At 46.4% G+C, this 72,089-nt stretch overlaps 2 protein-coding genes across 2 annotated transcripts; one reads left to right on the forward strand and one right to left on the reverse strand.

Annotated features, from left to right (window-relative positions):
* Nucleotides 1–2,695: 2,695 nt before the first annotated feature.
* Nucleotides 2,696–40,628, reverse strand: LOC310874381 (twinkle mtDNA helicase-like). Its single transcript, XM_083787156.1, has 11 exons — nt 40,527–40,628; nt 29,511–29,831; nt 27,418–27,730; nt 25,910–26,104; nt 24,381–24,758; nt 21,082–21,309; nt 17,187–17,301; nt 16,555–16,795; nt 13,317–13,424; nt 10,911–11,052; nt 2,696–4,189 (listed from the first exon to the last, which is right to left on the reverse strand). The coding sequence occupies exons 2-11, from the start codon at nt 29,786–29,788 to the stop codon at nt 3,140–3,142; spliced, it is 3,048 nt and encodes a 1,015-aa protein (XP_083643282.1). The 5' UTR covers nt 29,789–29,831; nt 40,527–40,628; the 3' UTR covers nt 2,696–3,139.
* A 1,453-nt stretch (nt 40,629–42,081) lies between these two features.
* Nucleotides 42,082–44,949, forward strand: mrpl43 (mitochondrial ribosomal protein L43; the record flags this gene model as incomplete). Its single annotated transcript, XM_083786822.1, has 3 exons — nt 42,082–42,212; nt 43,041–43,147; nt 43,774–44,949. The coding sequence occupies 3 exons, from the start codon at nt 42,082–42,084 to the stop codon at nt 43,980–43,982; spliced, it is 447 nt and encodes a 148-aa protein (XP_083642948.1). The 3' UTR covers nt 43,983–44,949.
* Between the last annotated feature and the right edge of the window lie 27,140 nt (nt 44,950–72,089).

The raw sequence follows: 72,089 nt of genomic DNA on the forward strand, positions 1-72,089 counted from the left end.
CGTCACATATAGGCTACAGGTGTGACGGTACAAATCGGGAGATTATACGGTTTTGTTTGTTGGAACGTTTAACGGGAGTTTCATGTAATAATATACACATCCGTATTCCATGCTTTTTTTTTGCGCAGTGTCCCGCGTGGCTCAAGTTATATAGGTAGAGGTGGCCACGCCGTCATCGTCTCTATGGGAAGGATTTCAGTGTCAGACTGTACGTACAATACAGAGAGAGATTTCTGGGGGTTTTCTAGGCGCGTATATTCCATACATATCTACGTGTAGTTCTGAGGGACTGGGGGGGTAGCAAAAAACACACGGTGTTTAAACCCATTTTTTGACCTGAGATCAGATTCTAACAATGTCTGTTTGAAAATGACACCTTTTCTGAAAAATCCACGTTTCTATAATGTCAGTGGTTCTTCGATTTTTTTCAAAAAAAATAGCAGACCTACAAGCTCGTAGCGCGCCACTCGGTGGCGCGCTATGAGCTTGTAGATCTGCTATTTTTTTCCAATAGATAAAGCATAGCATGATGCTAACACCAAAAGGGGTTCATCAATGCATACAGTCAGTCAGTCCAACAACGAATAACAAACTGAGTGAACACTGTCCTCTTCACCACAGCGCCATCTAGTGGCAGAAACGTTGTGTGGGGAGGAGGCATACATTGCCATAATGACTACATTTGGCGAGAAAGATAACGTAAAAAATATATTTTTGGCTACTCTAAATTTGAAAAAATAAAATAAAAATGACATAACAAAAGAAATAACAAGGCCTCTTCTCAGGTTGTGTGGGCCATAACTGGACCATATATACTGCACCGGGTCTATTTAACCCATTCTGACCTGAGATCAGATTCATACGAGGTTTCCACTGGACACACACTGGTCTGATTAACCCATTCTGACCTGAGATCAGATTCTAAAAATGTCAGTCGTTTTTTTTCAAAAATAGCAGACCTACAAGCTCGTATCGCGCCACTCGGTGGCGCGATATGAGCTTGTAGATCTGCTATTTTTCAATAGCTAAAGCATAACATGATGCTGACACCAAAATGGGTGCCCGGTCAGAATGGGTTAATTCAACATCAAAGGCTCTTTGCCTCGTTTGTATAGGCATGTAACGATATATCGCGATATATCGATATTATATCCCGACGATATGTATCGATTTATTAAAAATATAAATAGGGGGGGGGGGGGGGGGGGCTAGTGTGTGATAAATAAATGTCAGCTGTAATATCATATTCCATCATATTCACATGGTTTTTGGAGAGGAATGAGACAGTAGAGGCCTGCAGAGGGGAGCTGTATTATATGTGTCTGTGACTGTGCCCAGGTGATGGTCGTTATTGATGCTCACTAATACATCAAGGAAGGCAATTATCTTTGCAATGTATAGTTAAATAAAAATTGTGAAAAAAAGCTTTTTTTTGGGGGGGGGTGGGGGGGGAGATAAATCATTAAACAAAAATTGTCTGGAAAATCATTGTGTTGAAAATATGGTGAAAAGTCGTATGGTGAACCTCATATGGTGATACGTATGGTATCGTGAGTTGAGTGGATATCGTTACATGCCTACTCGAGAACACACTACAGACGGACGGAGAGAGAGAGAGACAGAGGGACGGACGGACGGAGCTCTAATCAGCACATCAAAAGGCACAAGAACAAATTAACTATGTAACAGATGTTAAAAATGACCTCTGGCCTTTAGCCCATTCTGACCTGAGATCAGATTCATACGAGGTTTCCACTGGAACACACACTGGTCTGATGAACCCATTCTGACCGGAGATCAGATTCTAAAAAATGTCAGTCGTTCTTCGATTTTTCAAAAACAGCAGACCTACAAGCTCGTAGCGCGCCACTCGGTGGCGCGCTATGAGCTTGTAGATCTGCTATTTTTCAATAGCTATAAAGCATAACATGATGCTAACACCAAAATGGGTTCCCGTTCAGAATGGGTTAAAAAACCTCTACTGTATGTCAGTGGTTCTCAGGAGTTAGTTTTTTGTTTTGTTTTGTGTGACTCTACGGTCGCCTCTCTCCCTTCTCTGCTGTCGTCTACGACTTCTCAACTGTTTTATTCGACTAAATGTGGACGATTTAGTCGACTAAAATGTATTTTTGGCAGGCCTAGATGGCGTCGAAAAAATGGCAGGTTTTTAGACAAGTCATTTTACGCTTGGTTTGCGTGCTGAAAATGGGCGATCTACAAGCTCACAACGCGTCGCACTGCGGCGCGTTGTGAGCTTGTAGATCGGGCTATTTCCAGCATGCAACCAAACATAAAATGACTTGTCATTTTTAGTCTAGTTTTTATTCGTCGATGAAACTGTCAATACATTTAGTCTTAGTTTTAGTCGTCATAGCTTAGTTTTTATTTATCGTCGAAGCTTAAGTTTATATTTATTATTTAGGCTACTTTGTTTTTCCTCTGTGAAAAAGTTTCCCCATAGTTTTAAGGCCTATTCATAGTCTGGATTTTAGGTGGTGAGGTGACCACCGTTCCGGTGGTGAGCCGACCACCGCTCCAGTGGTGAGGTGACCACCGCTCCGGTGGTGAGCTGACCACCGCTCCGGTGGTGAGGTGACCACCGCTCCGGTGGTGAGGTGACCACCGCTCCGGTGGTGAGCTGACCACCGCTCCGGTGGTGAGCTCACCACCGGAGCTGAAATAACGTTGAGCGGTGGTGAGTAAAAACAGAGAGAAGGGCTGGAGCGGTGGCGGTGGTTTGCTCTTCACCGCGGCTCAGTGACGTCATGTTGTAGTTCAGTGGTCACCTCTGTGACGTCATGTTGTAGTTCAGTGGTCACCTCAGTGACGTCATGTTGTAGTTCGGTGGTCACCTCAGTGACGTCATGTTGTAGTTCGGTGGTCACCTCAGTGACGTCATGTTGTAGTTCGGTGGTCACCTCAGTGACGTCATGTTGTAGTTCGGTGGTCACCTCACCACCGTAAGACTATGTATGAGCCTTTAGTGGACTGAATGGACACTACGTCTCAGCTGTCGTGTCTCCAGTCTCTGCTGCCGCTCCGTCCTTCTCAGCCGCCGTGGCGACCTTCTTCTTTGCCGCCGTCTCTAACTCGACCTTCGCCTTCGTCGTCCGCGACTTCGTCTCCACGGTCTCTATACTCACTTCTTCTTCGCCGTCGCACTTCCTTTCTTCGCCGTCGCACTTCCTTTCTTCGCCGTCGCACTTCCTTTCTTCGCCGTCGTTGTCGCAGCTCGTTTCTCCACGCTCGCGTCTCCTCCCTCGACCGCCTTCGTCGTCTCCGCGGCCTCTCCTTTCTTCGCGCTTTTCTTCTTAGTCGCAGCCGTTGTGGGTTTTACAGCTGTCGTGGGTTTCTTCTTAGTCGCAGCTACTGTCGTGGGTTCGACAGCCGCCGTGGGTTCGACAGCCGTCGTGGGTTCGACAGCCGTCGCGGGTTCGACAGCCGTCGTTGGTTCGACAGCCGTCGCGGGTTCGACAGCCGTCGTGGGTTCGACAGCTGTCGTGGGTTCGACAGCTGTCGTGGGTTCGACAGCTGCCGTGGGTTCCTTGGGTTCCTTGCTGTCGTGCGTTCCAGCTGTCGTGGGTTCCTTGCTGTCGTGCGTTCCAGCTGTCGTGGGTTCCTTGGGTTCCTTGCTGTCGTGCGTTCCAGCTGTCGTGGGTTCCTTGCTGTCGTGCGTTCCAGCTGCCGTGGGTTCCTTGGGTTCCTTGCTGTCGTGCGTTCCAGCTGTCGTGGGTTCCTTGCTGTCGTGCGTTCCAGCTGTCGTGGGTTCCTTGGGTTCCTTGCTGTCGTGCGTTCCAGCTGTCGTGGGTTCCTTGCTGTCGTGCGTTCCAGCTGTCGTGGGTTCCTTGGGTTCCTTGCTGTCGTACGTTCCAGCTGTCGTGGGTTCCTTGCTGTCGTGCGTTCCAGCTGTCGTGGGTTCCATATCCTTCGTCGTCTCCGCGGCCTCTCCTTTCTTCGCACTTTTCTTCTTGGGTTCCTTGGCGGCGCCGCCGCCGCCCTCCGCCGCGGCCTTCTTGAGCTTCTTGGTCTTGGGCGCGGCGTAGGTGAGCGAGGCCTTCTGGAACTCCAGCGGGAAGATGCCCACGTCGCCGTCGTAGCGGTTCTTGGTGACCTGCAGCGACCTCCGTCCGGGAGACGACACCAGCTTCTTCTCCTGCAGGATCAGGACGTTGTCCGCCTCCTGGCTGGCCTGCAGGGAGGAGGAGGGGTCAGGGGGGGGGCAAAGGTCAAATCCTAGTACCAGGTACCGGTCGGGTACAGAAAAAAGGGGCCGTCCCGTAAACTTAAGGGCCGAATTCACGTGCTGTCATGTGGTTAACACTAATTAAGCCTTGGACGTGTAGCTTTAGGGCTTTTTTATTTATATCATTCTGCACCGTACTTCGTTTCGCTGCCGTTCACTTCCTTGTTTATGGATCCAAAAGAATGGTTCCCTAATCTATGGAGCTCTCCATGGTTTTGACCAGAAGGACAATGTTCTGTCTTCATTTCTGACTTCAACAAGCCACACTGTAAGTCCCTATGCCACACTGTGAGGCCCTATGCCACACTGTAAGGCCCTATGCCACACTGTAAGGCCTTATGCCACACTGTAAGGCCCTATGCCACACTGTAAGGCCTTATGCCACACTGTAAGGCCTTATGCCACACTGTAAGGCCTTATGCCACACTGTAAGGCCTTATGCCACACTGTAAGGCCTTATGCCACACTGTAAGGCCTTATGCCACACTGTAAGGCCCTATGCCACACTGTGAGGCCTTATGCCACACTGTGAGGCCTTATGCCACACTGTGAGGCCTTATGCCACACTGTAAGGCCTTATGCCACACTGTGGGGCCTTATGCCACACTGTGAGGCCTTATGCCACACTGTGAGGCCTTATGCCACACTGTGAGGCCCTATGCCACACTGTAAGGCCTTATGCCACACTGTAAGGCCTTATGCCACACTGTGAGGCCCTATGCCACACTGTAAGGCCTTATGCCACACTGTGAGGCCTTATGCCACACTGTAAGGCCTTATGCCACACTGTGAGGCCCTATGCCACACTGTAAGGCCCTATGCCACACTGTAAGGCCTTATGCCACACTGTAAGGCCTTATGCCACACTGTAAGGCCTTATGCCACACTGTGAGGCCTTATGCCACACTGTAAGGCCTTATGCCACACTGTAAGGCCTTATGCCACACTGTGAGGCCTTATGCCACACTGTAAGTCCCTATGCCACACTGTAAGGCCTTATGCCACACTGTAAGGCCCTATGCCACACTGTAAGGCCCTATGCCACACTGTAAGGCCTTATGCCACACTGTAAGGCCCTATGCCACACTGTAAGGCCCTATGCCACACTGTGAGGCCTTATGCCACACTGTGAGGCCCTATGCCACACTGTAAGGCCTTATGCCACACTGTAAGGCCTTATGCCACACTGTAAGGCCTTATGCCACACTGTAAGGCCTTATGCCACACTGTGAGGCCTTATGCCACACTGTAAGGCCTTATGCCACACTGTAAGGCCCTATGCCACACTGTGAGGCCCTATGCCACACTGTGAGGCCTTATGCCACACTGTGAGGCCTTATGCCACACTGTAAGGCCTTATGCCACACTGTAAGGCCCTATGCCACACTGTAAGGCCTTATGCCACACTGTAAGGCCCTATGCCACACTGTAAGGCCTTATGCCACACTGTAAGGCCTTATGCCACACTGTGAGGCCTTATGCCACACTGTAAGGCCTTATGCCACACTGTAAGGCCTTATGCCACACTGTAAGGCCTTATGCCACACTGTAAGGCCTTATGCCACACTGTGAGGCCTTATGCCACACTGTAAGGCCTTATGCCACACTGTAAGGCCCTATGCCACACTGTAAGGCCTTATGCCACACTGTAAGGCCCTATGCCACACTGTAAGGCCTTATGCCACACTGTAAGGCCTTATGCCACACTGTAAGGCCTTATGCCACACTGTAAGGCCTTATGCCACACTGTAAGGCCTTATGCCACACTGTAAGGCCCTATGCCACACTGTAAGGCCTTATGCCACACTGTAAGGCCCTATGCCACACTGTGAGGCCTTATGCCACACTGTAAGGCCTTATGCCACACTGTAAGGCCTTATGCCACACTGTAAGGCCTTATGCCACACTGTAAGGCCTTATGCCACACTGTAAGTCCCTATGCCACACTGTAAGGCCTTATGCCACACTGTAAGGCCTTATGCCACACTGTAAGGCCTTATGCCACACTGTAAGGCCTTATGCCACACTGTAAGGCCTTATGCCACACTGTAAGGCCTTATGCCACACTGTGAGGCCTTATGCCACACTGTAAGTCCCTATGCCACACTGTGAGGCCCTATGCCACACTGTGAGGCCTTATGCCACACTGTAAGGCCCTATGCCACACTGTAAGGCCTTATGCCACACTGTAAGGCCCTATGCCACACTGTAAGGCCCTATGCCACACTGTAAGGCCTTATGCCACACTGTGAGGCCTTATGCCACACTGTGAGGCCTTATGCCACACTGTGAGGCCCTATGCCACACTGTGAGGCCCTATGCCACACTGTAAGGCCCTATGCCACACTGTGAGGCCCTATGCCACACTGTGAGGCCTTATGCCACACTGTGAGGCCCTATGCCACACTGTGAGGCCCTATGCCACACTGTGAGGCCTTATGCCTCACTGTAAGGCCCTATGCCACACTGTAAGGCCTTATGCCACACTGTGAGGCCTTATGCCACACTGTAAGGCCCTATGCCACACTGTAAGGCCTTATGCCACACTGTAAGGCCTTATGCCACACTGTAAGGCCCTATGCCACACTGTGAGGCCTTATGCCACACTGTGAGGCCCTATGCCACACTGTAAGGCCTTATGCCACACTGTAAGGCCCTATGCCACACTGTAAGGCCCTATGCCACACTGTAAGGCCTTATGCCACACTGTGAGGCCTTATGCCACACTGTGAGGCCTTATGCCACACTGTAAGGCCCTATGCCACACTGTGAGGCCTTATGCCACACTGTGAGGCCCTATGCCACACTGTGAGGCCCTATGCCACACTGTAAGGCCTTATGCCACACTGTGAGGCCCTATGCCACACTGTGAGGCCCTATGCCACACTGTAAGGCCCTATGCCACACTGTGAGGCCCTATGCCACACTGTGAGGCCTTATGCCACACTGTGAGGCCCTATGCCACACTGTGAGGCCCTATGCCACACTGTGAGGCCTTATGCCACACTGTGAGGCCTTATGCCACACTGTGAGGCCCTATGCCACACTGTGAGGCCTTATGCCACACTGTGAGGCCCTATGCCACACTGTGAGGCCCTATGCCACACTGTAAGGCCCTATGCCACACTGTGAGGCCCTATGCCACACTGTAAGGCCCTATGCCACACTGTAAGGCCTTATGCCACACTGTAAGGCCCTATGCCACACTGTGAGGCCCTATGCCACACTGTGAGGCCCTATGCCACACTGTAAGGCCTTATGCCACACTGTGAGGCCTTATGCCACACTGTAAGGCCTTATGCCACACTGTAAGGCCTTATGCCACACTGTAAGGCCTTATGCCACACTGTAAGGCCTTATGCCACACTGTAAGGCCTTATGCCACACTGTAAGGCCTTATGCCACACTGTAAGGCCTTATGCCACACTGTAAGGCCTTATGCCACACTGTGAGGCCTTATGCCACACTGTAAGGCCCTATGCCACACTGTAAGGCCTTATGCCACACTGTAAGGCCTTATGCCACACTGTAAGGCCTTATGCCACACTGTAAGGCCTTATGCCACACTGTAAGGCCTTATGCCACACTGTAAGGCCTTATGCCACACTGTAAGGCCTTATGCCACACTGTAAGGCCTTATGCCACACTGTAAGGCCTTATGCCACACTGTGAGGCCTTATGCCACACTGTAAGGCCTTATGCCACACTGTAAGGCCTTATGCCACACTGTAAGGCCCTATGCCACACTGTAAGGCCCTATGCCACACTGTAAGGCCTTATGCCACACTGTGAGGCCTTATGCCACACTGTGAGGCCTTATGCCACACTGTAAGGCCTTATGCCACACTGTGAGGCCTTATGCCACACTGTAAGTCCCTATGCCACACTGTAAGGCCTTATGCCACACTGTGAGGCCTTATGCCACACTGTAAGGCCTTATGCCACACTGTGAGGCCTTATGCCACACTGTAAGGCCCTATGCCACACTGTAAGGCCTTATGCCACACTGTAAGGCCCTATGCCACACTGTAAGGCCCTATGCCACACTGTAAGGCCTTATGCCACACTGTAAGGCCCTATGCCACACTGTGAGGCCTTATGCCACACTGTGAGGCCTTATGCCACACTGTGAGGCCTTATGCCACACTGTGAGGCCTTATGCCACACTGTGAGGCCCTATGCCACACTGTAAGGCCTTATGCCACACTGTGAGGCCTTATGCCACACTGTAAGGCCTTATGCCACACTGTAAGGCCCTATGCCACACTGTGAGGCCCTATGCCACACTGTGAGGCCTTATGCCACACTGTAAGGCCTTATGCCACACTGTAAGGCCTTATGCCACACTGTAAGGCCCTATGCCACACTGTGAGGCCCTATGCCACACTGTGAGGCCCTATGCCACACTGTGAGGCCCTATGCCACACTGTGAGGCCCTATGCCACACTGTGAGGCCTTATGCCACACTGTGAGGCCCTATGCCACACTGTGAGGCCCTATGCCACACTGTGAGGCCTTATGCCACACTGTGAGGCCCTATGCCACACTGTGAGGCCTTATGCCACACTGTGAGGCCCTATGCCACACTGTGAGGCCTTATGCCACACTGTGAGGCCCTATGCCACACTGTGAGGCCTTATGCCACACTGTAAGGCCTTATGCCACACTGTGAGGCCCTATGCCACACTGTAAGGCCTTATGCCACACTGTAAGGCCCTATGCCACACTGTAAGGCCTTATGCCACACTGTGAGGCCTTATGCCACACTGTAAGGCCTTATGCCACACTGTAAGGCCTTATGCCACACTGTGAGGCCCTATGCCACACTGTGAGGCCCTATGCCACACTAAGGATGTAGAAACAATGATAGGACATTTGTGGCCAGATTTGACTGAGAGACTGCCATCGCGCAAATTACAGCTTTTCACCAGAGAATCTTTTTCTTTCTTTTTCAAATTAGTTAATAATATCACAGGCAGACTCTTCACATACTAGAGCATGTCTGAAATAAATGTCAGAGCTGAAATCGACATGTAAATATGAAATAAATGCTTAAACATGTAGCTATAGGTGTAATGTTAGCGACCACAGAAGACATGTAAATATGAAATAAATGCTTAAACATGTAGCTATAGGTGTAATGTTAGAGAGTAGAGACCACAGAAGACATGTAAATTTGAAATAAATGCTTAAACATGTAGCTAGGTGTAATGTTAGAGACCACAGAAGACATGTAAATATGAAATAAATGCTTAAACATGTAGCTATAGGTGTAATGTTAGAGACCACAGAAGACATGTAAATATCAAATAAATGCTTAAACATGTAGCTATAGGTGTAATGTTAGAGACCACAGAAGACATGTAAATATGAAATAAATGCTTAAACATGTAGCTATAGGTGTAATGTTAGAGACCACAGAAGACATGTAAATATCAAATAAATGCTTAAACATGTAGCTATAGGTGTAATGTTAGAGACCACAGAAGACATGTAAATATCAAATAAATGCTTAAACATGTAGCTATAGGTGTAATGTTAGAGACCACAGAAGACATGTAAATATGAAATAAATGCATAAACATGTAGCTATAGGTGTAATGTTAGAGACCACAGAAGACATGTAAATATGAAATAAATGCATAAACATGTAGCTATAGGTGTAATGTTAGAGACCACAGAAGACATGTAAATATGAAATAAATGCTTAAACATGTAGCTATAGGTGTAATGTTAGAGACCACAGAAGACATGTAAATATGAAATAAATGCTTAAACATGTAGCTATAGGTGTAATGTTAGAGACCACAGAAGACATGTAAATATGAAATAAATGCTTAAACATGTAGCTATAGGTGTAATGTTAGAGACCACAGAAGACATGTAAATATTAAATAAATGCTTAAACATGTAGCTAGGTGTAATGTTAGAGACCACAGAAGACATGTAAATATTAAATAAATGCTTAAACATGTAGCTATAGGTGTAATGTTAGAGACCACAGAAGTGAATCTTTCAAGCCTGTTTTCTCAACTCGCTGTTTCTCTGCCAGACATTACTCTATAAGCCATATCTCCACAACTGGTGGGTCAAACTGAACAACCAATAATATGTCAATTAGAAGCTAGGATTCCCTGCTTTCACATGACATGAAAAAAACTCAAATTAAAAAAAAAATGGCAGTCCCTCACAGTGTTGTTTTCGTCGACTAAAACTAAGACGAAAAATGTTCGTCGACTACCTTTTTTCACTGACTAAAACTAAATAAAAACGAATCTATGATGACTAAAACTAAGACTAAAAAACTATACTAAAATGTTGGGAAGGAACTAGTGGACAAGAGATCCAGTTTTATGCTGGGTTGCATGCTGAAAATAGCAGATCTACAATATTGTAGATCTGCTATTTTCAGCATGCAACCAAAGTGTAAGATATGTCATTACAACGACATCAAGGCCTGTCAAAACACATTTTAGTCGACTAAATCAACTGTAGATTTAGTCGACTAAAATCGTATGACATTTAGTCGACTAAAACTAGACTAAACACTAGAACATTCCAGGTGACTAAAATGTGACTAAAACTAAGTGAAAACTATTCAAGAGACTATATGACTAAAACTAAAATAGAAATTTGCTGCCAAAAACAACACTGATCCCTCAGTCACCTTAGCGGATCCAAAGATGGAGGCGGTCTGCAGGTCCTTGTCGTCCTCCTCCTTCCTGGGGTGGATGATCAGGGTGACGTGGCAGCTGCTGTCCGTGGCGAACTTCCTGAACGCTCCCACCACGTGGTCCTGGTGAGAGTACCTGGAATCAACGTGAAATCCTTAGTTTAAGCCATTTTGGGGCGGGGACCCCTTCTGGTGTTAGCATTACGTTATGCTTTAGCTATTGGAAAAATAGCTTGTAGGTAGAGCCATATGGAATCCGTGTTAACGGAATCGCGGACGGAATCGCGGAAATGACCAATAAAAACGGAATTGGAATAAAACGCGGAATATTGCGGAATTGGGCTGAAATTCAGTTTTCGGGAGAAAATGGAACATGATTCAGTGGTCAGGTTTGTTCAGAAATCAAGTGAAGACGGCCGATTATTATATTTTGTCATAAATGCGCAAAAAACCACTCTCCACATTGAAAATCCGGTAGAGTACGGTTGTAAGGAGATGTTTAGCTTAGCTGCGTGTCTCTGTAACACGGAGGAGGAGCAGACAGAGCACAGCGCTCTCTCTGCCTGCTCCTCCCTCCCTCCCAGTTTCACACACACGGAGTAAAGAGAGAGAGGAGTAGAGGACCAGGGCTAGGACTAATACTAACCTTGTAACCATAAGCATTGCTGTTTTCATCTTGCATTAACACAAATAAAATCCACACTGAGAGGGACAGAAGGTGTAACAGTGTTAGACCTACAAGGCTACATTAGCCAACGCTAGCTCCTATGCTAACGCTGCAAACTTACAGCACCTGTAAACGGTTCTTTGATTGTGTGTGTGTGTGTGTGTGTGTGTGTGTGTGTGTGTGTGTGTGTGTGTGTGTGTGTGTGTGTGTGTGTGTGTGTGTGTGTGTGCGTGCGCGCGCGTGGGTGCGTGCATGCATGCGAGCCAACTGAATGTTTTCTAAAAGGACAACTTTTTTCCCCCATCCTGACCAGCCTATTATTATTATTGCATTTTGGAGCCAATGAAGAATGAACCAATCAGTAGCATTGTCAGTATTTGTCTTAATTTCTAATTCATATTTATTTAGTTGACAATAATTTAACTGTAGGCCAGTGTTTTGAGACATACAAGGCTATTGTCTTGTATTGCTATAAAATTATGTGGCAAATTTCAGTGGTGGAGTAAAAACAACAAGGTCACATGGCTTTGGGGAGTTTGGGCAGCAGATCTACAAGCTCTCAACATGTCATGCTGCAATGTGCTGTGGGCTTGTAGATCACCAATTTGGATAAATAAACTGATTATTTTTCCCTGATTAAAAAAATAATGTTTTAAGCCTGTGCCTGCACCTCATACAGCACTATGTTCCATATTCTGCTACAGTACATGTTTGCACTTTAATTAAATTAAAGCTGCATTTGATAGGGGGGGATTGTTACTGTAAAAAAAAATGCATAAAAAGCCAAATACGGAATTCAGAAATATTAAAACGGAAAAAACGGAATTTGGGAAAAAATAAAACGGAATTGGGAAAATAATAAAACGGATTTCATATGGCTCTACTTGTAGGTCTGCTATTTTTGAAAAATCTAATTACCACTGACATAGAAACATGGCTTTTTCAGGAAAACTGTCAGTATGTAGAAGACATTTTATAGAATCTGATCTCCTGACGCGTCATGAACTGTCAGAGGTCACTCGCTTTAAAACAAAAATGTTTTTTGTTGCTTTCGCCTTTTATTTTTTTGTATGGAGGGACAGACAGACAGTCAGCTGACAGGAAATGGGGAGAGAGACCACCAGACTGGACTATACACGCCAAGGTGCCTGGACCGCTGAGCCACGGCCCAGAGGTCACTCTGGACCGCTGAGCCACGGCCCAGAGGTCAGAGGTCACTCTGGACCGCTGAGCCACGGCCCAGAGGTCACTCTGGACCGCTGAGCCACGGCCCAGAGGTCAGAGGTCACTCTGGACCGCTGAGCCACGGCCCAGAGGTCACTCTGGACCGCTGAGCCACGGCCCAGAGGTCAGAGGTCACTCTGGACCGCTGAGCCACGGCCCAGAGGTCACTCTGGACCGCTGAGCCACGGCCCAGAGGTCAGAGGTCACTCTGGACCGCTGAGCCACGGCCCAGAGGTCACTCTGGACCGCTGAGCCACGGCCCAGAGGTCAGAGGTCACTCTGGACCGCTGAGCCACGGCCCAGAGGTCAGGGGTCACTCTGGACCGCTGAGCCACGGCCCAGAGGTCAGAGGTCACTCTGGACCGCTGAGCCACGGCCCAGAGGTCACTCTGGACCGCTGAGCCACGGCTCAGAGGTCAGGGGTCACTCTGGACCGCTGAGCCACGGCCCAGAGGTCAGGGGTCACTCTGGACCGCTGAGCCACGGCCCAGAGGTCAGGGGTCACTCACTTGTCCATGGAGGTGTGCTCCTGGCCCATCATGAACTGCAGGTTGTCGATGACGACGTGGTTGATGTCGTACATGTAGACGGCATGCTGCATGGTGTCCAGCACTGTCCTGCACACACACACACACACACACACACACACACACACACACACACACACACACACACATTTTAAATGTTTATTTATGTCCACATAATGAGAAGTACAGGAATACCTTGTTACTGTACAAAGGACATAAACACTGCCAGTGCAGTTTGACAGTGGGAGAGCAGCCAGTTACAACGTGCATGGACGGCAAAGCATCGTTACATACAGTACAGCTGACATGTCAGACACAGGACAGCATCGTTACATACAGTACAGCTGACATGTCAGACACAGGACAGCATCGTTACATACAGTACAGCTGACATGTCAGACACAGGACAGCATCGTTACATACAGTACAGCTGACATGTCAGACACAGGACAGCATCGTTACATACAGTACAGCTGACATGTCAGACACAGGACAGCATCGTTACATACAGTACAGCTGACATGTCAGACACAGGACAGCATCGTTACATACAGTACAGCTGACATGTCAGACACAGGACAGCATCGTTACATACAGTACAGCTGACATGTCAGACACAGGACAGCATCGTTACATACAGTACAGCTGACATGTCAGACACAGGACAGCATCGTTACATACAGTACAGCTGACATGTCAGACACAGGACAGCATCGTTACATACAGTACAGCTGACATGTCAGACACAGGACAGCATCGTTACATACAGTACAGCTGACATGTCAGACACAGGACAGCATCGTTACATACAGTACAGCTGACATGTCAGACACAGGACAGCATCGTTACATACAGTACAGCTGACATGTCAGACACAGGACATCATCGTTACATACAGTACAGCTGACATGTCAGACACAGGACAGCATCGTTACATACAGTACAGCTGACATGTCGGACACAGGACAGCAGACATAAATCATGGATAAAGGAAACAACGCCTCCTCCAAATTGAGCGGCTTCCTATGATGGCTGAAACTGAGCAGTACCTCGCTAACTGCTTGGCTCTCCTTTTGGAAAGGCCGGCCATTTGTAAGCCCCTCACAACCAACTTTTGCACATGCCCTAGGCTGCCAAAGATAAAAACTAAACGTTTACATCTGTAGCCTAGCTGTGAGATGGTCTGCACTAGCTGCTGATACTTCAGCACTTTGGTTAGAAAGGCTTCTTCCAGGCTGTAGTCAAAGGTACAGCCGACCTCGATAATGAACACCTCTATGGTTTTCATTTACAACAATGACATCGGGGGTGTTAGCTGAAATGTTAGAGAACACAGAATCATCATTACAGGTTAAACATCCTCGGCTTCACAGTAGAATGCTTATAAAGCATGATGGAGGACCTGAAAATGGAAGAGATGGAAAATGGAAAAGATTTACGTAGGACAGACCTGTACGTCTTAACCCATTCTGACCGGGCACCCATTTTGGTGTCAGCGTCATGTTATGCTTTAGCTATTTAAAAATAGCAGATCTACAAGCTCATATCGCGCCACAGAGTGGCGCGATACGAGCTTGTAGGTCTGCTATTTTTGAAAAATCGAAGAGCGACTGACATTTTTAGAATCTGATATCAGGTCAGAATGGGTTCATCAGACCAGTGTGTCCCCGGCGGAAACCTCGTATGAATCTGATCTCAGGTCAGAATGGGTTAAGGATTCGAACCGAGATGTACAAAGAACGTGTGAGGACGTCCTAGCGCATCCTCAATGATACGGGGCGAGATAAGAATATTCAGAAATTTTTCTTTTTTGCCCGTTGGCCTTTCGGCTGCCGTATGCTAACGCTCTGAGCGATTATTAGCTTGCCGTTGACTCACATGTTAGCGCGGCGGAAAGAATGACTCGTCTCTCCTAATCCAGGGCGCTCTCCGTGGTGATGAATGGATCGATTATGCTGGCGCTTCATTTCTGCTCCTCATCCGTCTCTCTCCCGCAAAATATGAACGCTTTTTTGGATCATATAATCGTATAAATTAAAATGATCGCAATGTAAGCTAGAGCAATGTAAAGTCAACTTTTTTTAGGAAAGTGTTTCCGGGTCATGGCTTTCAGAGTAAAAGCGCTCAGACAACTCCGGCACCCCCAGAGCTCTTATTTTGAAGCACTCCCGGCACTGATTGCGTTTCACCTCCCACAGCGCCAACAACGCCATTAACGCTTTTTTAAAACGTGTTTTTAGAAAAAAAAATATTAATTAAAATAAAATAGAAAAATGTTTAGAAACTGGCAGTCAGGGCCTTTTTGCCCCCCCTAGTGGCGATGGAAGAGTTTTAATAACGTACCTGAGGTGGTGTACAGTAGAGTACAGTAGAGTTAATAAGGTACCTGAGGTGGTGTCATAGACAAAAAGATGGACAAAGCGTTCCCCGGGTCTAACATGGACGTAAAATGAAGCCTGTTATTCCTGCACTGTAAGTCGCCATCCTTCTAGATCCGTTTGGGCCCAGCTGGCCATTGGCTGGCTCCGTTTTGGCCCAGCTGGCCATTGGCTGGCCCAGACAACGAGGCGGGACTTCACCCCTTCTTCTCCGTTGGTTTTTATTTTGACTCGAGTGGGAGGGGAATCCCGATCATAGACTGTAACGGTAGCCACGCCCCTCAGAACATACGCGACTTTATGGTAATTTCTTTAATAAATGGGACCATCATTTTCCAAAAAGAATATTATGACATTAGAAATGAGACTTTAAACTAGTGACTGGAAGCAGAAAGTATTCATGACCATGTTTATTAAGGTAATACAGTCTAGGTGAAGTTGGGCCCAAATACATGGGCCTCTATGGAGCTATGGGTTTTTTTTGGGTCCAGTGACAGCGCCACAACAGGCCATTATATGAACTTTCAGGAGTTTCTTGCTTCACAAAATATCTGTCTGACTGCCCCCCTGGGTGGTGTACAGTTCTGACCGGGCACCCATTTTGGTGTTGGCATCATGTTATGCTTTAGCTATTGAAAAATAGCAGATCTACAAGCTCATATCGCGCCACCGAGTGGCGCGATACGAGCTTGTAGGTCTGCTATTTTTGAAAAAAAAATCGAAGAACGACTGACATTTTTAGAATCTGATCTCAGGTCAGAATGGGTTCATCAGGACCAGTGTGTGTCCGGCGGAAACCTGGTATGAATCTGATCTCAGGTCAGAATGGGTCAATAAGGTACCTGAGGTGGTGCTGGCCGTGGAAGGTCATGAAGTAGAGCGGCAGCGTCTCGAAGCGGTCCGCCCAGTAGTCGTAGAGCTGCAGGTTGTCCTCCAGACGCTGCATGGAGAACTGGGTGAGCATGATCTTGGCCAGACGCACGTTGTTGATCTCGAAGCTGCCCCACAGCGTGTTGACGCCCTGCATGCACAGGTCCAACGCCACCTCGCTGATCAGGGTGGTCTTCCCGCTGCCCGTAGGACCTTAGGGGAGGGGGGTACAGGGAGAGGAATGACGGTCTGTGTCGCGCCAAAGTTTAAAAGTAGCAGATCCACAACAAGCTCGAAATGGTTATGGTTGTTACGTTTAGTTTTTTTCTGTTTTGAGGCCATGTCTTATAGGTGAAAATTGTCAAGAATTGTCAAACACTTTCATAACAACACACTTAAATAGCAGACCTACAAGCTCATAGCGCACCACCGAGTGGCGCGCTATGAGCTTGTAGGTCTGCTATTTTTTGAAAAACCGAAGAACGACTGACATAGAAACATAGCTTTTTCAGAAAACTGAAGCCCCCGAACTGAAGCCCCCGGGGGCCCATGTATGGAGCAGAAGGCCTCTCTCACACACACACACACACACACACACACACACCTGTGAAGACGGTGAGCTCCCCTTTGCGGTGTCCCTTCAGGATCCTGTTGAGCTCCAGGAAGCGCGTCCACTTCACCCCCGCCACCTGCTCCACGTTGCTCAGCTCGCCATACACCTTGTAAATAACCATTTAAGAGCCATCTTGAGTATGAAGTGTTAATGTTTTCCATAAGTGGCCCTACAGTTACTCATCCTGGCCAGAGGAGGGCGCTGTCGCCTTTTGGGACAATTTAGCCTTTGGACCTTCAACGTTATGCTGGACTCTGGCTTACTGAGAGACCGGAAGGAAGTGGCTCAGTACAGCCAAATTCCATTACCCAAGATCTTGGCCACTCGCTCACCCACACTCGGTCACTCCAGCATGGCAAATTATGGTGAAATTGGTGACCTGCAGAAATATGTTTAAATATGTGGCCTGAATACCGCTAGGTTGAACTCTGCTAATGAACAAACTGCAACGAATACATTCAGACACTGACATTATGTGACGTCAACACGATTGTCACATATTTCAGCAGGTCACCAATTTCACCGTAACACCACCACCATGCTGAGTGAGCGAGTGGCCGAGATTTGGGGTATTGGAATTTGGCTTAAGAGTACTGTTTGGCGCGATATGACACTGGTACAGAGCAATGTAAACAACTACGCCAACAAAGGAACACTTCAGTGTTTACAACACAACCAAAACGTTTATTATGTTTAACCCTTGGCCTACAATTCACGGAAAAAACGGAATTAATCGAAAAATCTAAACCTCCCGTTAACGGAAAGAACGGAATGACAATCAATATCAGTTATCGCGGGGTCAAAAGAGCAAAAATTAATATTCTTTCGCTAATATCACTAATGTTGGATGTAATTTACCAAAAAACGGCCGAAATCCGCGTGATCGTGCGCTATCGTGCACGCGCGCCGTCTCTATGTGCGTCGGTGTAAAAAATGTGATATTTTGCGATCTTTTGAGGTTGATTTGAGGTTAATTTGACTTAGTTATGAAAAATATAGCATTAGCTTAGCAATCCGGACCAGCCAAACTATTGACTAGGGTCAAACTACTACAGGATGTTGTTGATCGTTCAACCGGAAGTGACTTAGGAAGATCCGTCTATTTTAGCCAAAATCAGCATAATGATGCTTTCCCGCCATCTGGTGGCGAATCGAGAGAATACATTTGCAATGAATGAAAAAAAAAAAACATCTCTTCAATCCACCAGATCTTTCTTGTATGTTAAAACGATGAATTAAAAATATGCCAATTTGTTACCCAAACAAAAGAATTGGGGCTGGCATTCCAAGGGTTAACCTGGCTGAGGCCACAAGGTACAGTACAGTACAGTTGATCATTGCTGCTTTGTGTTATTTGCAATAATATCTTTATTTTTGCATTTGTGTTACCTCGCGTCAATAGCCTTCCTTTGAAGTGAATGTGTTTCTGCCGATCTATTTTCAGACAATTTGAGAAGCATCGGTCAACGTCAATAAATGAATAGATGGGTTTAGACTTTATTTCTTGATAACCGTGAATGAATGGACTAAAGTGTACATTTAAAGCAGTTAAACCTTGGTGTAATACTTGTTTGTTAAAGGGTATACAATACAGTAACTTACATGTCATGGTTGTTGGGTTAAAAGGATACAAATATATGTCTATGGTGATTTCTATTTCATGTTTGCACTCTAGAGAGGAGATTGTCATTTGTTTAAAGCAATTCATGATGTTATTGTAACTCACAGGTTACAGTTATTGTCTCCACCAGGCCGAAGGCATGTGGGGAGAGTATGTTTTGCACTCCGTCCGTCCGCGTGTCCGTCCGTCCGTCCGTCCGTCCGTGTGTCCGTGTGTCCGTGAACAGCTAATCTCGGCCACCGTTAACCTGGTCGATGCCATATTTTGCACACACACTCCCTGGATGCCAACCATGAACCTCTGCCCCAAACTTTCCAGAACGGCCTGTTATAGCGCCACCAGGAGGCCGCTTTGTGCAAAACAAGTTTTTGCACAGTACACCTACAGATTTTGTCCAAACATCACGCAAATTGGTACACAGTCTCTGTAGAGCCATTCAACGAAACGGGTCTTTCAGATTTATCAGACTCCATCCTGATTGGTTAACATTGGCTTCCAAAGTTCACAGGAGTGCTCAGTTTCAAACAAAATGCTGCAAATCATGAACACATCGCGTGATTTCCGTGAAATTATGCACCCACATTCCCACTAGGCCCAGGACGAAATGCCACATGAACAATTTCAACTCAGCCTCAAGGTGGCGCTATAACTGGCCGAAAAGTGTTTTTACCTCTAACTGCACGGATCTGTGGATAACCTGGTGGAGACCTGTGCCCGGAAGGGCACTTTTTCTAGTTTATTTTGTATTAACTGTTTTATTGAAATGACTTTATATAGTACATTTTGGTCAGATAACTTGCATGTCTGTTATAATCTTATGTGTAATTCTTTGTCCTTTTTTCGGTTTTCTCACCTAGCTTTTACGGTGTTACCAGAATTAAACATTCTACATCATCAGTTTGAAAGTCCATCCTTTAAAGGACAACTTTAGTTTTTTTCAACCAAGGTTGATGTTTTAGGTTGTTATTAGAGAAACTAAAAGGTGAGTGTTAATTGTCTCCACCAGGCCGAAGGCATGTGGGGAGAGTATGTTTTGCACTCCGTCCGTCCGTGTGTGTGTCCGTGTGTGTGTCCGTGAACAGCTAATCTCGGCCACCGTTAACCCGGTCGATGCCATATTTTGCACACACACTCCCTGGATGCCAACCATGAACCTCTGCCCCAAACTTTCCAGAACGGCCTGTTATAGCGCCACCAGGAGGCCGCTTTGTGCAAAACAAGTTTTTCAATGCCATATTTTGCACACACACTCCCTGGATGCCAACCATGAACCTCTGCCCCAAACTTTCCAGAACGGCCTGTTATAGCGCCACCAGGAGGCCGCTTTGTGCAAAACACGTTTTTGCACAGTACACCTACAGATTTTGTCCAAACATCACGCAAATTGGTACACAGTCTCTCTAGAGCCATTCAACGAAACGGGTCTTTCAGATTTATCAGACTCCATCCTGATTGGTTAAGATTGGCTTCCAAAGTTCACAGGAGTGCTCAGTTTCAAACAAAATGCTGCAAATCATGAACACATCGCGTGATTTCCGTGAAATTGTGCACCCACATTCCCACTAGGCCGAGGACGAAATGCCACATGAACAATTTCAACTCAGCCTCAAGGTGGCGCTATAACTGGCCGAAAAGTGTTTTTACCTCTAACTGCACGGATCTGTGGATAACCTGGTGGAGACCTGTGCCCGGAAGGGCACTTTTTCTAGTTTTCTTTCATTTGCTGCTTTCTTTCGTTTTGGGGATTTTAGCAGTTTTTGACAGGGGGGCGGGGGCATTCGAGCATGGGGCTAAATATGTATTTTCTTACCAAATGTGATGGTGATTTATTTATTTATTATTTACTATAGTCCTAATAAACCCCAGGAAATTACATCTGGCCACAGAAGATCACAGGATCTACTGAATGTGAAGGTAGCCTACTGGGGGAAGGCTTATACTGTGTGTATAGGCTCAATATGTCACTTTGTCACATTCAATAGATCCTGTGATCTTTTGTGTCCAGATGTAATTTCTTGGGGTTTATTAGGACTATAGTAAATAATACAAAAATAAATCGCCACAATATTTTGTAAAAAAATACATATTTAGCCCCATGCTCGAATGCCCCCGCCCCCCCCTGTCAAAAACTGCTAAAATCCCTAAAACGAAAGAAAGCAGCAAATGAAACAAAATTAACACTCATCTTTTACTTTCTCTAATAACAACCTAAAACAAGAAGCTTGGTTGAAAAAAAACTTTAAAAAGCCATGGTCGCTTACAAACCTCGTCCCGGAGCTGCTTGAAGGACACGATGGACTCGTGCTCCGACGCGATGGCGGCCCCGAGGATGCGCTGCAGGCTCCGCCCCTGGGACAGGGCCTCGGCGGCGCCCGGCGCCTCCTCGCCGGGCCGGACCAGGGAGCAGCGCTTCAGGCCCAGCTTACGGGAGAACGCCTTGGACGCCTCCCAGGAGCGCATGTCCCCTCCCAGCCACAGGGTGACCCGCTTGAACTATGGGACGGTATGGAAATGATTACATGTCCCCTCCCAGCCACAGGGTGACCCGCTTGAACTATGGGACGGGACGATAATATGGAAATGATTACATGTCCCCTCCCAGCCACAGGGTGACCCGCTTGAACTATGGGACGGGACGATAATATGGAAATGATTACATGTCCCCCCCCAGCCACAGGGTGACCCGCTTGAACTATGGGACGGGACGATATGGAAAATCAGTGTTGTTTTCGTCGACTAAAACTAAGACGTAAAAATGTTCGTCGACTACCTTTTTCCACTGAAGAAAACTTAAGTGGAAACTAAATGAAAACTGAGCTACGATGACTAAAACTAAGACCCAATTTCGTCAACAAATAAAAACTAGACTAAAATGTTAGGAAGGGGACTAGTGGACAAGAGATCCAGTATAAGTCATTTTACACTTGGTTGCATGCTGAAAATAGCCGATCTACAAGCTCACAACGCGTTGCAGCGCGACGCGTTGTGAGCTTGTAGATCGGCTATTTACAGCAAGTGTAGAAACAGTCATTACGACGGCATCAAGGCCCACCAAATACATTTTAGTCGACTAAATCACCTGTAGATTTAGTCGACAAAAATCTCATGACATTTAGTCGACTAAAACTAGAACATTCCAGGTGACTAAAATGTGACTAAAACTAAATGAAAACAATTCAAAAGACTATGACTAAAACTAGTCTTTGCTGCCAAAAACAACACTGCTGGAAATGATTACATGACTCCTCCCAACCACAGGGTGACCCGCTTGAACTATGGGACGGGACGATAATATGGAAATCAGTGTTGTTTTCGTCGACTCACCTGCTCCAGGTAGGGCAGGAGGGCGGGGGGGGGGGCAGAGGGGGACTCACCTGCTCCAGGTAGGGCAGCAGGGCGGGGGGGGGGGCAGAGGGGGACTCACCTGCTCCAGGTAGGGCAGCAGGGCGGGGGGGGGGGGGGCAGAGGGGGACTCACCTGCTCCAGGTAGGGCAGGAGGGCGGGGGGGGGGGCAGAGGGGGACTCACCTGCTCCAGGTAGGGCAGGAGGGCGGGGGGGGGGCAGAGGGGGACTCACCTGCTCCAGGTAGGGCAGGAGGGCGGGGGGGGGGGCAGAGGGGGACTCACCTGCTCCAGGTAGGGCAGCAGGGCGGGGGGGGGGGCAGAGGGGGACTCACCTGCTCCAGGTAGGGCAGCAGGGCGGGGGGGGGGGGGCAGAGGGGGACTCACCTGCTCCAGGTAGGGCAGCAGGGCGGGGGGGGGGGGCCCAGAGGGACTCACCTGCTCCAGGTAGGGCAGCAGGGCGGGGCCCAGAGGGGGACTCACCTGCTCCAGGTAGGGCAGCAGGGCGGGGGGGGGGGGCCCAGAGGGGGACTCACCTGCTCCAGGTAGGGCAGCAGGGCGGGGGGGGGGGGGCCCAGAGGGACTCACCTGCTCCAGGTAGGGCAGCAGGGCGGGGGGGGGGGGGCAGAGGGGGACTCACCTGCTCCAGGTAGGGCAGCAGGGCGGGGGGGGGGGGCAGAGGGGGACTCACCTGCTCCAGGTAGGGCAGCAGGGCGGGGGGGGGGGCAGAGGGGGACTCACCTGCTCCAGGTAGGGCAGCAGGGCGGGGGGGGGGGCAGAGGGGGACTCACCTGCTCCAGGTAGGGCAGCAGGGCGGGGGGGGGGGCAGAGGGGGACTCACCTGCTCCAGGTAGGGCAGCAGGGCGGGGGGGGGGGGCAGAGGGGGACTCACCTGCTCCAGGTAGGGCAGCAGGGCGGGGGGGGGGGGGCAGAGGGGGACTCACCTGCTCCAGGTAGGGCAGCAGGGCGGGGGGGGGGGGCAGAGGGGGACTCACCTGCTCCAGGTAGGGCAGCAGGGCGGGGGGGGGGGGGGCAGAGGGGGACTCACCTGCTCCAGGTAGGGCAGCAGGGCGGGGGGGGGGGCAGAGGGGGACTCACCTGCTCCAGGTAGGGCAGCAGGGCGGGGGGGGGGGGCAGAGGGGGACTCACCTGCTCCAGGTAGGGCAGCAGGGCGGGGCCCAGAGGGGGACTCACCTGCTCCAGGTAGGGCAGCAGGGCGGGGCCCAGAGGGGGACTCACCTGCTCCAGGCAGGGCAGCAGGGCGGGGCCCAGAGGGGGACTCACCTGCTCCAGGCAGGGCAGCAGGGCGGGGCCCAGAGGGGGACTCACCTGCTCCAGGCAGGGCAGCAGGGCGGGGCCCAGAGGGGGACTCACCTGCTCCAGGCAGGGCAGCAGGGCGGGGCCCAGAGGGGGACTCACCTGCTCCAGGCAGGGCAGCAGGGCGGGGCCCAGAGGGGGACTCACCTGCTCCAGGCAGGGCAGCAGGGCGGGGCCCAGAGGGGGACTCACCTGCTCCAGGCAGGGCAGCAGGGCGGGGCCCAGAGGGGGACTCACCTGCTCCAGGCAGGGCAGCAGGGCGGGGCCCAGAGGGGGACTCACCTGCTCCAGGTAGGGCAGCAGGGCGGGGCCCAGAGGGGGACTCACCTGCTCCAGGCAGGGCAGCAGGGCGGGGCCCAGAGGGGGACTCACCTGCTCCAGGCAGGGCAGCAGGGCGGGGCCCAGAGGGGGACTCACCTGCTCCAGGCAGGGCAGCAGGGCGGGGCCCAGAGGGGGACTCACCTGCTCCAGGCAGGGCAGCAGGGCGGGGCCCAGAGGGGGACTCACCTGCTCCAGGCAGGGCAGCAGGGCGGGGCCCAGAGGGGGACTCACCTGCTCCAGGCAGGGCAGCAGGGCGGGGCCCAGAGGGGGACTCACCTGCTCCAGGCAGGGCAGCAGGGCGGGGCCCAGAGGGGGACTCACCTGCTCCAGGCAGGGCAGCAGGGCGGGGCCCAGAGGGGGACTCACCTGCTCCAGGCAGGGCAGCAGGGCGGGGCCCAGAGGGACTCACCTGCTCCAGGCAGGGCAGCAGGGCGGGGCCCAGAGGGGGACTCACCTGCTCCAGGTAGGGCAGCAGGGCGGGGCCCAGAGGGACTCACCTGCTCCAGGCAGGGCAGCAGGGCGGGGCCCAGAGGGGGACTCACCTGCTCCAGGTAGGGCAGCAGGGCGGGGCCCAGAGGGACTCACCTGCTCCAGGTAGGGCAGCAGGGCGGGGGGCAGGCAGCTGAAGCCTCGGGGCAGGGCCAGGCTGGGCAGACCCGTGGCCTGGCTCACGGCCAGCGCGTCCAGCTCTCCGCCCGTCAGGACCACCTGGGAGTCGGCCCGGCCCACCAGAGGCATGCCGAACAGGCAGTGGTAGGCGGAGGGCTTGGGGACGGTGGCGTCAGCGTAGCGGACCCTCCCGGAGGCCGGGTCGATCTGGGCCGAGAGGAGCTTGACCCCCCTCAGCTCCATGGGGGGGGAGGAGGAGGAGGGACCCCCGAACCAGGGGAACACCAGGCTCTTGGTGGGCCGGAAGACCTGGACCCGGAACCGCTCCAGGGTGGAGTTGGAGATGTTGGTGATCTGAAAGCAAACGCAGTATGACATGTATATATATACAGTAGGTCAGCTATACTGTACATCTATCTCCCAGACACAGCAAACACTAGACTAAACAAACCCATTTAGGCCTGACCTCAAAATTAAAAAAAAAAGAAGATCCTCCAGTTTTCTGAAATAAATATTATATATATTATTATTATATATAGAGCTTGTAGGTCTGCTATTTTTGAAAAATCGAAGAACGACTGACATTTTTTTAGAATCTGATCTCAGGTCAGAATGGGTTAATCAGACCAGTAGTGTGTCCCCCAGTGGAAACCTCATATGAATCTGATCTCAGGTCAGAGTGGGTTTAATCAGACCAGTGTGTGTCCAGTGGAAACCTCGTATGAATCCGATCTCAGGTCAGAATGGGTTAATCAGACCAGTAGTGTGTCCCCCAGTGGAAACCTCGTATGAATCTGATCTCAGGTCAGAGTGGGTTTAATCAGACCAGTGTGTGTCCAGTGGAAACCTCGTATGAATCCGATCTCAGGTCAGAATGGGTTAATCAGACCAGTAGTGTGTCCCCCAGTGGAAACCTCGTATGAATCTGATCTCAGGTCAGAGTGGGTTTAATCAGACCAGTGTGTGTCCAGTGGAAACCTCGTATGAATCTGATCTCAGGTCAGAGTGGGTTTAATCAGACCAGTGTGTGTCCAGTGGAAACCTCGTATGAATCCGATATCAGGTCAGAATGGGTTAATCAGACCAGTAGTGTGTCCCCCAGTGGAAACCTCGTATGAATCTGATCTCAGGTCAGAGTGGGTTTAATCAGACCAGTGTGTGTCCAGTGGAAACCTCGTATGAATCCGATCTCAGGTCAGAATGGGTTAATCAGACCAGTAGTGTGTCCCCCAGTGGAAACCTCGTATGAATCTGATCTCAGGTCAGAATGGGTTAATCAGACCAGTGTGTGTCCAGTGGAAAACCTCGTATGAATCTGATCTCAGGTCAGAATGGGTTATAATCAGACCAGTGTGTGTCCAGTGGAAAACCTCGTATGAATCTGATCTCAGGTCAGAATGGGTTATAATCAGACCAGTGTGTGTCCAGTGGAAAACCTCGTATGAATCTGATCTCAGGTCAGAATGGGTTAAAAAAAAACACCAAAGGGGGTTCCACACAGCTACCTGAAACATGGTTTTGATGAGCTGGACCTCGTCGTGGTGAAGGTGGGCCAGCGGTACGGAGCCGTCCCAGATCCTCTGCGCCTCCCCCCGCTCCCTCCTCCTCTCCTCCAGCTCCTCCTGGCTCTGCAGGTAACCCAGCAGGTTACTGGGCCTCAGGAAGGTCTTCTGCTCCTTCACCATCAGCTCCAGACAGTCCTGGTAGTGAGAGAAATCTATGAAAATCTGGGAACTAAATCTTTACCAAGAAATGTCTTCACCAATGTGTTTCTAAATGTGTCTAATAACATGTACTAAAAGTTTGAAATTCAACTCCTGTGGGAAATTGAGTTATTAGCATAATATATGACCATACCCATAACATCCTATATAAGGCCAAAAAGTCAAGATTTCATCATTCTTTCAGTAGCATGTGACATATGAAACTAGGGGTTTTTTCATGATTCTGAATCCATTCCAAGCATTAGTTTTGCACAGAAAACACTCCTTGGGCTAAATTAGGCCATATCCACTACTGAAAGAATGATGAAATTGGGACTTTTTGGCCTTTTTGGCCTTACCTGGAATGTCTTAGTGTTTAGTCTAGTTTTAGTCGACTAAATGTCATACGATTTTAGTCGACTAAATCTACAGTTGATTTAGTCGACTGAAATGTATTTTGTCGGGCCTTGATGCCTGAGGCATCAAGAGTGTTTTTACACTTGCTGAAAATAGCCGATCTACAAGCTCACAATTTAAAGACGGTTACGCCGCGGACAAAGCCAACTCGGATCGTGAGAAATCATGACAATGAAACACAATGTTTTGGGGCCGATCAAATAATTTATAAGAAGAAAAACGAAACAAATAGTGTTATGTCTCCTGCCTTTATTTTCTTCTTTCTAATGATTTGATCGGCAGAAAATATTGTGTTCATTGTCATGATTTGTCACGATCCGAGTTGGCTTTGTCCGCGGCGTAACCGTCTTTAAATAAATACTGAAAGAAAATCCTATGGTCAGAATGCATTGCATTTCATTTCCTGGGCCACTCGTCGTTCTGAAAGGGGGAGGGACTGCGACGCTGTATAATGCCATAGAAAGCATAGACGGTCCAGTCTAGGAGAAGAGTGACCGGAAGTCCTGGACCGGAAGTTTGGCTGAATGTACTGGACTCAGGCAAAAGCCCAGCTGATAATGATCTTAAATCCCTTTATCTTAGATCGTTTTCTTTAGCAATAGTACAACAATTAAACATTAAAGGTATATTCAGTGATTTCACTTAATTCAAATATCACTTATTTTTTTGTTTTGTTGTGATAATCCTCCCTACTATAGAGTGTGCTGGCCATATAAGGAGTTCCTCCCTGTCCCCAGTTAACCCCTGGGGGTCAAAAAACCTTAGGTTTCGTTTTTGACTCTCTATCCTGATTGGACGAAAGGCTGGGTCCCACAGCCAAAAACGAAACCTAAGGATTTTTGAGTGAAATCACTGAATATACCTTTAACACAACACACAAGATACGGTCGTACCTGCAGGTCCTCCCAGCTGCCCTCCATCAGCGTCTCCGTGCAGAGGAACTGTCCCGTGGTCTTGTCGATGAACATGTTGAAGCCCTCCTTCTTCCCCCCCGACGTCGAGGAGGCCCCCCCCGAGGCTGGCCCCGGGGCCCCCTCCTTCCCCCCCTGGGGGTCCAGGAAGACGCTGGGCGCGTGCAGGCAGCTGTGGCCGTCGTGGAACGCCACGTTCTTGGAGCGCAGGTAGAGCTTGATGTCGGCCGCGGTGACGGCGGGGCTGGCGGGAGGGAACACCGTCATGGAGCTGGTGGAGTAGCTCCGGTACCTCCTGGGGGGAGAGGACACACACACACACACACACACACACACACACACACACACACACACACACACACACACACACACACACACACACACACACACACACACACACACACACACACACACACACACACACACACACACACACACACACACACACACACACACACACCGCCATTATTACAATTTACAATGTAGGCATTTAGCAGACGCTCTTAATCCAGAGCGATTTACATTTAAGCAAGAACAAAAAGCATGAGAATACATCACATAAAAACATTTATCATGAAACATGCGTAAGCTAAGAAAGTAACAGTGGAATATCTATATAATGAAACTATACATATAAACTATATATATATATATATATATATATATATATATATACTACTATGCTATACATATGTACTATGACGTGCTATGACTACATACAATGCAATTATAGTGCTGTCTACATAACATGCTATAAGTCTGTATCAGATGCTATCTAAGCCAACAGAAATGCTATCTAAGGGGTGTTAGGGTAAGTGCTATGGGCCATGATGGAGTCTGAAAAGGTGGGTTTTCAGACTACGGCGGAAGATTGGGAGTGATGCTGCAGTTCTGACTGCAATGGGAAGTGCATTCCACAGTTACGTTACGTAGTATTATTACATGGCTTTTGGTTGAATGCTCGATTCCGATTGGTCAGTCGTTTTGAATTCAGCTGGTCTGTTATTTCTGGATAATGACCGCTCTATAACAGACCGCTGTCTAATCAAACGCTCAGACACTGCTGTACATGACATCCATGCACACACACACACACACACACACACACACACACACACACACACACACACACACACACACACACACACACACACACACACACAGCTAAACATTGCTCTGAAAAATGTTTTTGAAAACATTTGAGTGAGAAATAAGACGAAGAAAATGGATTCTATTTGATCGACTCACTTCCTTATTTTCCAGCCATAAGCGCATACTTTGTTTTGTTGTGTGAGCCAGATATTATCCCTTTACATAATCGCAGGGGTTAAAGCCAAAAAAAATCCCAAGACTGAAAATTTTCAGACCACTTTTCAAACCATGTGGCGAACCCCCCACATTTGCACCGATGTCTACCCCCGTCCTAGACAGCGATAAAATAAATAAATACAAATGAATCATAAATTAATACCATGGCGCGCGCAGCGCACACAAAAATTTGGGGTTGTAAAATGATGTTTTCCCAAAGTTGCCTTTACCGAATGTGTGTCAATCCATGCTTCATTTTATAGAAGCAGCTTTTGAAGTTATGTTGTATTATCGCCCACAATCACAATTATTTGAGTTAATCGCCAATTTATTTAGTCATAATAATCGACATATTCGTTTCCATGTTGGAAAAGATTTTCATACATAACAAAAGCAGAAAAAGCAAGATCTACAAGTTAATTATGACATTTTAATTTAATTATTTGCGCTGACAATTAAAAGCATCAACTTAGCCCATTCTGAACGGGGAACCCATTTTGGTGTCGGCATCATGTCATGCTTTAGCTATTGAAAAACAGCAGATCTACAAGCTCGTGGTGCGCCACCGAGTGGCGCACCACGAGCTTGTAGATCTGCTATTTAAAAAAAATCGAAGAACGACTGACATTTTTTTAGAATCTGATCTCAGGTCAGAATGGGTTATAATCAGACCAGTGTGTGTCCAGTGGGGAAACCTCGTATATGAATCTGATCTCAGGTCAGAATGGGTTAAATCGTGCGACGGAGACGGAGACAGCCCTGCGTACCTGGACACAGCGGCGAGGGCCAGAGGGGGGGGCTCGCCGCCCAAACAACGCCGTCGGTGTGAGAACACCGCCGCCGTATGGCGCGTCGTCGTAGCGCTAGCGTAGCGGTGGTAGCCGCCGCACGCCGTCCGAGCGCCGCTATAGCGCTGCTCCCGCCGCGTCAGGAGGACTCGCGCCACGGACCATGACGAGCAGTGTCTCTTATGGACGGGAAGACGTCGCACCGCCGCCTCCAACCACCAGGTGGAGGCCTTGAGCAGAGAGCTGCTGCTCCACATGATGATGAGGGCGATCTGCTGGAGTTCAGAGGAGACATCCGACCTGCCCGAGAACAAAACAAAGATTATTTATGATTATTATACCATAAGTCCAGTAGAGCAGTGCTTCTCAACACTGTTGTTTTCGTCGACTAAAACTAAGACGAAAAATGTTTTCCACTGACAAAAACTAAGTGGAAACTAAATGAAAACTGAGCTATGGTGACTAAAACTAAGACTAAATATACTGACAATTTCGTCGACAAAGGCCCAGGCCGTAGCGTAACGGTCTGGGCACCGGACTGGTGATCCAGTCGCGGTGTGCCGCGGGTTCGACTCCCGAACCCGACACGGCCTTTACCGCATGTCATCCCCCCATCTCTCTCCCGTTTCCTTTTTTTTTAATTTATATTTTTTGTCCCACGATTTTGTAACCCATTTTTCACCCCTGTGTCAATCATCCTGTGATGTGATCCTGGGCTCTACACACCCTCCGCCAACCTAGGGAGAGCAACGGACTTAACTCATGCTTCCTTCCTTGAGTGTCCAAGTTGCTCCTTTACACCTGACAGGGGGGAGTTTCCCTGGTTGGACGTAGCGCGTGGAAGGAACACGTTATTCCAACCAGTTCCTTTCCCCTCCATCAGGCGTCCCGGCTGGCCAGGGGGAGGCAGTTTAGAGACCAGGATTACTGCATGTTTTTGTGAGGGTACCTACCCTAGGGGACACGGGGAGAACATGCAAACTCCACACAGAAAGGCCCTTTCGCCAACCCCACCTTCGGGTATGGGCACTGATGACGCGGAGGAGGAAACACGCCGCCAGCACCCACAGCGCCCCGAGCGGGAATCGAACCCAGGACCTTCTAGCTGTGAGGCGACAGCACTACCAACTGTGCCACCGTGCCCCATCTCTCTCCCGTTTCCTGTCAGCCTACTGTCTGTCCCTTAAAAAATCAATAAAAGGCGTAAGCCGCAAAAAAATATCTAAAAAAAAAAAAAAAAATCGTCGACAAATAAAAACTAGACTAAAATGTTAGGAAGGGACTAGTGGACAAGAGATCCAGTATAAGTCATTTTACACTTGGTTGCATGCTGAAAATAATCTATCTACAAGCTCACAACGCGTCGCAGTGTAAAATCTGTCATCACGACGGCATCAAGGCCCGCCAAAATACATTTTAGTCGACTAAATCACCTGTAAATTTAGTTGACTAAAACATTATGACATTTAGTCGACTAAAACTAAACTAACACCAAGACATTCCGAGGTGACTAAAATGTGACTAAAACTAAAATAGAAATTTGCTGCCAAAAACAACACTGGTTCTCAAACGTTTTCATTTCAAGGACTCCCCCCCCCCCCAGTTTGACCCGCTTTAGGGCTACAGACAGATGACCATTTTTAGTGTTTACTTAGTTTTTATCCCTTTTTACAGGTCAATACAGGCAGACTAGGGATGCACCGATCCGATACTCGTATCGGAGATCGGCGCCGATCCAGGCTAAAATTCTAGATCGGGTATCGGATCGGTGGCCGATCTATTATCTTATCCGATCCGATCCGATCCGATAATTATGTGTAATTACAGTATGAAAACAACTCTACCTCCTCTGTGACACAGCAGTGTAGTATTGACAGTATAACATGTGGAATGCAGCCAGGCTAGCCTGCGCACACATTAACCTGGTCTAATTGTTGCACAGTTATTTAATAAATAATTCAGTGCATTTATATCTGCGTTTGTTACATTTTGTTTTACAAAGTTGGGAAAGTAATGTTTAAGTCAAGCCTTGATGTTGCCTTACACAAAATAATGATTCCAGACTCCACAGTGTCCACAGTGAGGCATACAGCTTAATAGGTTATTACGTTTCTTTGTGGGGGGTATCGGATCGGTACTCTGTATCGGCAGATACTGGACCCCCATGTATCGAAATCGGTATCGAATGCCAAAAAGCCGGATCGGTGCATCCCTAAGGCAGACAGGCGATTCAGTCAAAACAGTTCATTTTTATTTTTTTCCTCCCCTTTACCCCCCCCCCCCCCTCCCCCCGTCCAGAGACAGCTAACAGAGGCAAGGATGGAGTATATATATATATAGCAGATAGCATTTGACACAGACTTATAGCATGTTATGTAGACAGCACTATAATTGTATTGTATATAGTCATAGCACGCCATAGTACATATGTATAGCATAGTAGTAAATATGTATAGTTTATATGTATAGTGTATGTATAGCTTCATTATATAGATATTCCACTGTTACTTTCTTAGCTTACACATGTTTCATGATAAATGTTTTTATGTGATGTATTCCCATGCTTTTTGTTCTTGCTTAAATGTAAGTCGCTCTGGATTAAGAGCGTCTGATAAATGCCTACATTGTAAATTGTATATATGCACAAAATGTATTATAGAGAAATAGGATAGCACACACATACACAGAAAACAAAGGAAAAAAAACAGAAAACCAAAACACATTTTTAACAGATTTTCTATCTCTGAGACCCCAATTTATAATATTGTAAAATCAACGTAAAGTGTGGAAATGGGACGTCTAACTCTATGCAGTCAACTGGACGGCCTGTCACAGTGTGACGATACACCTCGTTTATACCCATATATGGGCTTTCTACATTGACCCGATGTCAGCGCTAGATATAGCTCTGTTGTCTCCATATATGGAGCTATCATTTTTTTTTGTGTAATGAGTGTTTTTACACTTGCTGAAAATAGCCGATCTACAAGCTCACAACGCATCGCAACCAAGTGTAAAATGACTTATACTGGATCTGCTGTCCACTAGTCCCTTCCTAACATTTTAGTCTAGTTTTTATTTGTCGACGAAATTGTCAGTATATTTAGTCCTAGTTTTAGTCATCGTAGCTTAGTTTTCATTTAGTTTCCATTCGTTTTAGTCAGTGGAAAAAGGTAGCCGACGAACATTTTTCGTCTTAGTTTTAGTCGACGAAAACAACACTGGTACACGTCACGCGCCATATATGGACATGCAGTGGGTACCACGAGAGCTCCATATAGGGTCATGTTGTGAAGAGGTTCTTCTGACATCAGCAGAATGACGTGACCTCAACAGAATTATAAGACCCGTCACTGCTAGTCAACCACCGGGTTCTGGAAGTTCAGTTGGAGCAAGAAGGCACTCCGAGGAATTCTCACCCACGTTCCCGAGAACTCCACAGCCAATCTGCCACTGACCAGAGCCAGTAGAACACAACAGTGGACCTCTCACTCACTGACCAGAGCCAGTAGAACACAACAGTGGACCTCTCACTCACTGACCAGAGCCAGTAGAACACAACAGTGGACCTCTCACTCACTGACCAGAGCCAGTAGAACACAACAGTGGACCTCTCACTCACTGACCAGAGCCAGTAGAACACAACAGTGGACCTCTCACTCACTGACCAGAGCCAGTAGAACACAACAGTGGACCTCTCACTCACTGACCAGAGCCAGTAGAACACAACAGTGGACCTCTCACTCACTGACCAGAGCCAGTAGAACACAACAGTGGACCTCTCACTCACTGACCAGAGCCAGTAGAACACAACAGTGGACCTCTCACTCACTGACCAGAGCCAGTAGAACACAACAGTGGACCTCTCACTCACTGACCAGAGCCAGTAGAACACAACAGTGGACCTCTCACTCACTGACCAGAGCCAGTAGAACACAACAGTGGACCTCTCACTCACTGACCAGAGCCAGTAGAACACAACAGTGGACCTCTCACTCACTGACCAGAGCCAGTAGAACACAACAGTGGACCTCTCACTCACTGACCAGAGCCAGTAGAACACAACAGTGGACCTCTCACTCACTGACCAGAGCCAGTAGAACACAACAGTGGACCTCTCACTCACAGAGCAGAACCAACTAGAACTCTACGTTAGATAGAGCATCTCACAGAGCAGCAGAACCAACTAGAACTCTACATTAGATATCTCACAGACCTGAACCAGTAGATCACTACAGTGGACCTCTCACAGACCAGATCCAGTAGATCGCTACAGTGGACCTCTCACAGACCAGATCCAGTAGATCACTACAGTGGACCTCTCATAGACCAGATCCAGTAGATCACTACAGTGGACCTCTCATAGACCAGATCCAGTAGAACTCTACAGTGGACCTCTCATAGACCAGATCCAGTAGAACTCTACAGTGGACCTCTCATAGACCAGATCCAGTAGATCACTACAGTGGACCTCTCATAGACCAGATCCAGTAGAACTCTACAGTGGACCTCTCACAGACCAGATCCAGTAGATCACTACAGTGGACCTCTCACAGACCTGAACCAGTAGATCACTACAGTGGACCTCTCACAGACCAGATCCAGTAGATCGCTACAGTGGACCTCTCACAGACCAGATCCAGTAGATCACTACAGTGGACCTCTCATAGACCAGATCCAGTAGATCACTACAGTGGACCTCTCATAGACCAGATCCAGTAGAACTCTACAGTGGACCTCTCATAGACCAGATCCAGTAGAACTCTACAGTGGACCTCTCATAGACCAGATCCAGTAGATCACTACAGTGGACCTCTCATAGACCAGATCCAGTAGAACTCTACAGTGGACCTCTCACAGACCAGATCCAGTAGATCACTACAGTGGACCTCTCACAGACCAGATCCAGTAGATCACTACAGTGGACCTCTCATAGACCAGATCCAGTAGAACTCTACAGTGGACCTCTCATAGACCAGATCCAGTAGAACTCTACAGTGGACCTCTCATAGACCAGATCCAGTAGATCACTACAGTGGACCTCTCATAGACCAGATCCAGTAGAACTCTACAGTGGACCTCTCATAGACCAGATCCAGTAGATCACTACAGTGGACCTCTCACAGACCTGAACCAGTAGATCACTACAGTGGACCTCTCACAGACCAGATCCAGTAGATCGCTACAGTGGACCTCTCACAGACCAGATCCAGTAGATCACTACAGTGGACCTCTCATAGACCAGATCCAGTAGATCACTACAGTGGACCTCTCATAGACCAGATCCAGTAGAACTCTACAGTGGACCTCTCATAGACCAGATCCAGTAGAACTCTACAGTGGACCTCTCATAGACCAGATCCAGTAGATCACTACAGTGGACCTCTCATAGACCAGATCCAGTAGAACTCTACAGTGGACCTCTCATAGACCAGATCCAGTAGAACTCTACAGTGGACCTCTCACAGACCAGAACCAGTAGAACTCTACAGTGGACCTCTCACAGACCAGATCCAGTAGATCACTACAGTGGACCTCTCACAGACCAGATCCAGTAGATCACTACAGTGGACCTCTCATAGACCAGATCCAGTAGAACTCTACAGTGGACCTCTCATAGACCAGATCCAGTAGAACTCTACAGTGGACCTCTCATAGACCAGATCCAGTAGATCACTACAGTGGACCTCTCATAGACCAGATCCAGTAGAACTCTACAGTGGACCTCTCATAGACCAGATCCAGTAGATCACTACAGTGGACCTCTCACAGACCAGATCCAGTAGATCACTACAGTGGACCTCTCATAGACCAGATCCAGTAGAACTCTACAGTGGACCTCTCACAGACCAGATCCAGTAGATCACTACAGTGGACCTCTCACAGACCAGATCCAGTAGATCACTACAGTGGACCTCTCATAGACCAGATCCAGTAGAACTCTACAGTGGACCTCTCATAGACCAGATCCAGTAGAACTCTACAGTGGACCTCTCATAGACCAGATCCAGTAGATCACTACAGTGGACCTCTCATAGACCAGATCCAGTAGAACTCTACAGTGGACCTCTCATAGACCAGATCCAGTAGATCACTACAGTGGACCTCTCACAGACCAGATCCAGTAGATCACTACAGTGGACCTCTCATAGACCAGATCCAGTAGAACTCTACAGTGGACCTCTCACAGACCAGATCCAGTAGAACTCTACAGTGGACCTCTCATAGACCAGATCCAGTAGATCACTACAGTGGACCTCTCACAGACCAGATCCAGTAGATCACTACAGTGGACCTCTCATAGACCAGATCCAGTAGATCTCTACAGTGGACCTCTCATAGACCAGATCCAGTAGAGCGTTGAGCTGATATCGAGGCTGCATGTATTCAGTCGTGTTGCAGAGACTCCTCCTCCAGACAACGACAACCTCCAACACATTATAAACACAAGGTAAGAAATAATAAAAAAAGTTGTAATGTAAACAAATAGTGCTAAAATAAAAAAGTGTGACGTAAGTGAGGGACGCTGAATTAAAAGAGTTAAACCCATTCTGACCTGAGATCAGATTCATACGAGGTTTCCACTGGACACACACACTGGTCTGATTAAACCCATTCTGACCTGAGATCAGATTAAAAAAAATGTCTGTTTGAAAATGACAGTTTTCTGAAAAAAGCTATGTTTCCATGTCAGTGGTTCTTTGATTTTTCAAAAATAGCAGACCTACAAGCTCATAGCGCGCCACTCGGTGGCGTGCTATGAGCTTGTAGGTCTGCTATTTTTCAATAGCTAAAGCATAACATGATGCTATAACACCAAAAGGGGTTCCCGTTCAGAATGGGTTAAATGGTTAAGTGGTGCATTTATATAGCACCTTTATCCAAGGCGCTTTACATAGATTGTGCATCAATTCACACACCGATGGTGGAGGAGGAAACCATGCAAGGCACCACCGACCAGCACATCAGGAGCAATTTAGGGGGTTCAGTGTCTTTGCTCAAGGACACTCTGACCCACAGGGTTCAAACTGGCAACCTTGCAGTTACCATCCAGCCATGACTCTACCCCCTGCGCCACATTTGCACTGTGTTTTAAAAAAGGCCAATTTGCTCAGACACACATAAATTACGTAAATTCTCCTTTTCATTGTCACAATGGCAGATGTGACATGAGTTGTGTTGTCACAAAAGCTGTAGGATAGGAGAGGCTAGCTAGCGCCCCTCAAAAAGTAGGTTATAATGAGTTGTAGATAGGGCTGGGCGATATGACAAAATCTCATATCACGATATAGAATTTATTTTATCACGATAACGATATACTCACGATATAGCATATTTTTTACGATACCTATTTTTTTTATCTAAAATAATTGATTTTTGTTCAGGTCGAGTACTTTACTGTACTTGGGCTGTACTGTACTGTACTGTACTGTACTGTACTGTACTGTACTGTACTGTACTGTACTGTACTGTACAAGCTCTCCTCCCTGGCCTCTGTCTGTGTTAGGCTGCACAACAGTGACACTTGGTGGTGACAATAGTTATGCTATTTCCGTGCTCGGATACAGGGACAGGGACACACATAGCTGTCTATAATGGTTGCACCACTCAAAAAACTATTAAATTCACATTATCCAGTCTAATTATATGAATATAATACTGATGCCCTTCCCATGCACAGACAGGCCCAAAGCAAGTACAAAAATATTACAAAATAAAATGTATATAATAATAATTAGAGGCTGAACTCAATTGTTCAGCCTCTGTAGACATTTTTAAAGCACAGCTCAAGACCCACTTCTACTACAACATTGCTTTTAATTGATCTTTTATTTTTTGTTATTCATGTCCTCACTGTATTGCATTACTGCTTGTTTTTTAATGTCGTTGCCTTGCTTTTCTTTTTTTCTCCATTGCTCTGTAAAGCACTTTGAGAGCTGCATTTCATGTCATGAAAGGTGCTATACAAATAAAGTTTTATTAGTATTATTAATAATAATAATTATTATGACAATTAAAAAGAAAAAAGAAAGAAATAAGACGTTGCCATTCAGACACAGATAAGTACAGGCCTGTGTCTGCATTAAATTGGCTTAAGGAAAAAATAAATATCTCATGTCACAGTTTGTCGCTACAGTTGTTTCAGTTCATTTAAGCTCTGTATAGGGAATCAACATGTTCTGTTGTAGTTATAGTTTAGTTTGTTAAAGACGTTGGGCAGCTTAACGATGTTTAATTGACTACAGGCGATAGAGTGAGAGAGAACGCCACCGCGTTGTCAACTCCATGCCCAGCTGTGCATATGGGAAAAGTGGAGGTTTTTCTTTTCCTTTTTTTTGATGATCACAACAAAGTCAGCGTCTTGTGTTGTTGTTGTAAGCTGTTGCTGAATTAAGGACTTTTCAAATGGAATAATTTATTTGGAACAATAAAACAAGACACACACGCAGCAGGAGGACTGCACAGGTAAGAGGAACGTCTTGGAAGAAGTTTGCAGTGCACCCGACGACGGACAAGCTTATTGTTCAACTGTGTAAAACATGCGTGGCTCACGCAATTTATCAATTTGACCCAACATGAAACCTGCATTTATAACAGTGAATGACCGGTTACTTTAGGGCGCGTTCGGAAATAGCGCACTAGGCGCACTGTGCAATGCAAACTGATAGATGAGTTCGCTCTGGTGTGGTATTTCCGAACGTGCCGCTCTGAATCTCGTCAGCCATCATCTCCCTTCATGTAATCAAAACCACTTCCATATCCATACAATGGAATACGTTGCCCCTCTTTTAGGTGCAAGCACCACCTCGGCTTGTGTTGTGGTCGTGTTGGCCTTAGAGTATATAATAGAGAAGACATCCGAAAGGTGTTGGCTCACTGTTTTCAGTGCGCGCGGTGGGCTGCTGGGCATGCCGTATATAAGCGCTGTGACGTAATACTGCCGTAAAGCGAAACGGCGATATAAGCGATATAGCTTTTTTTTCGTGATAGACATTTTCTATCGAAAATACGATATATATCGTCATATCGCCCAGCCCTACAGACAGTTGTTTTCGTCGACTAAAACTAAGACGAAAAATGTTCGTCCACTACCTATTTTCACTGACAAAAAACAACTGGAAACTAAATTAAAACTAAGCTACGATGACTAAAACTAAGACTAAATATACTGACAATTTCGTGGACAAATAAAAACTAGACTAAAATGTTAGGATGGGACTAGTGGACGAGAGACCCAGTATAAGTCATTTTACACTTGTTTGCATGCTGAAAATAAAAAGTGTAAAAACAGTCCTTACGACGGCATCAAGACCCGCCAAAATGCATTTTAGTCGACTAAATCAACTGTAGATTTAGTCGACTAAAATCTTATGACATTTAGTCGACTAAAACTAGACTAACACTAAGACATTCCAGGTGACTAAAATGTGACTAAAACTAAATGAAGTTTCAGTCCAAAGACTATGACTAAACTAAAATAGAAAGACGAAAAGACGAAAAATGTCCGTCGACTACCTTTTTTCCACTGAAGAAACTAAATGAAAACTGTGCTATGATGACTAAAACTAAGACTAAATATACACTTTTTACACTTGCTGAAAACAGCCGATCTACAAGCTCACAACGCGTCGCAGTGCGACGCGTTGTGAGCTTGTAGATCGGCTGTTTTCAGCAAGTGTAAAAACAGTCCTTACGACGGCATCAATGCCCACCAAAATACATTTTAGTCGACTGAATCAACTGTAGATTTAGTCGACTAAAATCTCATGACATTTAGTCGACTAAAACTAGACTAACACCAACACATTCCATCCAGGTGACTAAAATGTGACTAAAACTAAATTAAAACTATTCAAAAGACTATGACTAAAACTAAAATCAAAATTTGCTGCCAAAAACAACACTGCATGGTACACCGTTTCCTTCATACATGAAGTCTTCTATCTCTGCTTCATATACAAGAGACTAATGTCACACACACACACACACACACACACACACACAAGTAGTGGAAATAGCAGATCTACAAGCTCGTGGATGGGCTGTGGTTGTTACTTTCTATAATGATGATGAAATTAAAAAGCAACGCTATTGATTTATTTTTGACATACGAGGTTTCGTTTCCAGCCCAGGACAGCGACAAAATTATCATTTATACAATGTCATCTTCTCATGTTTACTGTACTGCCTGCTGGGTTGTTTGGGGACGGCGCGTGTGTGTGTGTGTGTGTGTGTGTGTGTGTGTGTGTGTGTGTGTGTGTGTGCGCGCGTGCGTGCGTGTGTGTGGCAGGCAGCCAGGGAAATAATCAAAAAATAGAACACGGCACACAGATTATAAATGGGAGAATACATTCGAGCAGCTCAGATATACAGTACACACCACACCAAAACATGTTTAACTACATAGAAGTGTCTATTTGTATGTCTCTAAATGTTTTGATGAATTGAACATGGTGGACCCTGTTGTAAACAAGTGTAATGCTTAATTGGGTCGTCCACTCACAGTTAACAGTCTGTTGTATTGAGTTTGTGCTTGAAATGTACTGTAATTCTGCAAACTGTTAATAATGTTTTCAATCAATCAGCATTGTGAAGTAGACCTGCTACACACACATGCACTACACAATGACATGTTATACTCATTACTCTAAGAGTATTAACCAAAGATATTTAAGCTGTTGAGAGTTTATAAGATGACACCAAATGGACCCTGATTGGCTGATAGTTTCACGTTACGCTCTCGATACTTAAATTGTTAAAAGTTTAACTTAAAACATCTGCATTTATACTTCATTGGAAGGTCAGATAAAAGTAAATGTGCTATATCTCAATCTGGTCTGTTTTCCAAAATATAACATCATATTACATCATTACATGTATGAACACATGTATGAGCATTATATGCATCTCTACAACGCCACGTTACACGAACAGAACTATAATAACTGTATAAAGTGTAGATAAACGTTCATCATTTGATTAATTTCTACTCACACAACAACACAGCGGTGTTACTGCTATCTGCTCCTCCATGCTGTCTCTCTGCGACCCGGGCTTTTCGGTGCGTCTCCAAAAATAAGTCCGTGTGGAAACCGTTGACGAGCAGACCCAGAGGACAGACAATATAATAGTACCGTTTTACAAAACAAACAAATAAATAAATACCAACAAACGTTAACACGTTTCACACACACACACCGCGAGATCAACAACAAAACACACGTTTCAATGTGTATTCTGATAAAGCATAATGTCATGGGAAAAACACAAATAAAGAAAATAATAGCATAGGTTTGCTTTGCAGTCAGAGTTATTAAAAGAAAAATAGTGTACCTGTTTCAGTCCGGAAGCAATTCTCAGACGGACCACATGACTACTGTCATGGCGGCCACCAGTAGCAGCAGTGTGTCTGTCCTCTGATACATTTACTGTAGATTTTGTATTATTAAAGAGAAAACATTCACACTGACTGATCCCTCCGTGGGTTTACAGTTTAGTCTAGGTCTGAAGGACATTCAGTCAGAGGTTGAGGCTTCATCGTGAGTTTCGCCAGAGGTAAGGTGTAAATTACACTACATTACAATTGCTCTTATATGTCTTCATGTTTACTTTATGTAGCTCCGGTTCATAGCTCTAATGCCTTTTTATTAATGCAAAGGCATTAGAGCTATGGATCAGAGCTAGTCTTTATGTATGTAATCTTGTTAATAGTTTTTTTGTGCTATGTCAATGTGTGTAGCGTATAATGTGTTCTGCATAATTATGGCTGCTGAGTCGCAAGACCTAGAATGCCTGTGATCATTTAATTATACTTCGTAAATTTTCATGTATCTCAGGCATAGATGGCTTGCACCGGGTCCTGGTAGAAATGAAAATGTGCGGCCTAAATGTGATGAATGCTCCGTTTGTACTAACCCATTAAATTATTCCAAAGACGTGGAGTGAAATATGGTCCTCTAGTTTTATATCCATGTGAACGTTCTGGCACAAAACGTGTATTTAGTCAATTATCACCACTTTTTCAAGAGATGCACACGGACATCTTTCTCTCCGGGCGAGGGGGGGCCGGAATGATCGATGAACTGATTTTACAAATATGTCCTGTTTACTGCAGACGTCATCACCAATTGACCAGGGAAACACAAAAGTTTGCAGTCACACAATTGGCAGGTGGTGTGATTAATTACCCATCGCAAAGCACCTGCACATTTGATCGCGCCACTCGGTAGCTTGTAGAACTGCTATTTTTAAATAGCTAAAGCACGACATAGTGCTAACACCAAAATGGGTCCCCGGTCAGAATGGGTTAAATAAATACATAATTAGCGAGTGACTGCGCACATCTGTAGGAACCGATAGTTAGAATCGAAGTTGAATTACTGTAACGGGTACCATGGAAAGTAGGCAGACAACTCACCCCTTGCAATGTCAGAAAGTGTCCAGTATTCCCTGGAACCTCAACCTCAACAAGGACCACTGGTGTTCCCCAGACCACTGGTTGAATAATGTATAATTAACAGCTGTTGTTTGTATTCCTAGTTGTGCCACCATGACAGCCAGAGGCACCGCCAGTCGCTTCCTGCAGAGCGTGCTCCACAACGGGGTGGGTCGATACGTCAGTCAGCTCAAGAGGGTCTCCATCTGCTTCTGTAAGAAGAACCCAGCCTCTCGAGGGGCCCGGTGAGTACTGTTCAATACCCATTTAGACCTGAGGCCCATTCAAAAAAATGTCTATTAACCCATTCTGACCTGAGATCAGATTCATACGAGGTTTCCACTGGACACACACTGGTCTGATTAAAAGAAATGTCTTCTAAATCCTGACAGTTTTTCTGAAAAGCCCATGTTTCTATGTCAGGTGGTGCTCAACCTTTTTCATGTCAAGGACCCCCAGAATTATCTGTAATTTGGCTGCGGGCCCCCGATATGAAATTATGTAATTCCAGGGACCCCCCCCCCAGAAGCAAAGATGAGATTTCAAAACATTTGCGCCACATTTTCACAGATTTTTCAAAAATAGCAGACCTACAAGCTTGAGTGAGCTTGTAGATCTGCTATTTTTCAATAGCTAAAGTATAACATAATGCTTAACAGTTTGTAAATGGTACAAAGTGGTACGATTATACAATGCATATGCTGCTTGTTATACTGTATATTGTCTGAAATAATCACTAAAAGTAGGGTTGTCCAGATCCGTTCACGTGATCGGAAATCGGGGCCGATCGATCACGTCGTTTTCAAGTGATCGGAATCGGATCGGGAGCAAAGAAAACATGATCAGGACATCCTTGTATCAATATAATATCCATATCATGATATTAGACATTGTCTGTGATTTAGGATATTGTACTATTGTGATATGGCATAAATATATAAATATCGGAGCGGGAAAAATCGGTATTGCAGATGCTCAAAATCAAATGATCGGGAGCAGAAGAATATTTACAAGCTTGTAGGTTTAGTATTTTCAGGGTCTGGATTAACGTTATTCTCTGGTGTTCTCGGCAGGGAGTTCATCGAGGAAGGAGTGGTGGATTACGCCAGGAGGAACCCTGGCACCGTGGTGTACGTGTCTCCTCAGACCTCGGGGGCTCCAAAGCTCCTCGCTGAATACCGTAAGTAAAGAAACGCATACGTTTAGGGTGATTATTTCTCCCCTTGCATTATACCAACCGGTATTGTGTTTCATGTCGTGGAAAAACGTGTAAGGATCTTCTCCCTTCTGGCTCCAAAATTGTGGAATGCACTTCCCATTGCAGTCAGAACTGCAGCATCACTCCCAATCTTCCGCCGTAGTCTGAAAACCCACCTTTTTAGACTCCATCATGGCCCATAGCACTTACCCTACCCCCTTAGATAGCATTTCTGTAGACTTAGATAGCATCTGATACAGACTTATAGCATGTTATGTAGACGGCACTATAATTGCATTGTATATAGTCATAGCACGCCATAGTACATATGTATAGCATATAGTAGTGTATATAGTTTATATGTATAGTCTCATAATATAGATATTCCACTGTTACTTTCTTAGCTTACGCATGTTTTATGATAAATGCTTTTGTGATGTATTTCCAATGCTTTTGTTCTTGATTATTGTAAATCGCTCTGGATTAAGAGCGTCTGCTAAATGCCTAAATTGTAAGGATCGTACATTCGTGGAATGAGCAACACAGACATTATTTAGCGTTACTTATGTCGAAAATAAGTCTTTCTCTGTGGCGCCCCCTGCCTGCAGTGAACGGCAGCGTGAAGGAGGTCCCCATCGACAACAAGACGTCGCTGCAGATCGGCCAGCTCGTCACCAAGCTGAGCGATCAGTCTGGCCTGGAGGTCGTCCGCATCCGGAAGCCTTTCCACACGGACAACCCCAGCATCCAGGGGCAGTGGCACCCCTTCACCAACAGACCACCGTCCATAGGCCCCATCAAACCACAGACACAATAACTCACCAACACAGACCACCTTCCATAGGCCCCATCAAACCACAGACACAATAACTCAACCAACAGACCCCCTTCCATAGGCCCCCATCAAACCACAGACACAATAACTCAACCAACAGACCACCTTCCATAGGCCCCCATCAAACCACAGACACAATAACTCACCAACACAGACCACCTTCCATAGGCCCCCATCAAACCACAGACACAATAACTCAACCAACAGACCCCCTTCCATAGGCCCCCATCAAACCACAGACACAATAACTCAACCAACAGACCCCCTTCCATAGGCCCCCATCAAACCACAGACACAATAACTCAACCAACAGACCACCTTCCATAGGCCCCCATCAAACCACAGACACAATAACTCACCAACACAGACCACCTTCCATAGGCCCCCATCAAACCACAGACACAATAACTCAACCAACAGACCCCCTTCCATAGGCCCCCATCAAGCCACAGACACAATAACTCAACCAACAGACCACCGTCCATAGGCCCCATCAAACCACAGACACAATAACTCAACCAACAGACCCCCCTTCCATAGGCCCCCATCAAACCACAGGCACAATAACTCAACCAACAGACCCCCTTCCATAGGCCCCCATCAAACCACAGACACAATAACTCACCAACACAGACCACCGTCCATAGGCCCCATCAAACCACAGACACAATAACTCAACCAACAGACCCACCTTCCATAGGCCCCATCAAACCACACACACAATAACTCAACCAACAGACCACCTTCCATTCTAAAAGTGTCTTCTACATCCTGACAGTTTTCTGCAAAAAGCTATGTGTCTATGTCAGTGGTTCTTCGATTTTTCAAAAAATAGCAGACCTACACGCTCGTAGCGCGCCACTCGGTGGCGCGCTAGGAGCTTGTAGATCTGCTATTTTTCAATAGCTAAAGCATAACATGATGCTATAACACCAAAATGGGTTCCCGTTCAGAATGGGTTAAATAACAGATTCAAAGTGACGCGCTATGAGCTTGTACAGCCACAGTATAAAAAAAAAATCATGCTTTTTTTTAGCTCAAATCTAAAATGACCACAAATGCTTTCCCTGCTTAGAGACACTGAATGTTGTGTTGTGTTTTAGTGATGCGTGTGTACTTGATTTGAACGTCAGTATTCCGGTATTAACATGTAGAGTACCCGGTAATCACGTATAATAGCCTATTTCTTTTTTTTCTTTTGCTTTGTAAAAACATTAAATAAACCTCATTATTTATATATAATTAATGTAAATCTTTCTTTGTTCTTGTGCCGGTGAAACCCTCGTCAAACGTGTCTGTGTTGCCCACTGGCTCACCTGCTAGCTGTGTTGTTTTTGGCAGCAAATTTCTATTTTAGTTTAAGTCGTTGTCTCTTGAATAGTTTTCACTTAGTTTTAGTCTCTTGAATAGTTTTCACTTAGTTTTAGTCACCTGGAATGTTCTAGTGTTTAGTCTAGTTTTAGTCGACTAGATGTCATGCGATTTTAGTCGACTAAATCTACAGTTGATTTAGTCGACTAAAATGTGTTTTGACAGGCCTTGATGTCGTTGTAATGACATATTTTACACTTTGGTTGCATGCTGAAAATAGCAGATCTACAATCTCTTTGATTGTATATCTGCTATTTTCAGCATGCAACCCAGCATAAAACTGGATCTCTTGTCCACTATAGTCCCTTACTAACATTTTAGTCTAGTTTTTATTTGTTGACGAAATTGTCAGTATATTTAGTCTTAGTTTTAGTCATCATAGATTCGTTTTTATTTAGTTTTAGTCAGTGAAAAAAGGTAGTCGACGAACATTCATCGTCTTAGTTTTAGTCGACGAAAACAACACTGTATATGCAAATAAGTAATTTAGTCACTAAAGCACTCATAAGTAGAGTGTATAAAAAAAGCACAGCTTTTACCTCTGCGATGTAAGTATAACGTATCGAGGAGAAATGTGATATACACACATTCATTAAAGGTACACAATAATTCAGGAACTAATGAATAATGGTCCAGATTAGATCCGTTTGTGTTAATATATCCATTCAATGTATATACATACAGGATACAGACTGTAGGCTACGTGTAGTCAAAGAGTTTGTCAAATCTTTGTATAAATACTTGGATTTTTCTATTCAGACAAACCGTGACTACACTGTTCTTCCAGCAGGGGGCAGTAACGGCACGTGATAAAAACCCCTAAACTCATTTTAGTTTTGGGTGATCAATACATTGACACGTGAGTTTCAACTACTGGCAGTGGTGGAAAGTAACTAGGTACTTTTACTTAAGTACTGTTCTTAAGTACAATTTTGAGGTATTTGTGCTTTACTTAAGTATTTCCAATTGTTGCCTCTGTGGGGGGTATTTATATGCAAATATCATGACCAATGGCATTGAAATGGCATTGCAATGAACATCACTGATGACGTTTAGGTGAAAAAAGAACAGAAAAATAAATAAAAAGTAATTCATTAAAATAAAATTGTTGCTAAAAAGCAACCCTGGGTCTTAGAGGGTTAAAGGTCAAAGTATGACATCATTTTCAGCCTGTCCCATAATGGAAAGGTGTCCTGTGTGATATCTATTAGGGAGAAAAAAGATAAGATGTCCATATTGATGTACGTACTGTCAATTTGTCATAAGATTCTAAAACTTAACAGTGTAATTGACAACCACTTTGATCTATAGCCTACATTTCAGTCAGTGTGATTGAATTATTTTTCTTTTTTTAATATATATATTTTTTTTTTATCCCACGATTTTGTAACCCATTTTTCACCCCTGTGTCAATCATCTAATGTGACCCTGGGCTCTACACACCCTCCACCAACCTAGTCCCCATATATGGGGGACAAGGGGAGAGCAACGGACTTGAACTCATGCTTCCTTCATGCCTGAGTGTCCAAGTTGCAGAGGGGGGAGTTTCCCTGGTTGGACGTATAGCGCGTGGAAGGAACACGTTATTCCAACCAGTTCCTTTCCCCTCCATCAGGCGCCCCGGCTGGCCAGGGGGAGGCAGTTTAGAGACCAGGATTACTGCATGTTTTTTTGTGAGGGTACACAGGGATAACATGTGAGGGTACCTACCCTATAGGGGACACGGGGAGAACATGTGAGGGTACCTACCCTAGGGGTCACGGGGAGAACATGCAAACTCCACACAGAAAGGCCCTTTCGCCAACCCCGCCTTCGGGTATGGGCACTGATGACGCGGAGGAGGAAACATGCCGCCAGCACCCACAGCGTCCCGAGCGGGAATCGAACCCAGGACCTGATTGAATTTAATTGAATTGAGAGAATAAAAAATCAACAAACAGAAATCACACCCGTGTGAAGTGAGGGGCGCTCTTATCATCGTACATCATCATGTATCGTGTATAATAACATGTCGATTTGCTCGTCCACATATGACGTACATTCTCCATTCATTGTCAATGGGAATTTAATATTTGTGTAAGACGAAAATCTACAGTAGAACCACTACTTCTTCGCCTGGAAAGGAGCCAGCTTATAGGTGGTTCTGGCATCTGGTTAGGATGCCTCTCGGGCGTCTCCTTAGGGAGGTCCTCGAGGCACGTCCCACTGGGAGGAGACCCCCGGGTCAGACCAAGGACCACGTCCCACTGGGAGGAGACCCCGGGGCAGACCAAGGATCACGTCCCACTGGGAGGAGACCCCGGGGCAGACCAAGGATCACGTCCCACTGGGAGGAGACCCCGGGGCAGACCAAGGATCACGTCCCACTGGGAGGAGACCCCGGGGCAGACCAAGGATCACGTCCCACTGGGAGGAGACCCCGGGGCAGACCAAGGATCACGTCCCACTGGGAGGAGACCCCGGTGCAGACCAAGGATCACGTCCCACTGGGAGGAGACCCCCGGGTCAGACCAAGGACCACGTCCCACTGGGAGGAGACCCCGGGGCAGACCAAGGATCACGTCCCACTGGGAGGAGACCCCGGGGCAGACCAAGGATCATGTCCAAGGATCTCAACAAGATGTCTTGTTGGCAGGATGCCCACAAGATCATGTTACTTATTTATTCCGTTGCTGTTGGTTGTCATGGCTGCCAGTTCCCACCTGATGTCGTGTGGGAGTTCGGACTGATCCAGACAGCACTGGATAACCGTTAGCTTGCATAACGTCTTCAGAGTAGGACTCAGGTCTAAGATGTACGAGTAACCTCCATGTCCAAAGAGGATGATGCGTTCTCCCACAATGCAACAGCACATACCAGCCATTGGACCCGGGCCTTTCCCTTTAGGCTCCACCTTCTTCCAGGAGAAGGTCTCTGGACTGAATTTCCACATATCATTGAAGGTCTGATCCCTGTTGCCAAATATGTAGAGCTCTCCATTGTAGGTAAAGGCTGAATGATGGTAGAGTCCTTCTGGAAGAAGTTGTGCAGAAGGTGTGCTCATCCAGAGGTCGGTCTCTGTGTCAAACACTCTGATGGTGTTGTTGTACCGACCCCCCATACAGCCCCCAAATACAAACATCTTTGTCCCAATGATGGTAGCAGAGTGAAACCGTGAAGCAGGAGGTGGAGTTCCTCTGGTGTTAATTAAGGACCAGACCATTGTGCTGGTGTCCAACTTGTACATGTCATTAGTGACTCCAGTCAGCCCTGTGTCTCCTCCATGGATAAACATGACCTTCCCCAACACACAGGCTGAGTGGTACGTCCTCTCCTCTGGAACAGCTCCAGAAACCCTGCTGGGTTTCAACCACATGTGGGCGTCCACATCAAATGCATAAAGCTCATTGTAGTACTCCCCTCCAAAGACCCCTCCCCAGATGTAGACTGTATCTTCTACCAGCACAGCTGTGTGGTTGAAGCGCATGGATGGAACCTCAAGGTGACCGTCTCCTCTTCCAGGACTCACTGGAGGTAACTTCTTCCAGCATAAAGACATTGTGTTGAAGACATGGACATCAATCAACTGATCCTTGTTGTAGCTCCATCCAACACAGTCACCTCCAAAGGAATAAAGCTGGTTCCTCACTGCTACAGACACCTGAAAGACTCGCTTTGGTCCTCCTGCTTTGGAAACGGTCCAAGAAAACATCACCTTCTCTGTCTGTCTGTCTGTCTGTCTGTCTGTCTGTCTGTCTGTCTGTCTGTCTGTCTGTCTGTCTGTCTGTCTGTCTGTCTGTCTGTCTGTCTGTCTGGGCGTCTACTGTAATTTCAACCCGGTTCATCATCTTATATATTCTGGTGTGACATCACACACACAACACAAACTTTCCATGCACGTCAATCTACACTCGTGGCTCGTAGCGCGCCACCGCGTAGGTCTGCTATTTTTGAAAAATCGAAGAGCGACTGACATAGAATATTTCTTTTAGAATCTGATCTTAGGTCAGAATGAAGACTGTCAGGATGTAGAAGACATTTTTTGAATCTGATCTCAGGTCAGAATGAAAACTGTCAGGATGTAGAAGAAATTTTTTTAGAATCTGATCTCAGGTCAGAATGAAAACTGTCAGGATGTAGAAGACATTTTTAGAATCTGATCTCAGGTCAGAATGGGCTAAATACGGTAACGTCAACTCAATTAACCCATTCTACACGGTAACCCATTTTGGTGTTAGCATCATGTTATGCTTTAGCTATTGAAAAATAGCAGATCTACAAGCTCCATGGTACCCGTTACAGTAATTCAATTTCGATTCTAACTATCGGTTCCTACAGACGTGCGCAGTCACTCGCTAATTATGTATTTATTTAACAGCAAAATCCGGTGAAACACTGTTGTAAGTAAGGAGTAGAGCGTGTGTGTGTGTGTGTGTGTGTGTGTGTGTGTGTGTGTGTATGGCAGTGCTCCTCAGTCAGATAGGCTTTATTTTGTTATTGTCATAATGTGTTATTGTTACTCGTATTCTCACTCAACTCTCACCCCGAGACAACTCACCCCCGAAAGTGAAGACGTCTCACCTGGGTGAGATGTCTGGTGAGTTGTCCGGACTTTCGGGGTGAGATGTCCAGACCACTCACTTGGAGGTGGACAAAGGGTGAGTTGTCTTGTTACCGTTCCAGGTGGTCCCCATGCTAAATGGAGAGTTGGTAACCAAAGGGACCCTTATTAGATCTGTAACTCTAGAGGGCGTATTATTATTATTATTATTATAAAAGTATTATTATTAAATTATTGTTGAACGTTGACGTTTAGGTGAAAAAAGAACAGAAGAAAGAAAATAATTAATTAAAATACAATTGTTGCTAAAAAGCAACCCTGGGTCTTAGAGGGTTAAAGGTCAAAGTATGACATCATTTTCAGCCTGTCCCATAATGGAAACTGACATTCCCTCAAGGTGTCCTGTGTGACAAGTTATTATCTATTAGGGAGAAAAAAGATAAGATGTCCATATTGATGTACGTACTGTCAATTTGTCATAAGATTCTAAAACTTAATAGTGTAGGCTAATTGACAACCACTTTGATCTATAGCCTACATTTCAGTCAGTGTGATTGAATTATTTTTCTTTTTTTTATATATATATATTTTTTTTATCCCACGATTTTGTAACCCATTTTTCACCCATGTGTCAATCATCTAATGTGACCCTGGGCTCTACACACCCTCCACCAACCTAGTCCCCATATATGGGGGACAAGGGGAGACCAACCTAGTCCCCATATATGGGGGACAAGGGGAGACCAACCTAGTCCCCATATATGGGGGACAAGGGGAGAGCAACGGACTTGAACTCATGCTTCCTTCATGCCTGAGTGTCCAAGTTGCTCCTTTACACCTGACAGGGGGGAGTTTCCCTGGTTGGACGTAGCGCGTGGAAGGAACACGTTATTCCAACCAGTTCCTTTCCCCTCCATCAGGCGCCCCGGCTGGCCAGAGGGAGGCAGTTTAGTGACCAGGATTACTGTTTTTTGTGAGGGTACCTACCCTAGGGGACACGGGGAGAACATGCAAACTCCACACAGAAAGGCCCTTTCGCCAACCCCGCCTTCGGGTATGGGCACTGATGACGCGGAGAAGGAAACACACCGCCAGCACCCACAGCGCCCCGAGCGGGAATCGAACCCAGGACCTGATTGAATTTAATTGAATTGAGAGAATAAAGAATCAACAAACAGAAATCACACCAGTGTGAAGTGAGGGGCGCTCGTATCATCATACATCATCATGTATCGTGTATAATAACATGTCGATTTGCTCGTCCACATATGACGTACATTCTCCATTCATTGTCAATGGGAATTCAATATTTGTGTAAGACGAAAATCTACAGTAGAACAACTGCTTCTTCGCCTGGAAAGGAGCAGCTTATAGGTGGTTCTGGCATCTGGTTAGGATGCCTCTCGGGCGTCTCCTTAGGGAGGTCCCTGAGGCACGTCCCACTGGGAGGAGACCCCGGGGCAGATCAAGGACCACGTCCCACTGGGAGGAGACCCCGGGGCAGACCAAGGATCACGTCCCACTGGGAGGAGACCCCGGGGCAGACCAAGGATCACGTCCCACTGGGAGGAGACCCCGGGGCAGACCAAGGACCACATCCCACTGGGAGGAGACCCCGGGGCAGACCAAGGACCACGTCCCACTGGGAGGAGACCCCGGGGCAGACCAAGGACCACGTCCCACTGGGAGGAGACCCCGGGCAGACCAAGGACCACGTCCCACTGGGAGGAGACCCCGGGCAGACCAAGGATCATGTCCAAGGATCTCAACAAGATGGCTTGTTGGCAGGATGCCAACAAGGTCATGTTACTTATTTATTCCGTTGCTGTTGGTTGTCATGGCTGCCAGTTCCCACCTGATGTTGTGTGGGAGTTCGGACTGATCCAGACAGCACTGGATAACCGCTAGCTTGCATAACGTCTTCAGAGTAGGACTCAGGTCTAAGATGTACGAGTATCCTCCATGTCCAAAGAGGATGATGCGTTCTCCCACAATGCAACAGCACATACCATCCATTGGACCCGGGCCTTTCCCTTTGGGCTCCACATTCTTCCAGGAGAAGGTCTCTGGGCTGAATTTCCACATATCATTGAAGGTCTGATCCCTGTTGCCAAATATGTAGAGCTCTCCATTGTAGGTAAAGGCTGAATGAGCTCCGCGTCCTCCTGGTAGAGGCTGTGCTGAAGGTGTGTTCATCCAGAGGTCGGTCTCTGTGTCAAACACTCTGATGGTGTTGTTGTACGGACCCCCCATATAGCCCCCAAATACAAACATCTTTGTCCCAATGATGGTAGCAGAGTGACACCATGAAGCAGGAGGTGGTGTTCCTCTGGTGTTAATTGAAGACCAGACCATTGTGCTGGTGTCCAACTTGTACATGTCATTAGTATATCCAGTCTGGGTGTCTCCTCCATAGATAAACATGACCTTCCCCAACACACAGGCTGAGTGGCCCCTCCTCTCCTCTGGAACAGCTCCAGAAACCCTGCTGGGTTTCAACCACATGTGGGCGTCCACATCAAATGCATAAAGCTCATTGTAGTACTCTTCCCAGTGGCCTCCCCAGATGTAGACTGTATCTTCTACCAACACAGCTGTGTGGCCGCCACGCCTGGATGGAACCTCCATGTGACCGTCTCCTCTTCCAGGACTCACTGGAGGTAACTTCTTCCAGCATAAAGACATTGTGTTGAAGACATGGACATCCATCTGTTTCTTGTAGCTCCATCCATCACAGTAGCCTCCAAAGGAATAAAGCTGGTTCCTCACTGCTACAGATGCATGATATGCTCGCTTTGGTCCTCCTGTTTTGGAAACGGACCAAGAAAACATCACCTTGTCTGTCTGTCTGTCTGTCTGTCTGTCTGTGTCTGTCTGTCTGTCTGTCTGTCTGTCTCTGCGTCTACTGTAATTTCAACCCGGTTCATCATAAATGGTAAATGGTGCATTTATATAGCGCCTCTTATATATTCTGGTGTGACATCACACACACAACACAAACTGTTTCCATGCACGTCAATCTACAGCTCATAGCGCGCCACCGAGTGGCGCGCTATGAGCTTGTAGGTCTGCTATTTTTTTTTTTTTTTTAAGTAAATTTTATTCAAAGAGTTGGATCATGAAAAATCGAAGAGCGACTGACATAGAAGACATTTTTTTAGAATCTGATCTCAGGTCAGAATGAAAACTGTCAGGATAGTAGAAGACGTTTTGACATTTTTTAGAATCTGATCTCAGGTCAGAATGAAAACTGTCAGGATGTAGAAGACATTTTTTTAGAATCTGATCTCAGGTCAGAATGAAAACTGGCAGGATGTAGAAGACATTTTTTTAGAATCTGATCTCAGGTCAGAATGGGCTAAATACGGTAACGTCAACTCAATTAACCCATTCTGAACGGGAACCCATTTTGGTGTTAGCATCATGTTATGCTTTAGCTATTGAAAAATAGCAGATCTACAAGCTCCATGGTACCCGTTACAGTAATTCAATTTCAATTCTAACTATCGGTTCCTACAGACGTGCGCAGTCACTCGCTAATTATGTATTTATTTAACAGCAAAATCCGGTGAAACACTGTTGTAAGTAAGGAGTAGAGCGTGTGTGTGTGTGTGTGTGTGTGTGTGTGTGTGTGTGTGTGTATGGCAGTGCTCCTCAGTCAGATAGGCTTTATTTTGTTATTGTCATAATGTGTTATTGTTACTCGTATTCTCACTCAACTCTCACCCCGAGACAACTCACCCCCGAAAGTGAAGACATCTCACCTGGGTGAGATGTCTGGGTGAGTTGTCCGGACTTTCGGGGTGAGATGTCCAGACAACTCACTTGGAGGTGGACAAAGGGTGAGTTGTCTTGTTACCGTTCCAGGTGGTCCCCATGCTAAATGGAGAGTTGGTAACCAAAGGGACCCTTATTAGATCTGTAACTCTAGAGGGCGTATTATTATTATTATTATTATTATAAAAGTATTATTATTAAATTATTGTTGAACGTTGACGTTTAGGTGAAAAAAGAACAGAAGAAAGAAAATAATTAATTAAAATACAATTGTTGCTAAAAAGCAACCCTGGGTCTTAGAGGGTTAAAGGTCAAAGTATGACATCATTTTCAGCCTGTCCCATAATGGAAAGGTGTCCTGTGTGACATAGCCTTATAAGGTGTCCTGTGTGACATAGCCTTATAAGGTGTCCTGTGTGACATAGCCTTATAAGGTATTATCTATTAGGGAGAAAAAAGATAAGATGTCCATATTGATGTACGTACTGTCAATTTGTCATAAGATTCTAAAACTTAACAGTGTAATTGACAACCACTTTGATCTATAGCCTATACATTTCAGTCAGTGTGATTGAATTATTTTTCTTTTTTTATATATATATTTTTTTATCCCACGATTTTGTAACCCATTTTTCACCCCTGTGTCAATCATCTAATGTGATTTTGGGCTCTACACACCCTCCACCAACCTAGTCCCCATATATGGGGGACAAGGGGAGAGCAACGGACTTGAACTCCTGCTTCCTTCATGCCTGAGTGTCCAAGTCACTCCTTTACACCTGACAGGGGGGAGTTTCCCTGGTTGGACGTAGCGCGTGGAAGGAACACGTTATTCCAACCAGTTCCTTTCCCCTCCATCAGGCGTCCCGGCTGGCCAGGGGGAGGCAGTTCAGAGACCAGGATTACTGCATGTTTTTTGTGAGGGTACCTACCCTAGGGGACACGGGGAGAACATGTGAGGGTACCTACCCTATAGGGGACACGGGGAGAACATTGAGGGTACCTACCCTAGGGGACACGGGGAGAACATGTGAGGGTACCTACCCTAGGGGACACGGGGAGAACATGTGAGGGTACCTACCCTATAGGGGACACGGGGAGAACATTGAGGGTACCTACCCTAGGGGACACGGGGAGAACATGTGAGGGTACCTACCCTAGGGGACACGGGGAGAACATGTGAGGGTACCTACCCTAGGGGACACGGGGAGAACATGTGAGGGTACCTACCCTAGGGGACACGGGGAGAACATGTGAGGGTACCTACCCTAGGGGACACGGGGAGAACATGCAAACTCCACACAGAAAGGCCCTTTCGCCAACCCCGCCTTCGGGTATGGGCACTGATGACGCGGAGGAGGAAACACGCCAGCCAGCACCCACAGCGCCCCGAGCGGGACTCGAACCCAGGACCTGATTGAATTTAATTGAATTGAGAGAATAAAAAATCACACCCGTGTGAAGTGAGGGGCACTCATATCATCGTACATCATCATGTATCGTGTATAATAACATGTCGATTTGCTCATCCACATATGACGTACATTCTCCATTCATTGTCAATGGGAATTTAATATTTGTGTAAGATGAAAATCTACAGTAGAACCACTGCTTCTTCGCCTGGAAAGGAGCCAGCTTAGGTGGTTCTGGCATCTGGTTAGGATGCCTCTCGGGCATCTGGTTAGGATGCCTCTCGGGCGTCTCCTTAGGGAGGTCCCTGAGGCACGTCCCACTGGGAGGAGACCCTGGGGGAGACCAAGGATCACGTGCCAATGGGAGGAGACCCCGGGGCAGACCAAGGATCATGTCCCACTGGGAGGAGACCCCGGGGGGCAGACCAAGGATCACGTCCCACTGGGAGGAGACCCCGGGCAGACCAAGGATCATGTCCAAGGATCTCAACAAGATGTCTTGTTGGCAGGATGCCAACAAGATCATATTACTTATTTATTCCGTTGCTGTTGGTTGTCATGGCTGCCAGTTCCCACCTGATGTCGTGTGGGAGTTCGGACTGATCCAAACCGTACTGGATAACCGTTAGCTTGCATAACGTCTTCAGAGTAGGACTCAGGTCTAAGATGTACGAGTCATCAGTGAGTATGTGATCTCCATGTCCAAAGAAGATGATGCGTTCTCCCACCATGCAACAGCACATACCAGCCATTGGACCCGGGCCTTTCCCTTTGGGCTCAACCTTCTTCCAGGAGAAGGTCTCTGGACTGAATTTCCACAGATCATTGAAGCTCTGATCCCTGTTGCCAAATATGTAGAGCTCTCCATTGTAGGTAAAGGCTGAATGACAGTAGAGTCCTTCTGGAAGAAGCTGTGCAGAAGGTGTGCTCATCCAGAGGTCGGTCTCTGTGTCAAACACTCTGATGGTGCTGTGGTAGCCCCCGAATACAAACATCTTTGTTCCAATGATGGTAGCAGAGTGACACCATGAAGCAGGAGGTGGAGTTCCTCTGGTGTTAATTAAAGACCAGACCATTGTGCTGGTGTCCAACTTGTACATGTCATTAGTCGATCTAGTCAGCTTGGTGTCTCCTCCATGGATAAACATGACCTTCCCCAACACACAGGCTGAGTGGCCACTCCTCTCCTCTGGAACAGCTCCAGAAACCCTGCTGGGTTTCAACCACATGTGGGCGTCCACATCAAATGCATAAAGCTCATTGTAGTACTCCACTCCCCAGTGGCCTCCCCAGATGTAGACTGTATCTTCTACCAGCACAGCTGTGTGGCCGCCACGCATGGATGGAGCCTCAAGGTGACCGTCTCCTCTTCCAGGACTCACTGGAGGTAACTTCTTCCAGCATAAAGACATTGTGTTGAAGACATGGACATCCAACTGAATCTTGTTGTAGTTCCATCCACCACAGTCACCTCCAAAGGAATAAATCTGGTTCCTCACTGCTACAGACGCCTGAAAGACTCGCTTTGGTCCTCCTGTTTTGGAAACGGTCCAAGAAAACATCACCTTCTCTCTGTCTGTCTGTCTGTCTGTCTGTCTGTCTGTCTGTCTGTCTGTCTGTCTGTCTGTCTGTCTGTCTGTCTGTCTGTCTGTCTGTCTGTCTGTCTGTCTGTCTCGGCGTCTACTGTAATTTCAACCCGGTTCATCATCTTATATATTCTGGTGTGACATCACACACACAACACAAACTGTTTCCATGCACGTCAATCTACACTCGTGGCTCGTAGCGCGCCACCGCGTAGGTCTGCTATTTTTGAAAAATCGAAGAGCGACTGACATAGAATATTTTTTTCAGAATCTGATCTCAGGTCAGAATGAAGACTGTCAGGATGTAGAAGACATTTAGAATCTGATCTCAGGTCAGAATGAAAACTGTCAGGATGTAGAAGACATTTTTTTAGAATCTGATCTCAGGTCAGAATGAAAACTGTCAGGATGTAGAAGACATTTTTAGAATCTGATCTCAGGTCAGAATGGGCTAAATACGGTAACGTCAACTCAATTAACCCATTCTGAACGGTAACCCATTTTGGCACTGAGTGCCGCGCTATGAGCTTGTACATCTGCTATTTGTCAATAGCTAAAAGGATAACATAATGCTTAAAACACCAAAAGGGGTTCCCGCCATGAATGGGATAAACTTGGGTGGTTATTATTGGTGCATGCCGATAATAAGATGGCAATTAAAAATAAATCTGTCCTCTGGCGTCGTTTTTTTTCCCGTTGCTAATTCTATAACGACAATTATGAGCAGCTATATCTGTTGTGTCTGTTGTTATGAGCAGCTGTAGCTGCAGAGGAGGCTGTCTGTTGTTATGAGCAGCTGTAGCTGCAGAGGAGGCTGTCTGTTGTTATGAGCAGCTGTAGCCTGCAGAGGAGGCTGTCTGTTGTTATGAGCAGCTGTAGCTGCAGAGGAGGCTGTCTGTTGTTATGAGCAGCTGTAGCTGCAGAGGAGGCTGTCTGTTGTTATGAGCAGCTGTAGCCTGCAGGAGGCTGTCTGTTGTTATGAGCAGCTGTAGCTGCAGAGGAGGCTGTCTGTTGTTATGAGCAGCTGTAGCTGCAGAGGAGGCTGTCTGTTGTTATGAGCAGCTGTAGCTGCAGAGGAGGCTGTCTGTTGTTATGAGCAGCTGTAGCTGCAGAGGAGGCTGTCTGTTGTTATGAGCAGCTGTATAGCCTGCAGAGGAGGCTGTCTGTTGTTATGAGCAGCTGTATAGCCTGCAGAGGAGGCTGTCTGTTGTTATGAGCAGCTATATAGCCTGCAGAGGAGGCTGTCTGTTGATATGAGCAGCTATAGCCTGCAGAGGAGGCTGTCTGTTGTTATGAGCAGCTGTAGCCTGCAGAGGAGGCTGTCTGTTGTTATGAGCAGCTGTAGCTGCAGAGGAGGCTGTCTGTTGTTATGAGCAGCTGTAGCTGCAGAGGAGGCTGTCTGTTGTTATGAGCAGCTGTAGCTGCAGAGGAGGCTGTCTGTTGTTATGAGCAGCTGTAGCTGCAGAGGAGGCTGTCTGTTGTTATGAGCAGCTGTAGCTGCAGAGGAGGCTGTCTGTTGTTATGAGCAGCTGTAGCTGCAGAGGAGGCTGTCTGTTGTGCGTCGCATCAGCCCAGCAGTGGCAACTGTCAGCAACGACCCACAATGCACCCTCGAAAGGTATAAGTAGGTCGTGAGTGGCTTATTGTCGGTAGTCAGACGCTAACACGCAGGAATCTAGTATCCCCGTTACAATGCAGAGGGAACCAGTGTTGTTTTCGTCGACTAAAACCTAGTGAAACCTAATGAAAACTGTGCTAGATGATATACAATCTCACAACGCGTCACGCTGCGACGCGTTGTGAGATTGTAGATCTGCTATTTTCAGCATGCAACCAAAGTGTAAAACATGTCATTACAACGACATCAAGGCCTGTCAAAACACATTTTAGTCGACTAAATCACCTGTAGATTTAGTCGACTAAAATCGTATGACATTTAGTCGACTAAAAGTAGACTAAACACTAGAACATTCCAGGTGACTAAAATGTGACTAAAACTAAGTGGAAACTATTCAAGAGACTATGACTAAAACTAAAATAGAAATTTGCTGCCAAAAACAACACTGGGCTCATTCAAATGACATTCAAATGATTGCGATGCTATGCTTGGCATTCAAAAATAGCAGATCTACAAGCTCGTAGCACGAGCTTGTAGGTCTGCTATTTTTTATTCAGCATCGAGGGCTATGATTGGGCGGCGTCAGATCAACTATACGAATGATACGAGAGAGATCAGGTCTAATGTGGAGAACTATAATCTCCCCCTGCGGTACCGTGTGTGACCACTAGGGGGACTAGGAGTCTAAATAAAGATTGCCGTTGCTAAGATACAGCTGTGAAAAACATAGTTTTTTTTGTTTCTTTCCTTCTCTCTCTCTCTATCTCTCTCTCGCCTCAACAAGCCAGTGTGTGTGTGTGTGTGTGTGTGTGTGTGTGTGTGTGTGTGTGTGTGTGTGTGTGCGTATGTGCATTTTCCCTCACTGTATATTGTATCTTTTCCCTTTTTTGCTTCCCATATGATGAATTTAGCTACATAGAAATGTCTATTTGTATGTCTCTAAATGTTTGTATGTCTTTAAATGTTTTGATGAATTGAACAATGTGGACCCTGTTGTAAACAAGTGTAATGCTTAATTGGGTCGTCCACTCACAGTTGACAGTCTTTGTATTGAGTTTGTGCTTAAAATGTACTGTAAATTCTACAAACTGTTAATAAATATTTCAATCAATCAATCAATGTGTAGTGTAGTGTGCATGTGTGTGTGTGTGTGTGTGTGTGTAGTGTGTGTGACTGACTGTCAAAGCCTGTTCTATCACAATTATAAACCATTGTTCCCAGTGGAGTGCTGCTTCCAATTTGCAGTACAATTACACACAAACCCACACATGCACACAACGTAGCTTTAGTTTAGAATATAAAGTATAAACTAAAGCTACGTTGTGATACAGTAGGCCTACTGTAGCTATTTACAATCTGAACATATTGAGGCTCTCGGGCAGTGGTGGAACTCCAGTGCATTTTTAATACCAGACTTTTAATTGCAATAACAACATTTCTACTTTGCAGTATTGATACTTTTATCAATACTGCATGTATAAAAGCATGTGATAATGTCTTCCATCACTGCAGGGGGCGCTGTCTCTATCACAGTCTAACGACAGTGTCTATAGCCCTGCACACACCGTCTGCGAACGCCGCGCGTCAAAACAGCCGCCTCCGTTATTCTCAATTATAACCTATCCCACACCGGCGGCGTTCCGACCGACGGTCCGACGCGCGTTCACGCCTCGCGCTCCGATACGCCACCGTTCTATTTTACAGGCGTTTGCCGCGCGGCAACGCCTGTGCCGCGTCGCTGCGCAACCCGGTGTGTGTGTGTGTTGGGCTTCTGTTGTCCCAGCTTGTCTCTGTCAGTTATATAAACAACAGTGTCTGTTGTCCCAGCTTGTCTCTGTCAGTTATATAAACAAGTGTCTGTTGTCCCAGCTTGCCTCTGTCAGTTATATAAACAACAGTGTCTGTTGGCCCAGCTTGTCTCTGTCAGTTATATAAACAACAGTGTCTGTTGTCCCAGCTTGTCTCTGTCAGTTATATAAACAAGGGTCTGTTGTCCCAGCTTGTCTCTGTCAGTTATATAAACAACAGTGTCTGTTGTCCCAGCTTGCCTCTGTCAGTTATATAAACAAGTGTCTGTTGTCCCAGCTTGTCTCTGTCAGTTATATAAACAAGTGTCTGTTGTCCCAGCTTGTCTCTGTCAGTTATATAAACAACAGTGTCTGTTGTCCCAGCTTGTCTCTGTCAGTTATATAAACAACAGTGTCTGTTGTCCCAGCTTGTCTCTGTCAGTTATATAAACAACAGTGTCTGTTGTTCAGGGACGTGCAGAGAGTGTTAGAGGGGCACTTTTGGACAAAAACAATTGCAAAAATATCAGATCTACAAGCTCTCAACGCGTCGCAGCTTGTAGATGAGCTATGTTCTGGGCGCAACCCGGCACTCTATTTATCTACTTGGAGATGTGGGTTAAACGACATGGATTTCTGAACCAATTTGTTCAACGCAACATGCTACGTTCCAAGTTCAGGAGACTTTGGAAAAAAGCTATTCTCCTGAATGCTGCCTTCCTTCCAGCATGGCATGGAGAGGAGAGGAGGGAAAGGAAAGGAAAGGTACTATGTTTACCCAGCAGTGGCGTGCACAGATAGACACTAGGGGGTGCTAGAGCACCCCCTGCCCTTTTTAGTACAGCAGATAATAGGAACGATCTTTCACTTTGTGATACAAGCGTGAAATTTGGCATGAACATGCCTCTGGGTCACCTCTTTAACTTTTTTAACCGAGCCAACGAAAAATCCAATATGGCATTTTTCAAGATGGCCGCCAAATAAAAAAGGCCTTTTGTGGCGGTTCTGGACAACCATGGGTGCGGCCGACTCGAGACCGGGCACTGTACTCCCTGTGGGTGTATGGAACGTGTGTGTCGAATTTGAAGTCGGTGGGGCGAACGGTTCTCGAGTTACGTGGATTACAGATGTACACACGCACACAAAATTCGTGCAATATAGCAGATCATTGGAACGGTTGTTCGCTTGGTGATACAAGCGTGACATTTGTCATGAACCTTCCTTTGGGTCAACTCTTTAACTTTTTTAACCGAGCCATCCAAGAATCCAATATGGCGGTGCTATTTCAAGATGGCCGCCACATCTAAATGTTAGCCTATGTCTACATTTCTTACAAATTTTAGGAAAAATTTCACCATTATAGATAGTTTTCTTTTTTATATATATTTTTATATTCTTTATATATATATTTTTTTGTTTTGTTATTATTTTAAATTTTCATACTGAAAATGGTAGCATGCTAATGCTAACTTAATGCTAACATGGTAGCATGCTAATGCTAACATGGTAATATGCTAGCATGCTAACATAGCATGCTAACATGCTAATGCTAACATGCTAGTGCTAACATGCTAACATGACAATGCCAACATGCTAATGCTAACATGCTAGTACTGACATGCTGCTAATGCTGACATGCTAATGCTAACATGCATCAACATCAGCATGTTAGCATGTTAGTGCTAGCATGTTAGCATTTATAAAGGATATACACACATCACAGTTTCATATGGGGTAGGTTTGTTTATAGAGTGATAACTGGCATTAAGCTACTTAACTGGAAGGGTTATCATACAAAAATATAAACTAGACATGTAGGAACACAAAGATACCAAAAATGTACGGCCACCAAAATCTCGCCTGGCCCCTGGACTATTATGTGGTTGTAACTTTGAGTGTACCAATGCAGGGGTTCGCAACGTTTTTGTCTGGGGACCCCCGGAAATGCTTTGGCCATGTCTCGCGGCCCCCTCCCCGCCCCCCTCCCCAGCACGAATATAAACTGACTGCAAAAATAACCTTACAATAGAGAAAATACATCATAAATATGAAAATACTGAAACCAGATTTTATCATTAAGGGATGTTTATGCATGCACTATATATGTGTACTATGTAAACTCTAAATTTCCATTTTCCAGAGACCCACGGGTTGAGAACCCCTGGCCTATTGAGTGGTCTATTGAAGCACTTTTGACCGGTTGCAGAAGATGAATAAGGAGGCCAGGCATGTCCTCATTTGACTAACATTTTATTAAAAACTAAAGTAGTGGTAGTATGGCTGTACAGCAGGTACATTATTTGAATGAGTTGTATATATGGAGGGACAACATCTTGCTCTTCAATGAGCTCCGTTCTTTTATAGTGAGTGTAAAATGTCCACAAAATACACTGAATCCTGACCTGTACTGTGTGTCTCTTTCCAAAGTGTATTGTTCTCACACACAAGTACACAATTATACTGTTTTTTTTTTTTTAAATCATGTACTGTTATTGTACTGTTGTCTATACAGCACTCTATATAGTACCGTTTGATATTGTGATTGAGTACAGTATATCAACAGCATCATAATAATGAAACATGCAGTGTCAGATGTACATATAAGCAGAAATACATAATGTAGATCAGGGGTAGGCAACTTTGACCATGGAGAGGGCCACTATAGTTCCACACTCACTCCAGAGGGCCACTGTCATAGCACAAATAGCTGATCTACAAGCTCAAAACGTGTCACACTGCGGCACGTTTTGAGCTTGTAGATCAGCTATTTTTTAATTTAAATCCTGAATTATTTTTTGACATTTCTTTATTGGGATGGTGGACCCCAGGGCCGCCAGTTGCCCATGTATGATTCTAGATAGATTGATGCAATGGGGAAAAAAACATCAAAATGACAGAAAAAAAGATGGTCTCTAACAGACTCAAACACAGGTCACCACCATACTTTTCTGTTCTAATAATTTCTCAGATAACTCTTGACCCAGTCAATAAGAAATACCACTAAAATGGATCATAATGCACGTTTACGTGGAAAGTTTCTCTCAAGGGTGAATTATCTAGTGGCGTTTAAGGCGGGACATTTCAGAGACACTGATCACATTCACTGTTCTCTCCACTGTCATTCCCAGTATGATTTCTCTGGTGGCTTTTAAGGCCGTCCAAACGAGAGAAGTGTCGTCCACACTGATCACATCCATAGGGTTTCTCTCCAGTGTGAATTCTTTGGTGTTTTTTAAGGTTGCCCATTGTAGAGAAGTGTTGTCCACACTGATCACAGCCATAGGGTTTCTCTCCATTATGAATTCTCTGGTGTGTTTTAAGGTGGGACATTTGAGAGAAGTGTTGCCCACACTGGTCACATCCATAGGGTTTCTCTCCAGTGTGAATTCTCTGGTGTTTTTTAAGGCTGGACATTTCAGAGAAGTGTTGTCCACACTGATCACATCCATAGGGTTTCTCTCCAGTGTGAATTCTCTGGTGTGTTTTAAGGTGGGACATTTGAGAGAAGTGTTGTCCACACTGATCACATCCATAGGGTTTCTCTCCAGTGTGAATTCTCTGGTGTGTTTTAAGGTGGGACAATCGAGAGAAGTGTTGCCCACACTGATCACATCCATAGGGTTTCTCTCCAGTGTGAATTCTCTGGTGTGTTTTAAGGCTGGACAATTGAGAGAAGTGTTGTCCACACTGATCACATCCATAGGGTTTCTCTCCAGTGTGAATTCTCTGGTGTGTTTTAAGGTGGGACAATCGAGAGAAGTGTTGCCCACACTGATCACATCCATAGGGTTTCTCTCCAGTGTGAATTCTCTGGTGTGTTTTAAGGCTGGACATTTCAGAGAAGTGTTGTCCACACTGATCACATCCATAGGGTTTCTCTCCAGTGTGAATTTTCTGATGGGTTTTAAGGCTGGACAATTGAGAGAAGTGTTGTCCACACTGATCACATCCATAGGGTTTCTCTCCAGTGTGAATTCTCTGGTGTGTTTTAAGGTGGGACAATCGAGAGAAGTGTTGCCCACACTGATCACATCCATAGGGTTTCTCTCCAGTGTGAATTCTCTCATGTTGTTTAAGGCTGGACATTTCAGAGAAGTGTTGTCCACACTGATAACATCCATAGGGTTTCTCTCCAGTGTGAATTCTCTCATGTTGTTTAAGGCTGGACATTTTAGAGAAGTGTTGTCCACACTGATCACATCCATAGGGTTTCTCTCCAGTGTGAATTCTCTGGTGTGTTTTAAGGTGGGACATTACAGAGAAGTGTTGTCCACAATGATCACATCCATAGGGTTTCTCTCCAGTGTGAATTCTCTCATGTTGTTTAAGGCTGGACATTTCAGAGAAGTGTTGTCCACACTGATCACATCCATAGGGTTTCTCTCCAGTGTGAATTCTCTCATGTTGTTTAAGGCTGGACATTTTAGAGAAGTGTTGTCCACAATGAACACATCCATAGGGTTTCTCTCCAGTGTGAATTCTCTGGTGTGTTTTAAGGTGGGAGATTTGAGAGAAGTGTTGTCCACACTGATCACATCCATAGGGTTTCTCTCCAGTGTGAATTCTCTCATGTTTTTTAAGGCTGGACATTTCAGAGAAGTGTTGTCCACACTGATCACATCCATAGGGTTTCTCTCCAGTGTGAATTTTCTGGTGTGTTTTAAGGTTGGACATTACAGAGAAGTGTTTTCCACACTGATCACATCCATAGGGTTTCTCTCCAGTGTGAATTCTCTCATGTCGTTTAAGGCTGGACATTTCAGAGAAGTGTTGTCCACACTGATCACATCCATAGGGTTTCTCTCCAGTGTGAATTCTCTCATGTTGTTTAAGGCTGGACATTTTAGAGAAGTGTTGTCCACAATGAACACATCCATAGGGTTTCTCTCCAGTGTGAATTTTCTGGTGTGTTTTAAGGTTGGACATTACAGAGAAGTGTTTTCCACACTGATCGCATCTATAGGGTTTCTCTCCAGTGTGAATTCTCTGGTGTGTTTTAAGGTGGGACATTTGAGAGAAGTGTTGTCCACACTGATCACATCCATAGGGTTTCTCTCCAGTGTGAATTCTCTCATGTTGTTTAAGGCTGGACATTTCAGAGAAGTGTTGTCCACAATGAACACATCCATAGGGTTTCTCTCCAGTGTGAATTTTCTGGTGTATTTTAAGTTTGGAGATGCAAGTGAAGTGTTTTCCACACTGATCACAGCAATGGTGTTGTTTCTTTGCCAAGCTCCTTTGTTCGTTCACCTCTGGTAGGTCAGGGCAGTCAGACTGGTGATGCGACACTGGAATGGAAATAAATACAAAGGAAAGATTGTTGGTAGGTAGAAAGACTTTAGAGAAGTAGAAGAACTTTGTGGATGTTCGACAAATCTCTCTCATGTAGCTAACTAACAGTGACATTAACAACTGTAGCAGGTACTTTCACCTGTTGCAGAAATTAACTAGATAAATTGCCCATCGGAGCAGGTTGTGGCCAGAGTGCCATTTCTTCTTATGCCTTGGATGGCAATTGGATGATTTCAGGCATTTTGTTCCAAAAATGTGTTTTGCAAAAATTCACCTGTTGGTGGCGCTATAACAGGTCAATATGAAAAGGGTGGGATATATTCCTCAGCCTAATAGGGAAGTCAGTGAAAGATTTCACGTAATTTGCATGCTGCGTTCATGATTTCAGCCTTTTTGTTCAAAACGGGCCAATCCTGCAAACTTTGAAAGCCAATGTTAGCCAATTAGGATGGAATATGAAATATCGGACAGATCCGTCTTGAACACATGACTATACAGCATAGACTGTAAAGAATATGGACATAGTGTTCCGCGGGTCTAACATGGACGTAAAATGAAGCCTGTTATTCCTGCACTGTAAGTCGCCATCTTTCTAGATCCGTTTGGGCCCAGCTGGCCATTGGCTGGCTCCGTTTGGGCCCAGCTGGACATTGGCTGGCTCCGTTTGGGCCCAGCTGGCCATTGGCTGCCCAGACAACGAGGCGGGACTTCCCCCCTTCTTCTCTGTTGGTTTTTATTTTGACTCGAGTGAGAGGGGAATCCCGATCATAGACTGTAACGGTAGCCACGCCCCTCAGAACATACGCGACTTTATGGTCATTTATTTTATAAATGGGACCATAATTTTCCAAAAAGAATATTATGACATTAGAAATGAGACTTTAAACTAGTGACTGGAAGCAGAAAGTATTCATGACCATGTTTATTAAGGTAATACAGTCTAGGTGAAGTTGGGCCCAAATACATGGACCTCTATGGAGCTATGGGTTTTTCTGGGTCCAGTGACAGCGCCACAACAGGCCATTATATGAACTTTCAGGACTTTCAGGCTTCACAAAATATCTGTCTGACTGCCCCCCTGCTATACAGTTGAGAATCTGCATAGACCCCAAGTCACTAAATCAGGCCTTAAAGAGGTCTCACTACATAATGCCGACACTTGAAGATGTGTTATACAAGCTGCCCAGGGCACGTATTTTCACCCTTGTAGATGCACGGGATGCTTTCTTAACCCATTCTGACCTGAGATCAGATTCATACGAGGTTTCCACTGGACACACACTGGTCTGATGAACCCATTCTGACCTGAGATCAGATTCTAAAAATGTCAGTCGTTCTTCGATTTTTCAAAAAATAGCAGACCTACAAGCTCGTATCGCGCCACTCGGTGGCGCGATATGAGCTTGTAGATCTGCTATTTTTCAATAGCTAAAGCATAACATGATGCCAACACCAAAATGGGTGCCCGGTCAGAATGGGTTAAACTAGACGAAGAGAGTAGTTACACCACCACATTCTGGACACCATGGGGCAGGAAGCGCTGGTTAAAACTGCTTTTTGGGGTGTCCGTGGCCCCAGAAATTAGGGATGCACCGATCCGGCTTTTTGGCATTCGATACCGATTTCGATACCTGGGGGTCCAGTATCTGCCGATACAGAGTACCGATCCGATACCCCCCACAAAGAAACGTAATAACCTATTAAGCTGTGTGGAGTCTGGAATCATTATTTTGTGTAAGGCAACATCAAGGCTTGACTTAAACATTACTTTCCCAACTTTGTAAAACAAAATGTAACAAACACAGATATAAATGCACTGAATTATTTATTAAATAACTGTGCAACAATTAGACCAGGTTAATGTGTGCGCAGGCTAGCCTGGCTGCATTCCACATGTTATACTGTCAATACTACACTGCTGTGTCACAGAGGAGGTAGAGTTGTTTTCATACTGTAATTACACATAATTATCGGATCGGATCGGATAATGGATCGGCCACCGATCCGATACCCGATCTAGAATTTTAGCCTGGATCGGCGCCGATCTCCGATACGAGTATCGGATCGGTGCATCCCTACCAGAAATATACCAGAGAAAGCAGCATGAGCTACTGACAGGGCTCAGTGGGGTAGAACCCATAGCGGATGATATTTTGATTGTGGGGTGCGGGGAGACAGATGAGCAGGCCATACAGGACCATGACACCAAACCTTTAGCACTCATGCAGAGGTGCAGGGAGGTTAGGCTGAGACTGAGTTTGAGGAAACTACAATTCAGGGTCAGAGAGGTCAAGTTTCATGGACACATTCTATCGGCGGATGGACGCAGAGCGGACACGGAGAAAATTAGGGCAGTCCGTGACATGCCTCACCCCGAAGATGCCTTGTCTTATCGGGTTTGTGACGTACCTTGCCAGGTTCATGCCCCGCCTCTCCGAGGTACGCGAGCCACTACGGAGGCTGTTGGACAAGGACATTCCATGGCATTGGCTGCCCAAACACGACGCTACTCATCTCAATATTCACCAAGCCCCTTCTCACAGCACCCAAACGACTACAGGACATGTTGCTCACACTTCAAGCATACAATCTCATGGTTGTGTACAAACCAGGGCCCGATGTGCACATCAGTGACACCTTGAGCAGGGCCACGGCCCCATCACAGGGGGCAGGCGCTAAATATACAAAACAAACCATCTGCTGCCTGCAGAGGCTGAACGAATTAACCCATTCTGACCGGGCACCCATTTTGGTGTTGGCATCATGTCATGCTTTAGCTATTGAAAAATAGCAGATCTACAAGCTCATATCGCGCCACCGAGTGGCGCGATACGAGCTTGTAGGTCTGCTATTTTTGAAAAATCGAAGAGCGACTGACATTTTTAGAATCTGATCTCAGGTCAGAATGGGTTCATCAGGACCAGTGTGTGTCCGGCGGAAACCTCGTATGAATCTGATCTCAGGTCAGAATGGGTTCATCAGGACCAGTGTGTGTCCGGCGGAAACCTCGTATGAATCTGATCTCAGGTCAGAATGGGTTAATCAAGTGGAGTACCTCAACGTTACCAGGCAGCGGCTGAACCAGATAAGGCGACACACTCAGGATGATGGGAATCTTCAGTTATTGCAAGCGGTGGTGCTCCGGGGCTGGCCAGATTGCCGGGAGGATGCTCCTCTGGAATCAGGGAATATTGGTCGATCAGGGACGAGATCGGCGCACAGGATGGCGTGCTTTTCAAAAGCCAGCGTGTCATAGTTCGTAAGTCATTGCGCGCAGAAATGTTGAAACGCATTCATGCCGGCCATGTAGGCGGAGATGCCTGCTACAGACAGGCCAGAGACACGCTGTACTGGCCCAACATGCACGGCGAGATCAAGGACTATGTGAGCCACTGCTCAGCGTGCAATGAATACGCACATGAACAACAGCGGGAGACAATGATGTCTCATGCACTCCCAACACGACCGTGGCAGATACTCAGCATGGATCTGTTCAAACAGGAGGTTTGCTAAAGAATGGGACTTTGAACACGTCAAGTCCTCGCCCAGATACCCGAAGTCAAATGGAAAGGCTGAGTCGGCCGTGAAGATAGTGAAAAGCCTATGCAAGAAGGCAGCCAGTGCGGGTAATGACTAGGGCTGTCGCGGTTACATAATTTAAACCGCGGTGCGATCAATTGGCTCAGAAGCGCGATATGCGATACTGTGCGATATAGTTCTCAAGCCCCCTTTAAAATGAATGAAAAAATACATTATTAATAAACGAAAGTTACACTAAGCTTTACTTTACTATGTTGCTTTATAAATGGCAGAGACGACAATGTTTATTTAAAATTAATCTTCAATTAGTCCTGGTCTTCATTAATTTAATATATTAATTTAATATATTAAATGAATGGTGTAAAACCGAAAGCAGTAATGAAAATGGAACACACCATCAACTGCCTATATAACCCGCAACGGCTTCAGAGAAGAACGCAAATTGATAATTGTTCTGTTTGCTGCTTGTTATTATGATAGTTGCTCCGTGAGTTTGGAAGTAAAGAAGAGCTTGTGAATCAGCAGACCATGAATGATACAGCTTAATAGAGATGCTCCGATCAGGTTTTCTGGGGCCGATCACCGATCACCGATCACTGGAAACAGTATAGGCCGATACCGATATTGCCGATACCGATCACAGCGTCGTGAAATCCATATTTTTTTCCATTGTGTAGCATATATACTTACTTACTGTATTTTCTACTGTACTCTTCTTACACATCATTGACATTGTAAGTATAACAATTAGGAGATGAGAAAGTTTTTTTGCAAGCTGAGGCAACGTGCAATATTTCACTCTAGACTCTCTTAGGTCACATTCTCACCTAATACTTCGGTAGACTCAGATCCGTATGGGCGGGGAAAGGGAATTCTTGCATATTTAATTGGCTGCGGTTTGCCTTCACACTGTCATTCGCAGCAATTGGAAACGCAGCAGGGGGGACCTTTATCAATGTGTTCCGTTCATAAACTATAGCCTACACAGTGAAATCTATGGTGATAAAATTACACTCATAACGTGCATGTGTCGTGCCGTCTGGGACCCCCCCCCCCCCCCTCTCTCTCTCTCTACGCACGCAGCCGCCACACACTGTTCTTTTGGGCATGGAGGCACAGCGCTGCATGAGCGCACTGATATAACTCCCCAGTCCCACACAGTGACAGCACTCCATGTTTACGGCACGCACAGACAGACAGACAGAATATTATGTAGGCTATAATACACTGCAGTGTTTTTATGTGTTTTCTTAAGCAATTGATTAATGTAGCCTACACGTCCTCATTTCGATCAGGGCTGTCTCCTTATTCGACCACGTCTATCCACAGTAACGGGACATCTTTGCGCTGCGTAAAATATGCCTTAACCGTCTCCAACTGTGTTCAGCTCCTCACCCGCCACATTATGTTTGCTTCATTTCCTTTATTTACTGCGGATTGCATTCACACCTGCACCGAATCGTAGTCAAGTGCGATTCGAAGCGAAGCGAAACCCACGTTTTTGGGCGGAGTAAAATGCGGTTATTTGCTGCGCATTAGGATTCGAATGAGCCTTCACACCTGCCAAACGAAGCGCACTTTCTGACAATGCGCAGCAGGATTCGTTTTAATCGCAGCAAAGCTCTCTGGTATGAATGCGACCTTAGAGACAACTTGGAGGTTACAGAGTAAACTGTAGAGACTCAAAATGCAGTGGTTCCCAAAGTGGGGTCCGTGGACCCCCAGGGGTCCTTGAGGGAGTTCCAGGGGGTCCCCAGCTAAAAGGATAGTTTGGAACCAAATGGACCCGTTAGGGTTAACATTGATTTTACAATATAAATTCGGCGCATCTCTAAGCTTAACACAACTCTTCTTTACTTCCAAACTCACGGAGCAACTATATCAGCCTAATAACAAGCAGCAAACAGAACAGTAACGATATTCCCCGCTTCACGGAAAACTCTCGGATGGTGCACTTATAGCACAAATAGCCTACAGCCCTACACATGTTGCATGCAATTTTAGCGAGTGAGTTTGGTTTCTGCTCCAACTCTCTACTGTTGCTCTTGCACTGATTGGGCACAATCAGCATTCGCATCGCATCGCTCATTGATCTCAGCAGAGGTCTCTAACCAAGAGTCCTTTGTTGGCTCCATGTTCGCTGCGTTCGCTGCGTCTGCGATGGCCGCTGCAGGGCGTCCATCGGCCCACTGTCAGGGATCCTGCGGTTTATTGCGCCTGTGCGGTTTTTCTGCCCCCCTTGCGGTTTCAACTTGTAATAGCGCGATATGCGATAAATGCGATAATTGCGACAGCCCTAGTAATGACCCGTGGCTGGCAATCTTGCAGTGGAGGAACACGCCCACAGAGGGCCTGCTCAGCAGCCCTGCACAGAGACTGATGTCTCGTAGGCTGAGGACCCCACTCCCGGTTGCTGACGTGCTCTTGGAGCCGAGTGTGGTTACGGGGGTCCCGGACAAGCTGCGGACGAAACACCAGACAGCCAAGCTCTGGTATGATAAATGGGCCAGGGATCTGCCTGAGCTGTGCATCGGACAGGACATAAGGATGAAGCCACTGCCGGGGGACAGGACGGGCAGGTGGCGGAGAGGAGTCTGTCTGCAGCTGGTGGGCCCCAGATCAGATCATACCTGGTGGATGTCGAGGGGACGCTCTACCGCCGTAACAGGGTGGACCTGCGGCCAGCGGAGAGGGACAATACAGAGCGCCACGCTGAGCGACGCAGTCCGCCCGAGGGGCAAATCAGCAGTCCACTTGTCGCTACTAATGACACTGACCCGGGTGGTCAGGACGTCGACTCACCCGGTCGGGGCGACGTGCATCAGCCTAGGGCTGGCCCACCACCTGTGCCAGGGCACAGGACGGCCAGTGGGAGGCTGGTGTCACAAAGACGGGATCTATAGCAGGGACTGAACTCTTATGTTGGGTTTGATGACTCATCACTGTGGCTGCTTTATTGTTTGTTGTTTAAAAAAAAAAGGAAAAAAAAAGAAAACTGTGAAGAAGGTTGGGAGGTTGTAAAATGTCTGAATGCATTTGTTGACTGCTCTGCCGTCTTGTTGAATGTAAAAAAAAAAGAAAAAAAGAGGAATGATAACATGGGTGAGCTGTGTAATGCTGGATTTTGATTTGCACTAAAGAATGTTTGCAATGTATAAGTTCTCAT

Source organism: Protomyctophum parallelum (assembly GCF_964188405.1).
Source record: "Protomyctophum parallelum genome assembly, chromosome: 17".
Taxonomy (NCBI): domain Eukaryota; kingdom Metazoa; phylum Chordata; class Actinopteri; order Myctophiformes; family Myctophidae; genus Protomyctophum; species Protomyctophum parallelum.

Coding starts and splice junctions, on each gene's coding strand:
- LOC310874381 (XM_083787156.1), bottom strand. CDS start 29,788: ATGTGGAGCAGCAGCTCTCTGCTCAAGGCCTCCACCTGGTGGTTGGAG. Junction 16,796..17,186: donor GGAGCTCACCGTCTTCACAG/GTGTGTGTGTGT, acceptor CCCTCCCCTAAG/GTCCTACGGGCAGCGGGAAG. Junction 11,053..13,316: donor GAGCACACCTCCATGGACAA/GTGAGTGACCCC, acceptor CGTTGATTCCAG/GTACTCTCACCAGGACCACG.